This window comes from Mercenaria mercenaria, chromosome 1, assembly GCF_021730395.1.
Source record: "Mercenaria mercenaria strain notata chromosome 1, MADL_Memer_1, whole genome shotgun sequence".
NCBI lineage: Eukaryota > Metazoa > Mollusca > Bivalvia > Venerida > Veneridae > Mercenaria > Mercenaria mercenaria.
In genome coordinates, this window is record NC_069361.1 from 102,167,684 (window position 1) to 102,222,425 (window position 54,742).

At 35.1% G+C, this 54,742-nt stretch overlaps 2 protein-coding genes across 2 annotated transcripts; both read right to left on the bottom strand.

Annotated features, from left to right (window-relative positions):
* Positions 1–885: 885 nt before the first annotated feature.
* LOC123528609 (pinin-like) lies at positions 886–16,006 on the bottom strand. Its single transcript, XM_045308446.2, has 9 exons — positions 15,859–16,006; positions 11,121–11,204; positions 9,929–9,994; positions 9,308–9,386; positions 6,909–7,006; positions 5,568–5,643; positions 4,796–4,951; positions 4,401–4,539; positions 886–4,089 (listed from the first exon to the last, which is right to left on the bottom strand). Exons 1-9 carry the CDS (start codon positions 15,975–15,977, stop codon positions 3,179–3,181), a joined length of 1,728 nt encoding a protein of 575 aa, XP_045164381.2. The 5' UTR covers positions 15,978–16,006; the 3' UTR covers positions 886–3,178.
* A 6,234-nt stretch (positions 16,007–22,240) lies between these two features.
* Positions 22,241–24,197, bottom strand: LOC123545349 (cdc42 homolog). The gene is made up of 2 exons (XM_045331674.2): positions 23,811–24,197; positions 22,241–23,255 (listed from the first exon to the last, which is right to left on the bottom strand). The coding sequence occupies exons 1-2, from the start codon at positions 23,953–23,955 to the stop codon at positions 22,825–22,827; spliced, it is 576 nt and encodes a 191-aa protein (XP_045187609.1). The 5' UTR covers positions 23,956–24,197; the 3' UTR covers positions 22,241–22,824.
* Positions 24,198–54,742: the final 30,545 nt, after the last annotated feature.

Sequence of the window (54,742 nt, forward strand, 5' to 3'; positions counted from 1 at the left end):
AGGCACATCACAAGGTGAAAATGTGCATTTTTACTATTTCAGGGACCATAACTCTGGAAATAGGGGGTGGAGCCAGTTGAAAGATAGGTGTGCAAATTCATATCATGATAAAGACTCAAGCAAGGTTTCATCAATTCATATCAAACACTTTTTGAGCAAGGCGCATCACAAACTTCGGACAAGACCAAATTTATATGCCCCTACCACTCATGGTGGTGGGGGGGTGCACAAAAATGACCCATCTTTGACTTGTAAGTCTGAACTAGACCTTTGAGATAGAAGTATTGTTGTTAAGAAGATATGAAGCATACACAAAGTTAAGCTAATTGACCTTTGACCTCCAAAAGCGACCTTGATCTTTGACCTAGTGACATTCAGTTAAGCAATCTGCATGTAATCTTGATGAAGTTACAATTAATGCTCTTCTTCCCCCGACAGTTAAGAAGATAAAGAGTGGTCATGGTTGACAGTTTGTCTGGGAGTATAACTGTAGAAATGGTTTGCCTACTTGGAGTTGCAAGTTTGTTCCTTTAGCTAGACATTGTAAGAAACAGTCACTGCTTCATGCAAATGATTAAGTTAGCAGAGTTCAAACCGCTTGTTGTAGTCTGTATTAATGAGTCCTGCTCAGGTTGTCATGGAATGCCTGGATTTGAGTCTTCCTAAACCATTTGTTGGAAGGTCACTAAATGACTGAAAATTGTGTCTTGCATCCATCCCTTCCAGAGAAGAAGTGATTTAAAGTATTTTTAAAAGAACCATCTTTCTAGCTCTTGTATCTCCAAAGAGCAGTCTTGCTGAACCACTTTTAACTCTTGTAAACCAACACTGTTGTAAGTCTGAATTGGTAAATAAGAGATGTATGGAAAAACAACAACAAAATACTGTAGTTTTCACTTGCATGTATTTGGTAAGAGAACAAAGAAACATTTGTACAAGAATATACATGGTACAGATATAACACATATATTTCACAGTGCTGATATCCAAACTATGGATTTGTGCATAGTGGTGTAAATTACTAATATTTCACAGTGCTGATACCTAAACTTTGGATTTGCTCATAGTGGTGTTTATTATTTAACATTCATACCAGAAATATATATATACAAAGTATGAAATGTTGTTACTGTTAAGCTCACATTAAAATTTACATCTCTTTCAATAAATTCTCTGCTGCAACTTCAACTTCCAGATGAATATTTTATACTTTTCAGTTAGGTTCAAAAAAAAAGTGTAGGACAAAAATCCCTCTTGGTGATTTTTGATGAAGCAAACAAAAAACTCTGCCAAATGTTTTGAATTGTTATGTTTGGGATAAAAACAACTGCTATTGTTAGATTTGCTACATCGAAAATCAGCAGGAGGGATTTTGTGCTGCTCCAGCAAAAACATGTTTTTTTTAATTAACTATTTTACTTTCATGAAATGTTTTGTTCTGAAATTTTAAATACACTATGTTGGAACTCACCGAGAATAAATATATCTGTCTATAATATGCAACATATTCAACTTTAAAGTTTTATCCGATTATTATGAAATTTTCCATAATCACTCTAAAATCAAGCAATTTTTCACAAAAACAAAATACACAAAACTTCAATGTTCCTACTAATCAATATGAATTTTTAAATCTTTTTACATAATGAACAGAATCAGCTCTGACCTAAAACACAAAATGTCCAAAATTAATGAACAGTTTAGTAACTGCTGTAGTATAATATACAGTTATAATGGTCCATAATGTGAAAACATACTTCTCACTGAGAGCTTCAGATATTTCTGAAAATACAAACATGAAAATTCATCGATAGGCAACCCTTTTGAGTATCAAGAATGTTATTATGTCTTAAGCATGCTCCACTGATTCCTCCAAGCAAACTGTTGTAAACTATTCAGATTTTAAGGTACAGCAACAACAGGTTTTACTTTATCAATTTTTCTGCAGATCAGTCACACTTAACAGTAATTATCAAAGCTTGGTATGATAGCAAACCAGTCTGGTTAAATTTCACTTGATTACAAGTCAAAATAATGCATGCATACAGATAAGTAAAAGGTTTCATTTTTTAATCTTTGCTTGAAAATGTATGGCTGGAGAAAGAACTAATCAATTTAATATGTCAGCACTGAATCAATATTATATACTTTTATTTACGGATGCATATTTATGAAATAATTTGTGCTGACACTTCTGGACAAGGATGAAGATGGACAGAATTTGAAAAGGCTGGCATTACACAAAAACATCGTAACTTTGGTAATTCAAAATACATCAAGATTTACTTGGCATAAGTAACAGATATTCATTATGGTACCTGAAGCATTCAAATTTATCCTACACTGATTAGGCTATTTAGGAAGTGTTTGCCTCATTTCTGCCACATTTTTTAAGGTAAATATTTCAAAAGGTGCAAAAACATGTAAAATGCATACTAAACGACAAAGTACTGTAACCTATATATTGATATACGGTGTATCATATACCTGGTAAAAACAAAAGTACAAACAACAAAAGTGTAACCTAACATTCAAATTACCAGTAATTTAATTGATACTTATCTTTTAAATCACCAACGAAATACAACCTTAAAGCTGCACGCCTCCAGATGTATGTCAAATTTTTCACAATTTAGAAAATGCTTTCGTAAGTTAGTAATTGCAATAAAAAAGAAAACATAACATGATTCTGTATATTTCTGGAAATTATTATCTATAAAAACTCTTCTTATCAATAAAACATAAAGTGAAACTCCCAAAAGCATTAGTTGCATTTTTGAAAATTGATGCAAAATAGGAATTTAACTGTATTTTATTTGATTCACATTAAAATATCTACTGGTTTATCATTTTCAATATCTAGTATCATTTGCTATCTGTTTTGAAAAAAATTGAAATTTTAATGTTCATCTGCAGGCTGTCGCTTTAAGAAAATATTCTGAGAAAGTACCTGTCACAGCTATTTTACTTAAATTTATAAGTATTAAAGAAATCAATACTTACCTTTCTTTCATATTATTTAAGTAAATTTACTTATCTTTACTGTAAGTAAAAGGTGGTCTTTAACAAACAAGAAACACATAAAACAAAGATTTAATAACAAAGTCACATTTATAATTACTTTGCAAGTTATGGATTTAAGAGCAGTAATAAAATCTATTTTTATATTTTAAAAAATTTAGGTTGTATTAGCATCATCAGATTTATCTTGGTCTACATTATTTGACTTTTCCTGCAAATTGTCATTATCAGTGTTTCCCATTTCAGGATATACACCTCTAGGTTTGTCAACATTTGAAACTTCAATCCCTCGGCTCTCTAAAAATTTGGTTTTATCAAACTCAATTTCACCAATCTCACTCTCAGTTTTTTTCTCTTTAACAACATCAGTCATTCCTGCCATTAATAACATCTTACTCTGAATATTTCCATCTTTCTCACTATCTTTGGTTCCAACAAATTCTTCCTCTTCTTCATCCTCCATTGGTTCCCACACTTTCTCACGCTTCTCAGTTTTACCTTCACCTTTAGACCGCCTTTTAGGTTTTGATGCATGTCCATGCTGTCTTTCACCTTCACTGTGATGCCTGCTTCTTTTCTCTGATCTATTTTTGCCAGACCTATGTCTTTCTCTGCTGTGTTCTCTACTCTGTGAACGAGATCTATCTCGATGTTTTGTATGATTCCTGTCTTTCTCTCTCTCTTTACTCTTATCCTTGCCATCTTTACTTCTGTCCCTACTACCCTCTCTCTTCCTCTCGCCCCTATCCTCTCTCCTTCTCCCCCTTTCCTCCTTTCTCATATCTTTAAGCCTTCTATCCCTGTCTCTCTGCTCCCTTTCCCTATCTCTTAACTCCCTCTCAGTTAAGAACTCCTCAACTATCTCACTTTTATGCCTATCCCTATTTTCCTTATTATCCCTGTGCTCACCCTCTCCCTCACTCTCTCCCTCTTCGTCACTACCCTTGTCCTCCTCCCCCATACTTGCGTCACCGTCGTCTTCATCTTCATCTTCTCTGTAGTCATGTACCTGACTCATCATTTCTTCTATCTCATGCTCCAACTTCTTACGGCGTTCTTCAATCATTGCTTTAAAAAAAAGACAAAACGAGTTATAGTCAGTATAATGAAATTACTGTGTGAAATTCATTCTTTCAGATGCTAAAACATTTAAAACCCTTAAGTACAAATTTATGGCAAAAGTGAACATCTTGACTAAATGTCTATTATGAATTTATGTTAAACTTTAAAGCTATAAATTAGTCTACTATCATATATTTGTACAGATGATTCCAGAAACCAAACCTTAGCAACTTTTATCATGAGGCAAAAGCACTCCCAAGTTAAAATCTAAACTTATATGAAGAAACACTAAATGAAGTATGTATACATTGTATTACCATCAACAGCTGCTTTTGAATCCCTTAGTTTGCTTTCTGAATCTGGAGTGAGGATTCTAGGCATGTAGAACAGGTGAGGTTTGGCTTTTGTGCGAATAAAATTCTCTAATTTTCTCGTTTCTGCTGCCCAATTCTCATGCTGCGAAACAACAAATAGTTAACACTTAAAACAATGAAGGATTGCAAAGATGGGTGCCTACAATAAATATAGTGGCAAAACAATGAAACAAGACTTGTCATTCACAATAATTATGGTACTTGTATTTCAAACCTTTAGCAAATATGATTTACAACTATGGGCCTAATTTTTTTACTGAACCCCTTCTTTGTAATAAATGCTAAGTCATTAGAACAAATAAAACTTAACACAACAGCTAATGATCTCAGTAACTCACATTTTGTGCCATTTCCATTTTCTGTTCAATGAGGCGTATACGGAACTGTTTCTTCCTCCGTTCCAGGAAGAGTTGTCTTCTCTCTTTGATTATCTCCTCTTTCTCCTGTTTAAACTTTTCCTCAAGTTTCTTCTCTATCTTTACCCTCTGCTCCTCCTGTATCAAACAATAACAAAAGCTGTTTCTAAAATATCTATCAAAATAACTTGGCATCAATATTTACCAAATATGCTGACCCCAAAATCTGTAAAAGCAAGTTATTAGTGTTAAACACAAACATGATCAGATCACTCTGTAAATAGGACCAATATATGTTTGAACATACAGTATTTATCTTACCCTTATATATAACAGTGAAACAACGTTCGCTTGAGCATTGCTGGCTCAAGCACCAGGGCTAGTTCAAGCAAATTATGTGGTCCACTGCCTTTTTTCTTATATTTTTTTAAGTAAGGCTATCTTGGAAGCTTGATAAATCAAATATTTTGCTCATCAATCAGTGTTTAAACTTTTACCGTATTACCGTATGACTGTTCATGTTACACTTCAAAAGCAAATACAATCCTGTTGTTTACACTAAACTTACTCAAGCTGGAGCTCTGTAAGATGCTATTAGCCATTTAAATCAAAATCTGCAGTCTACTGACTACATGCAGACACTGTATGCAATACAAGCTGGCAATACATTTACATGCTTTATGCTAGAAATGAAACTGAATTTTGATGCATGTAGACCAGAACGTCCTAATGTTTCTATATTTGTTACTAGTACCTTCTCTTTGGATTCCTTAGACTCATCTTTGAATTTCTGCAAGGTACCCAAAAGTAAACCAAACATCCTTCTATTCCTGTAATAATATACATATAAATTGCTGTAAGCAGGATCTCTACAGCAGTAAATGAACAAAAAAAACGTTTGAATTCTGAAACTTACACTTAAGAATAGAAAATATTGAAGTTGCTTCAACTTTTTTTACTTGTACTAGAGCAACTCAGCTTGGCTAGCAACCATATGAAAATTTGAGTCTTGTAACCCATGCTCACCATTTTAGACGACAGTCCAGGGACTAACTTACTGCTTATGTATTCAATGTACAGTTATAAATACAAGAACAATATTCTGGAGTTTTACAAGCATTTATTTGGTATCTACAGAAGTTTCTATTCGAAATGCAATCATGTCTATAAGTTAAAGGCAATAACTTAACCAACTTAAACATACCCAAAATACATTTCAATTAGTGCTGCTTTTGAGAAAAGCGCATGTCTCCCACAACTGCCTAATCATCTGTATTTCAGTCACCAATACATGTATCACTGACATCTGTGTACAGTGATTTTTGGTAATTCAAGGGCCATAATTCTTAAGTGCCTAGGCCGATTTTACTAGCAAATTTGGCCCAGGACTTATAAGCAAACACATTTTGTTCAAGTTTGGTGAAGGTCGGATGAGAACTGTTCAAGTTAAAGCGCGGACAAGAGTGAAAAGGCCAATTTTCAGTAATTCAAGGGCCATAATTCTAAAGTGCCTGGGGCGAACTGGCTTTTTATCGAACTTGGCCGAGGACTTATTGGTAAACACATAGTGTTAAAGTTTGGTGAAGATTGGATGAGAACCATTCAACTTAGACAGCGGACAAGATTTGTGACAGACAGACGGACACACACACAGACAGCAGTAAATATCTCCCACACCACTACATGTATGTGGTAGGAGACATAGTAACCTGTTTTTTTTCATTGTATTCCCTAAAATACATTGAAAAGAATGAAACTTTTTGCATTTTCTTAGAGAGATTAGTCCTACTTATTTGCTGACATTCCTCTGTATTCTATACAGATAAAGTATGGCCTGTAACAGCAGTTATATAATATATAATGCCGAGCAGCAGGCAAGGGAGCTACATGTACAATTATCATTTTTTAGGTCTATGGTACGACACAGCCAGGGAGCGATCCCATGACCTCCCACACTAGGCCACTCAACCATCAGGCTACTGAAGCTTTCCTTGTTCATCAAGCAATCTTCTATGTTATGTATTGGTTTTCAAGCACAGCTTTGTTCAGACAACTTGCCATGTAGTACATGTAATCATTATTCTATGTCAGTTACCTTGCTTGACCTTTCCTGTCTCTTGCTTGTTCCTCTATGGAGTTCTGGCGACTTCTGTCTTCCTTTGGGGTGGCAATCACTGAGGACTGAACAGCAGGCTGTAGATAGAAAATATATCGGTACTCAAATATCTCTGAATTTTTGTGTTGGGTTACGAGTCGCCTCAAAACAATTTATGGTGATTCTTCCAGCTTCTGATGGTGGAAGAAGACCCAAAAGGCCCCTCCCAGCATTATTTCAGCTATAAGCAAGCACTTATGTAAAACCCTCAACCTATAGAAGCCAGCTTGATAGCTTTTTCATATTATTTCAGGCATGAGTGGGAGCATCTTGGTAGAACCATGATCCTCCTTAAGCAAGCTGGACGGCTTCCTCACATGAAACAATGCTAGACCCCAAGAGAGGTTTCAAACCTGCAGCAGTAAGGTGTAAGGTGATTTTGTGACTAGAACCATCAACCCTGCCCCAAGCCAGATGGAAAGATTCCTCAAATGAAACAATTCTAAATCCCAAGAAGTTTCATAATCACAGAGGTGATGGTAAATTGATTCAAAGTCGGCTAGGTTATGTCAACCACTTGGTCATGGAGGTCCCTCAACAGAAACATGTCTGTAATATATCTTTTAATTCTTTTCATTAAAGTGACTGAGGTTTTAAGGTTGTCAACTTGCAGAAGTTTATTACTCTAAGAAGTTCTCTTTATCCATTTTATCTAAATACTACATACACATTTGTAACTCAGCAAATCACAGTATATTATTTTTTCATATACAATTACTAACTGATGGAAGCAATTTCTAACTATCATCTAACTAAACCATAAACTTTCAACATCAGCCTGGAAGCATACCCCTTCAAGAAATGAATCTGTATCAAATTGCTTCTATTTGGATAAGAAATAATTCCATGTAAGAAATAATTCCATATCAGCTATAACAAGAGGGCCATGAAGGCCCTGTATCGCTCACCTGACCTACAGACCTAAAGATCATTAAGATTAACATTCTGACCAAGTTTCATTAAGATATGGTCATAAATGTGGCCTCTAAAGTGTTAACTAGCCATTCCTTTGAAATGACCCCGTGACCTAGTTTTTGACCCGATATGACCCAGATTCGAACTTGACCTAAAGATCATCAAGTTTAACATTCTGACTAAGTTTCATGAATATACAGTCATAAATGTGGCCTCTAGAGTGTTAACAAGGTTTTCCTTTGATATGACCTAGTGACCTAGTTTTTGACCCCAACTGACCCAGATTTAAACTTGATCTAAAGATCATCAAGATTAATATTCTGACAAAGTTTCATTAAGATATGGTCATAACTGTGGCCTCTAAAGTGTTAACTAGCTTTTCCTTTGATTTGACCTGGTGACCTAGTTTTTGATCCGACATGACCCAGATTCAAACCTGCCCTAAAGATCATCAAGTTTAACATTCTGACTAAGTTTCATGAAGATACAGTCATAAATATGGCCTCTACAGTGTTAAAAGCTTTTCCTTTGATCTGACCTAGTGACCTAGTTTTTGACCCCACCTGACCCAGATTTACAACTGACCTTAAGATCATCAAGATTTACATTCTGACCAAGTTTCATTATGATATGGTCATAAATGTGGTCTCTACAGTGTAAACTAGCTTTTCCTTTGATTTGACCTGGTGACCTAGTTTTTGATCCTACATGACCCAGATTCAAACTGGACCTTAAGATCATCAAGATTAACATTCTGGTCAAGTTTCATTAAGATTGGGCCAAAATTGTGACCTCTAGAGTGTTAACAAGCTTTTCCTTTGATTGACCTGGTGACCTAGTTTTTGAACCCAGATGACCCAATATCGAACTCGTCCAAGATTTTATTGAGGGTAACATTCTGACCAAGTTTCATTAAGATTGGGCCAAAAATGTGACCTCTAGAGTGTTAACAAGCTTTTCCTTTGATTTGACCTGATGACCTAGTTTTTGATCCCAGATGACCCAATATCGAACTCGTCCAAGATTTTATTGAGGGTAACATTCTGACCAAGTTTCATTAAGATTGGGCCAAAAATGTGACCTCTAGAGTGTTAACAAGCTTTTCCTTTGATTTGACCTGATGACCTAGTTTTTGATCCCAGATGACCCAGTATCGAACTCGTCCAAGATTTTATTGAGGGTAACATTCTGACCAAGTTTCATTAAGATTGGGCCAAAAATGTGACCTCTAGAGTGTTAACAGTCAAATTGTTGACGACGGACGGACGGACGGACGGACGGACGACGGACGACGGACACAGGGCGATCACTAAAGCTCACCTTTGAGCACTTCGTGCTCAGGTGAGCTAATAAAAAACTTGCACATTTAATGGCATTAAGTAGATTTAGTCAATTAAGTCAATACTAGTATGTATATAATATACCCTGTTGCGGGAATCCTCCTCATCCCCACTGTCCCGTCCTCTCCCTCCTCTATCTCGTCCTCCTGGCCGTGGCCCAAGCCTGTTGAAAACAAACACAAATGAAACTTTATAATTATCAAATTTTCATTGATGACTGATAGACACCTGTAACACAAAACAAAAATGATATCAACAACTTACTTTCCATAAGTTAAGATTAAAATATAAATATCTAATGCCATTTAAGGTTCCACCTGAATTAAGTCTATCCATGGTAATTTACTTATCCATATAAGCTAAGATGGAAGCATCAATCCTGTCTGGCTGTTATTTAATCCATGAGAGTACTACCAGAGTTCAGTCCAGACACATGACAGAAGTACTCATGATAATACAGAACTGAAAATAAACAGGTACTAATAGAGAAGGAAAATCTCAATATCAGATGGACTATGATTTTCCTCAGCCATGTAATTTCATCTTTGAGAATTTCTTAAAAATAAGAAAGAAAAAAAACTTATCTCAAAGTCATACAGAACCTTCTATCAAATCAGCAAGTAGAAATGAAACTTTATAAGAACTTTATAAGAAATTACTAGACTCAGCAGTGGTGATTTGCAAAGAGAAGATAACTGCGCCTACCTTGAGAATGCTCCTCCTGCTCTTCGCCTGGGTCCTTCATCATCCGGGGTAATCTGAATCCCTCTCCTAAAATATATAAATTTACCTATCTGTAAGAACTTAAAATCTGACTGTGTATAAAGACTGGAGGAAAATTATAGGTAAATCTGAAACATGGGAATATACACATAAAACTATCAACTGAAAAATGAAGACTTAAATGCTTTAAATTGTCAGATTTACTTTTTTAATGTAAGTATCAAATTAAACATTGCTGTTCATTATAGAATAAACTTTGCATCTTGCTATCTTCCCTCAAGCACTTTTCATTATTGGTGCATTTTACAGCTTTAGATTAAATGTGGTATCTGGTAGCCAAACAAATTTTATTAAAAGTATATATATCTCTTCAGTGGCACTTCTCTAAAATATAATTAGAAGTAAGAATATACCGTACTACCTACCAGTACTATTGGATCTTCATTGTACATAGCAATATTATTGTGGCATGTTGTCATATTTTGAGTTTTTCATTGAACAGCAAATAAAGTATGTTTGTTATGCTACTAAAGCATTGTTATCATATTGGCATATGGCATATAGAATCTAGAGAAGGACTCAGGAAGGGGTCACACTTCCAAATATTTCAAAGATTTTCATCTGATACCATAGAAAAAAAGTATAATACAAGTACATTTTCATTGTATTTGCAATAATATTCTATGATTGTAATATAAGTTACATATGATATTGTTAGTCACATTTCATCAAGACATGCTGTTAAAATTCCAGTGTTCCAACATCTCTATCTCTTGTGCTGTTCTAAGTCTTGTATAAACAAGAGCTGTCTCCATAGGATGACACATGCCCCCGATGGCACTTTGAATGAATAGTTATGGCCGATGTTAGAGTTTAGGACCTTTGACCTACGGACCTGGGTCTTGCGTGCGACACGTCGTCTTACTGTGGTACACATTCATGCCCAATAATTTTAAAATCCATGCATGAATGACAAAGATATGGACCGGACACGCCCATCAATGCACTATCATGAAATATGACATGAAATTGAGGACAGACTGACAGACCGACAGACGGTTCAAAAACTATATGCCTCCCTTCGGGGGCATAAAAAGAACAACAACAAAAAAACAACATTTCATTTAATGATGACTTTTGTGTTTTATTAAACTGAATCAGACCAATACAGTACCTGGCAAGATTGAATATCCTCTCTGCTCCAACAGATTTGCCACCCCTTGGCTCAGAACTCCCTAGAGAAACACGTCTTTGAGGTCTGAAAATATTGTAGCAGAAAGTTAGTTATTTACTATTATCAACAGATTTTCTTCATCATACGCTGAATCTGGTAAAGTAAACACTAATTCAGTCATTCTCCAGCAGAGCTACGCAATATTTAGTCAGCTGGAACAAACTGTTAACAAGCAATAAAAGTCCTCTACAAGAAGGGACATATGATATGCCATATTTGCTGCCATAGGAACCACATGTTTTTATTTAAACTGAACTAAAATACCTGCATATTCTCCAATATAATATACCATCTATAAGTCAGGTTATTATAAACTTGAATTGCGTGATGCCCCCAGATGCTTGTGCCATCCTCTATATAGCAAAAAAATATCAAATGGCCGTAACTGTTGTAAAAATATTCATAGAAAAAATTCCTTCCTTTATGGTCATCTGCACATCAAGCTTGTTCATCTGTGAAAGTTTGAAGCAAATCAAGCAAATAGTTTGAGACCAGTTGGACACATAAGATTTTGGGAAGTACTGACAGCAGCATAAATGGGGGGGGGGCATAAAAATACTTTGAAAGTATATATTCTAACAATGTACATGTACCAATGTTTATGTTTCACAATTGTGTTATACAAGTGCAACAGGAGCAGTCATTACTGACCCATCTAATTCAATGCCACTGGACCATTTCCAGCTTGCGTATGCTGACCTGTGTGATTTATGACAATACAGATGCATATTCTGTCATAAGTCTGACAAATGTTTTCTGAGACGGTGATACACCTTTTTCGTATAATGTTTTGAATGTCAGAGGAAACCTAGTGTTCTGTTTGCATTTGTTGTGATTCTTGATACAGTGTTTATTCCTGAGCTCCAGACTGATGTTGAGATTAAGGTACTTCAAATCTTCAACTGGGGCTAATGTATGACCATGGAATTTGTATGGAATTCCAATGGGCTTTCTATTGTGGGTGATGAGAAGGACCTGGCATTACTTGGATTATATTCCAAACATGTCACATATCATTTGCAATTTCTCTAACCTACACAAGAAAATTTTAACTGTCAAACTTTGATAAAACATGTCTTGACTGATCACGCTCGCAAGCGTAAAACTTACAGTTGATCATTTAGGGCCAATTATTTAGGATAAGATACAATGTCATGTCTATTTCTTTCTGTCCGTTCATCCGTCTGTTCGTGTGTCAACACAAAACAAGAAACCTTCAAAAATCGCATCTGCATAAATCACACTCGCAAGACTAAAATCATTTAGGGCCCTTTTTTAAAGATACAATGTCATGTCTGTCTGTTTCGATAACGACAATCTGATAATTCATTGATAACATAACAAAATGTAGGCCGATATGATATGAGTGCATAAATACAGCAAAATAAACAGGTAAATCACAAAGGAAGTGACTAGGGGTCCGGTAATCAATATGAATACTGAGAACGGTATTAACAAAGAGCAAGGAGACTATATTTTATCTGTACAACGGGAATTGATTTCAAAAATTTGTTTTCGTATTTTTCTCGTTGTTTTACATACATGGTAAGTCACAGGAAATTGAAGTAGTTATAAATTTTTTAATCCCTGGAAAAATATGATCGCAAACTCTACAAATAATTAATAGCAGAGCTACCGGCGCCGCTTTGCAGCGTCGCATTACAGTTAGACGTATGAAAAAGAAAACAAAAAGAGAGATCTAACTGTGTATACTACCAAGTTGAAAATTCGTGGTACTTTTTGGAATCGGTGTTGTTCGGATTTTTTCAAGTGTACTTAGTAATTAATCAGTAAAGACGTCAGTAGACGCTTACTGTTTACGGTTGACAAACGCATCTCGCTTACTGCTTTGAATATTGAATAAAAATGCAAATGAGCGTCTGATAATAAGAAATACAGTGCATTCGCGATTCTACGAATCGCAATTTTACGAAATACCGGTATACTACGAAAATGTGTTGTGGTCCCGGCTGCTTTCCTTCTTATTTCTTATGTTACAAAGTCGCGGTTTTACGAAAATGCAATTTTACGAAAAATGCGCTCCTACGAATGTATTATTATACCCTTAAAGCATGTTTTCAACTTATTTAAGTTGCGATTTTACGAATATCTGCATCGTCTAAGTTTTCACACCTTCCATTACGGCGTGAAAACGCTTTAGAGTGGAAAGTGTCACTATCATTTAGCTTGGCGTAAACAGTAATTAAAGTGTTAAAACTTACACATACGGTGTACACCATGACACGAGCAAGTGGTTAATTTTTTCTCCAGTTTTAACAGTTACTATCAGATCGGATGGCATACCTGTCACACTTGCTTCGATATCTATACGTCTCAAACACTCACTGCATAATTAAAATTAAAAGTCCTGATCGTCTGTATATTGTCGCTTTATTATACCGAACAATTCAGTAAAGGGTAGCTGAGGGGTATCGGAATATGCAATTGCGATTTTTTGTTCTCGTGCAACAATGTACCCTATAAATGTTTTTTGTACAGTGAATAAAAAGTGAAGAAAAAATAACAACCCGTTTTACATTCCAGATACTATCTTAGTTCAGATCCGAATAAGATTTGTAGTAAACCCAGATGTACATATAAAATTGGTACATATGCACTCCGATACGAAAATCAAATGTCTAGATATCACGGGTTACGACGTGTAGATATTAAGGTTCTGTATAGCGAAATTCCCTATGCTACGCTCGAACGAAAATGCGATATTACGAAAAAAACGACCGGTCCCTTGGCTTTTCGTAGGATCGCGATTGTACTGTAAGTGCTAAATACATTTTCTACGAAGAAAAAGAAATAAAATACAATATTTTCATTCTGAAACGACTTCCGTCACGCTGCCATTACTGAACTTTATTATGTATTCTTATGTTTGTCTGATGACGTCATAGCTCCACAATGGTGTAGTGGTTAGGGAGTTCGCGTTGTAATCCAAAGGTCGCGAGTTTGAACCTCATCTGGAGCAGATTTTTTTTTAATTTTTATTTTTTTTTTTCATTTTTTTTTGTATTGTTTTGAGTTTTGAAAATATTGTATAACTAAAGTCATTCATGTGAAATTTAACATGTGTTTAGCTTTGATGTCAGGTTCCACTGTAGTGCCTGTGTAGTAGTCAGCAGACATAAGTTAAAGTTAAAAAAGAAAAGCTTTAGGATCAAAATTTACAGGCATTAAACTGTGAAAAACAAATAATGCTCTTCTTCCCGTTCGCATATATTTCATCTGTTAGCTTTAAAATCACTGACCAGAGTTGAATTCAAAAAACAATTGGCGATGAATTATCAACAAACATCAAAAAGGTTCTTATTACCACCCCTATTCTATAGTGCTAAAAGATTAACCACTTTTGGGTTTAAAACAAGCTTTGTACAGTCATGTAAATGATTGTAATTTTCTCATACCAGGCGTCTGTAATAGCCTGGTACCCGACTGTATTTCGAGAATCATTCTCTCCAAACATGGAATGTAGAGAGTAAACACGGGCACCAGTCTAGCATCTGTTATAGCAGTATTTTTGACTGAAAGTTGGAAACATTCTTCCTTCCGAAAAGAACCAAAATTTGACAAAAATGACATTTAAAAGAATTACAATAGTCATTTCCAGGATTACGTAAATTCTTATTTCTATTATTTGGAATTGGAACATTAACTTTTTACATTAAGTCCTCATTGTCAAACATTCACACGCAAAGACACTAATTCCTTTGGCTACTGGCCTAATGAGATTCTGTTAGCTTGAAATTTTCAAAGTTCAAGCTTTTCAATTTGAAGGAGTTATCATTTTGTGACTAGTTTCCAGTATGATAATAATTTATGTAAAATTGTTGATGCAGTATGTTTTATTTCTTTATCTTGGTGCAGATGTTAATATATACCAAACTTTCTTTTGATTATATACAGAATATTTGTGGAGTTTTCACATGTCGAGAATTAATCTTGATGCAGTCTAAAACTTGCATTCAGAAATCATGAATTATCATTAATAATTTTAATAGATCTAAAGAACATAAACTTCCTAAAATAATCCATAATTCCAGGTAATTCCAGCACCACTCCTTTAATTTTAACGGGCACTAGTGATTTTTCATGGGAGCTCTGCCTTTTAGGTAGCACCTAATTTCATATTAGCAATTTGTACACCATGGTCGGAAGCTTTTATTGTTTTTCTCGGGACTGATGAATCAAAATAATAAACTTATTTTTCTAGTATTTTAGACACCTTTGTATTGTGCTCATGATATATTGAATTTTTACTTCTTGAGTTTATTTTTATTCATCAGTCCTGAGAATCGTATGCGATTGTATTTTTCCCGGTCTATTATTTTGGTATGCTATTTCCCTTACTGAAGCAAATATTCATGCTAAGAACTAAATAATAATATAAATCTCTGTCATGCAAGTGAAAACAGTGCCGTGATCCGGAACTGACTGTGTTATTGGATCTTCATTATTTTTTGGCAAAGGGAAGATCAAGAAACATTTGATCAATAATATTTCCATCTAAAGCTTCAATCTAAATCGTTACCAGATTAATTTCAAGTTAAATCGACGCTTCAATCGATACGTTTGGCATAAAATTATGCAATTTCGTTCGACAAATTTTATCCGAATTTTTGCAATTATATTTCATAGATAAAAGGCTGCATGAACAATGGGCTTTCACCTTTGTATAGTTGGGTCTCTTCCTGTTAGCTTCTTTATATTTTCGTCAACATCTTTTAAGCTTTCCTTTGCTCTTTCGAGTTCGTTTTGCAACAAGTTCACGCCACGCAACTCGGCCATCTTTATTTTCTGAAAAACGCAGCCGTACCGTAAACCTCCTTTTCGCGGAAAGAGCTTAAAATATTAGAGTATTAAGCCCCTTTCGGGTAAACTATTTTTACTCTAAACATATTAAATAAATAACAATTATTTTTTGCTTCAATGCGTTCATTCTAGCTTTGATGGAAAATAATATATCAGAAAATATATTCAAAGCAGGCAGTAGTTATATCCACTCCTTTTCTAAACTACAAGTAGCCTGCCAGTCATAATCGCTAGACGATTGTTCGGCAATAGATAGTTGAAGTTTGAAGTTGAATTTAAAGATATAATTGTTTAAATATGACGAAAGGCTGGATGCGAAATGAAATCTTCAGCATAAAAGCTGTTTACCGTCAACGTATAGGCTAGAGACCAATCATTGTTTTCCCATATACTTACATTATAACATTATGACGTGAACGGCCTTCCATGAATCGAAACATGTATATTTATAAGTGCATGTTTTACAAGAACTATCTTAGTTCTACCAAAAAATCGGACGAAAAACATATGAATAGTGATACTTTATTTAAGTAATTTTCGTGTGAATGAGATGACCCCCTATTTACATCGTTGGCACGGCGGGAGAAGTTCGGTTAAGATACAAGATACAAATTTTATTTAAAGTCGGTGTTAATATACAGACAACATTAGCTATGTATAGCTATTGACAGACATAATTGATATAACTTTTTTTCAATACACATAAAATGTTGCAAATTTTGTTAAAATGCTGTAAATGCAGTAAAAAATATCAATTTTGAAAAAAAAATCACTTCTTGGGTTTGTTTACATGACTGACTAATCAGAACGCACAGACGCTACCTTATTCCCAAGTATACACTTACCTCATTCCCAGTAAGTACTTTTTTGAATCGGAGGTCTCTGATCTTTAGAACGCAAAGACGTGGCGTCGTGAAGCATAATGTTTAACGTTACGCTAGATGGCGTTGAATTATGCCTTCTTGACCTTAATCCATAATATTACTGTGTTGTTGACGCCATGTTCCTGCAATTTATATAAATGTTTAGATGACTGACTTTGTCAAATCCTTTACTTTAATCTAATAAAATCATGTCTGTTTGTTGTCCGTTTGTTATATTTCTCACCAGATGATCAACTAGTTGTAGAAGCTGTGTTTCACAAGATCGTCTTTTTCTTAAACCATGCTGTAAATCATAAATAATATTGTTTTTATTAAAATGAGCTGTTAGCTTGGAGGCCACGATATGTTCTAAAACTTTACAAAGAATACATGTTAAAGAAATAGGTCTATAGTTTGCAGGGTCTTCATTGTCCCTTCTTGAATAGAGGTATTACATTTGCTGATGTCCAAATTTTCGGAAGATGAGCGGTATCTAAAGATTTCTGAAAAATAAGAGTAATTATTGGTGCAATTTGATGACTAAGAGTTTTTAAGACCAGTGGTTTGATGTTGTTTGGGCCTGATGCTTTGTCAGGTTTCAGGTTGGAGAGAAGCTTCAGAACTCCGTTGGTTGTGATGGAAATGTCTGACATAATTGTAATATTTTTTCTGAAAGAAGAAGTAGAAACTAGATTAGGGTTAATGTTGCGAATAGTTAAAAGACAAGACTGAGACTGGAATGGTAATTAGAATTTTTTCACAGGGAAAATAAAGCGAAAATAAATGACATGTGATATTTTCATAGTTTTAATAATCTAAGATGACCTGGCTATCTATCTCAGCATAACTTCCTGCTCAAATTGCACAATTCTTTAGGTTAGAAAAAACAACGGGAAAAGTTGTGGGACAAGGAGTTTAACCAAATTAAATCAAGTAATTAAACATCACCCGCAGAAGAAAGCACATTGAATTCCCATACAATGCTCATGGTCAAACATTTGCCGTAGTTAAAGATGCGAGTAATTTCTTATCAAAGCCCCAACCCCTAATCCTGAAACGACTCAACAAAAAATCAAAACAAATCCCAGATCAGCACCAGGGATGCCGACGTTCCTCATACATGATAAGGGCGTAGGCAAGTTACTAATTGGGCTAAATACAAATAAAGACTCTGGTTCTGATGAAATTTTCCCAAAATTACTTAAAGTGTTTCACTAAGAGATAGCCCCAAGCTTGACAAAGATATTCTAACTATCTCTTGAAACAGACCAAATCCCAAAAGACCGGAAGAGAACAATCGTTGTGCACACCAGTTTACAAGAAAAGTCCAAAATCCAAGGCTAGTATCTATAGGCCCATATCTCTAACATGCATTACCTCTAAATTGATGGAATATATTCTTGTCTCAAATATTATGTCCCACTTTGACAGAAATGATTTCCTTAGCCAGTATCAACATGGCATCCGGTCAGTTGTGAAACACAACTTATAAGTTTCACACAAGAGGTATTTGACAGTCTTGAGAATGGCCAACAAACTGACATCATGATTATGGACTTCAGTAAAGCTTTTGACAAGATTGACCACCATAAATTTATTCACAAGCTCGATACCCTGGTAGTCCACCCATTAGTAGGCCTGTCCCTGTAGATCAAGTCATTTCTCACGGACCGATCCCAAAGAGTAGTTGTGGATGGCTTCATCTCAGGTGAACTTCTCTCTAAAGTTCTAAAGGATCAGTCATTGACCTCTGTCTCTTCCTACCGTATATAAATGACCTTCCAGAGTGCATCAAAAGTAAATCGTGACTTTTTGCAGATGACGCCATTATCTAACTGCAGTTCTATATGGCACGCTTGGTAAAAATCCTTCACACACAACATTGAGCGAGTACAACGATCTGCAACTAGATACGTATGTATCAACTATGGTCAAACAAGCAATGTCACCCAACTACCTAAAGAATTCAATTGGCAATGCATTGAACAACGCCGCATCAAAAAATCCTTTATTATACTTTTTATAATAATGTGCAGTCTTACTGCAGTTGACCATAACCATCTCATACCTACAAGGAACCTGAATTACTTGATTTTACAATCTAATTCGCAATATCATTATAACTCTTTTTTTCTCCAAGAACAATTCGTTTTTGGAATGGTCTCCTCCTAAAATGCAATTCAGCCCCAGTTTGATCCTGTTCGCTGACAGGCTGGCAACTGTAACCGCTTAATCTATATCTATGCTTTTAATCTTAGTAATTGTAGTTCTTCTTAATTTGCACCTAAAGAGCTTACTCATCTGTTAACAGACTGTCACAGACAAGTGCCTACCAGTCATAATCAGAATTGATTGTTGGACAGTACACCGTGGATGAAGACGTAGATGAAAATACCTTTGGGTCGATATCAGTCATAACCTCTGAGTACATTTGCGACCAGCATGGATCCAGAACAGCCTGCGAATCCGCGCAGTTTGGTCAGGATCCATGCTTTTCGCTTTCAAAGCCTATTGCAATTAGAGAAACCGTTAGCGAACAGCATGGATGCGCAGGCTGGTCCGGATCCATGCTGATCGCAAATGCACTATGTTGGTTTTCTCATGGTATGGCTCATATCAAGAATTACAACAAATTCAAACAGAACACCAGGTTTCCTAACACACAATATCAAGCATAACATGTAGAAAAGGTCAAATCAATGTCTTACAAACAATAATCAAACTTCAACTAGCATATGCTTCATCTGTATGGTCAAAACATACAGGTCAACATACATAAGCTATAAATGGTAAAGTCAGATGGAGCAAAATGCCTATCCCTGTTACACTAGTGTAACGCAATTGTACACCATCATCTACAATCATCTTGCAGCTATCTTGCAGAAACCCCGACCATGTCAAACAGATATCGAGGGTTCAACGCAATAAGGGCATATCTACATATAGTTATTATATGTAGATACGCCCTTATTGCGTTGAACCCTCGATATATGCATTTCCTTCGTCTCCGTCAATTCCTTACCAGTTCAGATTATTTCAAGTATTCCTTTCCCCTCCACTAAACAGTTTTGTGGAATAGATTACACCTATTTATTTCTCTTTTCACCCCCACGCCCACACCCTGCATTTCCTTGAAGTAAGGTTTACCAGACTACATACTTTACAGACGTACAGCGGTACGAAGTGATAGCCAGTATTGTCTCGCGCGCTTATTCAACGTGGATACATTTATGATGCAGTAACAGTATTTCACCTCCGTATAGTAGCTTATATTGTAGATTCGCTGTTGTGTTATTCCTGAAGGATGATTATCCCTGATTATCCCTGAAGGAATATTACTAATAAAACATTACATATACAAATGTATGTCTTTGATTCTCACGGCAGGTCACATCCAATATTGAATGAACTTTAACTAAATGTTCTTTTGTTTTGTTCACTTTCGCATTGCTATGCATGTTTTATTATATTTTGTTCTTATAACGATAACTTGTTCAAGTTATATCAATCACTGTTCTGTTCAGTTCCTTCTTATTTTCAAAACTAGATTTCAACAAACCTGCCAGGATCTCACTTTCTTTGACCGTCGGTCCTCGATAACAGTCTATGTGCACACTGCTCATAGTACTCATGAGAGGTGTGCTAGACAGACGAATTATAACATATTAATTTCTATGTATCTCTTTATACCGCGGGATATAGGAATTAAAGCCTTAAATGTACGTCGGAAATGTTAGTATTGAGAGTAGACAATACATGTAACGACATAAAAAAATCCTGATGACAAATATGTATGTCATTATTAAGCGAATCGAGACAATCGACCCTTCTAGAGTAACATGTAATGTGAGATACCAATTAAATAAAACATTGCGTCCTCTCGGCACTTGCACTGAGCGTTTAGCTTCGGATATTTTGGGAGAGAAGTCTCCTTTTCCTTTAGTCAATAAGCATCTATGCAACTTGTCGAACCGCAAAGTTCTGCATATTGTAAACAAAGTAATAACCGCTTGCTTTGATGCCATATCAAATAGAAGGAATTCTAGCTTTAAATCTAAGTTTGCATCTGTCTGTTACGGCTAGCAGAATGGTGTTGGAAGGTGACCCGTATCAAAATTTAATGAGAAAAGTGGTAAACACTGCTAATTTTCGAGGATGGGGATTGATTATTCCAGATCAAGCATTGGAGAAGTACTGGAAAAGAAATACACAGGAAGTATCTTCTTGACATTTCCTTAAACGTTCATGAGTAAGGTAATTTCAAATGGGAACAAATGTAATTTACCCCATCCAGTGTTTGAAAAAATATTTCTCGTGAAGCAGTGGTTAACTACAGTATGTCAGAAAACCAAAATCACGCGTTATCCGCGCTTTATTTAGTTCTGGGGGAATAGTGGCAGGACCTATCAGGAGGGGAAAGTCACGTCATAACGACTAAATAGGGGAAAATTAGCGTTGTAATACATATAGTATCTTTCACAAGTATGTTATACAATTTCTAGACCAAAAAAACTTTAAAACACATGCATTGCTCATAAACATGCAATTTATTTCATTTTTCACAAAGCACATACATGTCTAGTATGGTAAGAATGTTGACCGAGATCTGCAATTTTTGTTGTACACTGTCTTTTGATAAATGCGTTTGAAAGATGTCATAAGTTATTAAAGTTAGATCTAGCTTTAAACTCAAGTGCGCAGGACTTCGTTTTTAGTATGAATTAAAAAAAAATGCATTACATATGTTAGAAAATTAAATGTAAAATGCCAAGTACTTAATACCGTTTAATACTGTTTCAGTAAAAGTTATATGCCCTGTCCGATCATGCCAAATCAGCCAGTATACTGTATTGCTTGATTATTTATAATAACGATAATAAGAAGAACAGGTATTTTTTTTTTTTTTTTGCAAAGTCGTTTCCTGTCAGCACGTTTTTTTCTAAACCTTTACAGTTTAGGGTCTCATTTACAATGTGTTTGGTTTACTGAACACGTTTCATACATCAAACATGACCTCCGCTTTTCTTTTGAATTTTTTATTTGCATGACAAATTTCTTTTTAAAATGTAGCTGTAAGGTCTTTTTTTTAAAAGTCCTTTTGTTCACTACAACCCTTGAATTTGGTTATTTTATATCCAATAAAAGACATCAGCTGCTTAGTGTGTGCTTATATATATATATATAGGTCGAGAAATATGTACGAGTTCTGCATTTCCTGTCTTATAATGTTATAATTTTTTGACAATGGAATTTTAATATACAGTGGCAGGTATTGACCTTCATGCATAAAACATGTTAATAACGCCTCAACCGTCGACATGACATCATAAAGTATAGAAGGAAATGGACAAATAAAGTATTCAACAACCAGGAATATAAGAATTCAAGCAAAATATATTGTATCCCAGTATAAATTTTCAGGATTCGTGACGACTTTATAAAAGTATAAAACCAGAAATCTGAACGAAAAATCTAGGCACATATTTCAACAACATATTTTATTATAAAAATAAACGCCACAACTTTAACAATATTAAAAATATTTAACAAAATATTGCACAACGTTCACCATATATATTAAAGTAAACACAGGAATGTAAAATGTTCACAATGATACTGGACAAATCTCTACCAGATGCACTGCATCTGTTATGACCTTATGAGAAACAAGTATCAATATTTTGGCAAAATATCACATTTTGCTTAACTAAAAAAGTGTTACCCCACACTTTTAGGTATTATGGTAAATATCATGAAATTATCAGATTAAACTGATGTCTCTCAAATATTTATGAACGTCAACGATTATCGAATGTAAATGTCCATAAACTTATTAGATCCCAATCGACATGTCTTCATTCTGACTAGCAGCGTCATCGTCAGGGTATCATCAGCGTCTGGGGACATACGGCTGCACAATGCCTTTTTCAGCAAAAAACTTGCTTCAAGGCATTTCCAAATCACCTTCTTAGAATTTTCTCAAATATGCTAGATTTTCTTCGCCTTCTCTTAATAGCGTTAACCACCACGTTTTCGAAAAGGTTAATTATACTATCACGGTCGTGCACTGAGCTTTCTACGAACAAACTGGCACCGATTTTATTTGCCAATTTCAGTCCCTCACTTCTGGTAACACATGTCTCTTTTCCTGGCGTGAGATCATTTTGCGTTGCTACAAGAATAATTGGCTTGTTGTTGCTGACGTAATTTCTTATTTCTGGGACCCAGAAGTCTACCACATTTCTGAAGGAATCGCGATCGACTGCAGAGTAGCAGACGACTATGACGTCACTCTGAGCGTAGGTGAACACACGAAGCCCTTCGTACTCTTGTTGTCCGGCCGTATCGAAGACACTGACAGTGTACTTATCCCCTGCTACAGCAACATCACCTGATAAACAGAAAATGTAAATATTATTGTTAAATGCTTAATAATAATAATGATAATATAATAATTACTATTTCTGGAAGAGGGCCGATCACTTATTTTGCAAGAACTTCGGCCCAACCCTTTTGCTTTATTAATTGTATCGTAAATGTTTTGTTTCTGTAAATACATGTATATATAAGCAACAAATATGATACACTAATATGATGATGATGATAATAATAATAATAATGAAAGTAACAAACTGAAAGTAATGTATACTAGTAGGCTGAATAGCTGCAATTGTCTGTCCTTATAGCTATGGCCAATCACTCATTAAGTACACTTTATTTTATCGAAAAGATTTTCAAAAGAAAAAAAAATAGAACTCTTTCAAATAAATTTTACGTTAAGAACAAAATATAATCAAGATAAAATAATTTTATAATTAAAACTTGAGGTGAACGAACTTTTAAATCAATATTTTAATTCCGCAAAATTTTAATATTTTGTTAAATTCATCAAAATTAAACAATCCTAATTGCAGATAATGCAAAAAAATGAAAATAAATAAATTACCTGCAAAATTATCAAACACGGTAGCCACGTAGTTTTCCGTATGCTTATTATGCACAAACTTTTTTACTAAAGAAGTTTTTCCAACTAGTCCATCTCCGACTACAGAACACTGCACAATCTTGCTTTTATTTATTTTAACAATCATTTTTATATGTTTCCTTTAAGTCTCTGTTTTTTACAATTTCCGTTAGATTTGTTTAAAATCGTATATACTCTTTCCAATTCTCTCTTGCCTGTGTGTGTTGCTTGTTTCAATTCTCAAAATAGACTGTGAGAAAAAAAGCGGTCTGTCGTATTTATATTCCTACCTAAATCAATAAGGTTCAGGTCAACCAATACAACGCAGGAGAAACTAGGTGTCAATTGCGTTCGAAGAGAAATTATTGTAAATCGTTTACGCTGATAAGATAGTATTTATGTTAAGGTACAGAATTTGAAGTAGTAATATAAATAATACGATATATTACGGGAGAAAGAATGTATACAATGTGTTGTTATTTAGATAAGTTCATTAAGTGGGATGAGACTACTTTTTTTCAGCGTAAATGGGATTCGGAAGGAGCAATTACAATTTTCACACGGGTTTTTACAAATAATTTGGTTCATTTTCTGCATTTAGACATATTGTAAAAAGGTGCGGCTTGTGAAATAAAATAATCACACGCACGTCCCACTGAATTATTTTTTTCTTGGCAGATAACCACTCTAGACAATTGAAATATCCAAATTTCAAAATATAAAAAGAATGAGATCAGTAAAGCATAAAAAAAGAACAGTTTTGTTAAGTACAATATCCCTCCCCGTCTAGCTCCTAGACTTTTGATGTGTCGGGAGAATAAGAATTAAGCCCTATATTAACGTTTACTGTGCAAACGTTTCAACGACATTAAGACGCGTTCAATTTGAGAAAAAAAAATGGGGAGAGTCAAGAACATCCATCCCGGCGACTGTGTATAGTATAAATTAGTCTGATTATGGTAGCAGATGAGGGAACAACGCCTAATAAATTAAAGTATGGTAGTGCAGAATTTTTCCTTTCAAAAACATTTGTGGCATTTTCCATGCTAACATTTAATTTAGCTGGAAGTTTCAAACTTACTTCAGCATCGAGTCATTTTTGGACTTAAGAGGTAGAAGACATTGTTCCCAGTTTTTTGCTAGCATGAGCACTCGGGTTGATCATCTACACAATTTTTGTTTAAGCCACATTAGTCTAGCAAAAGTGTCAGTCAAATGTTCAGAAAGAGGGTAAGGATAAATGACCCATTCGGACCATTGTAACGTTTCTATAGCGTCCGTGTATACTTTTTTGTTGGTTCTCAAATTTGTCAAAATATTTGAAAATACTTTAAGCTTATATACATATATATACCCTAAATAACGACGGAACACTTTATAATACATTGCTACACGAGAAAGTTAAGATTTGTTTCGAACTTGCAATAACTATATTTGTTACATGTTTTAAATATGTCAGTGCAATATACCCCATTATTACAGAACTACTATGTTGGCAAGATCTAGTAGCTGACATTAAAAATATATAAAATATAAAAGTGAATGCATTTGGTCTTACCTCCAAGATCAAAATATCTTTCACTGGTGAGCATTGCACCTAATGTTCACTATATGTGAAAGATATTTTAGTCTTATACTGAAACAAGCAACAATCATCTATATACTTTGGGAAAAGTGGACATTCCAGTATACACCAGTGTTTCGAGTTAAAACCGGTGACTATTTTCCCACTACCAAGACGGTAGTCTCGCATAACATTCAGGTTGCGTAATGGAACCCCTGTGGTAGCACGATCATCTCTTCTGAAACCCATCGTTGTGACTCTTTTTTTTTCTTGAAGCGGACAAAATAGTTTTAGAGGTAATATGTCCTTCCCTAAATTACGATATTTTCAGACCAACATAGTAATGAGGAAATAAAAACTTGATAATAATGAATGATTATTATTACAGGTAATATATTATACTGATTAGCTAGTTAGTGAAATATTTGCATACACTTCTCATATCTAAAGTGAACTGCAGATTACTTAGTGTCTCTATTGAACAAAACTAAATTCCGGGTGGGTGTGTAAATACCAGACATTGTATCATTGGTCAGTTTGCCAAAATAAGGACATTCCTCATTTTTCTGCTTGTTTGCTATCCAAATTAAAATCCAATACATTCAAACGTGCAAAGGTAATTACGTATTGGCAGGGTTTTAGAAGTATTTGAAAGAAACTTGGCAGCTGGTGCGTTTAATTAAGAAATACAGAACATTTTCTACGTACTATATTAACAAAGATGGTGTAAATAAAGTATATTACACTAATTATTCAGGTGTTGAACAAAAAGTATTTTATCTACGTCAAGTTCTGACATAGTGCATTGTAAATCAGTGCGAATGAATATCCAACAAGGTTTTGTTTATGCTAAATCGTATAAAATCTTTCGCAAACCACCCTGAAGATGGAAGTTACATTAATGAATGGAGGCAAGATATTTCAGTTAAGTCTTCATTATCACTTTATAAAGAATTAAAAACGAACTTTGTAATCTCTGACTATTTGTTAAAACTTAGTTATGTTAAATACAGAAATGTCATTGCACAGTTACGATTATCCTCTCATCAGTTAAATATAGAGACTGGAAGGCACCGTAATATCCAAAGAGACGAAAGGAAATGCACTCTCTGTGAGAAAAATGATACTGAAGATGAGTTTCACTTCATTCTTATATGTCCTGTATATGATCATTTGAGAAGTACTTATATACCTAGGTACTACAGTAGATGACCTAACATGATAAAATTCATAGAATTGCCCAATGTTTCAAATGTAAAGATATTAAATACATTAGCAGTATTCTACATTAAAGCATTTAAGCTTTATATAATTATATTGTTAGTTTAGTTGTGAAATTTGAACTCATTCACTGATATGTAAAAAATGTCATTATACCATCTATAAACACTTTGCTAAATTTATCAATGAAGTAAAAAAATTAATAAATTAATTTGTACTAATTTGTCAGCAAATTTATTGATTTTATTTGAGTCTCATCCATTTACATTTTATACACATATACAAACAATAAAACTCACACATAAAAAACAAAGAAAAATATCAAACAGGGAATGCCACGCACCAAAAACGTAGCCTCCTCAAAACGAAACCCCCAGCACGCAGACGCGTGCACCACACACACACACACACACACACACACACACACACCCCCAAAACCAACACATAAGGACAAAACGAACAACACACACGCACACAAAGCCAACACATAAGACGAAACGAACAAACAAAGGAACACAGTGGGGCACCGCCTTGAAACGGTCAGTGGCAAAAACACCACTGGGGAGCTTAAACCGGTTTATGGTGCACCTAACCTCACTCTTACCCCCACCATGTTCCAAAGACATGGGACAGTGTAAATAAAAGTAATCCCCTCCAGGTAAATCTCTTACACACGTAATGGAAACAAAAAGGCATGGCATGTAAAACACAAAAATGCTCGTGTATAAATATATAAAAAAACAAACCTTAAGAACCAAAAACGTATGTACTCAATGCCTTTACAGAAGACAGAGCAACAAGAGAAACACCCTTAAGGGCCCGACGAAACAGGCCAGAAGACAAATATCAAAACAGTTCAGCCCCGGTAGGATTTAAAAACTGCATATCATACAAGTAAATGGCCATTCTATATAGAATTACAAGAGACTATCTAAAAAGTACATTACACAATTAAAATCACAGTTATAGCTATTGCAAGTGTATTGTTTTGTATTTTGTGTTGTGTTCATTCCAAGTGGTGCGTGTGTGTGCGTGTGTTTGTATGTGCATGGGTGTGTGTGTACTTAAGTTGTGTGTATATGTGTAGTGTACTGTGTTGTGATTTTGTTGTGTTGTGCATGCATGTATGTGTGTGTATGCGAGCCTGTGTTTGGAAGTATTACATCTGACAATAACTAAAGTACTTCCTATGCAAAACAAGTATTTATATCAATACTGAATAATAGGAGACTTAATTATTATCACTGTTAATTTGTACACACACATCTTTTTACATGAACCATATCTATATGATAAAAACTGAGGAGCAGTCGCTAATTGAAAGTTAAAACAGTATTTAAACCAAAATAAGGTATTCTGAATCTGACCAGTAATATGGGCACTACTGTGCAATTAAGAAATGGTTTTAAAAAAATCAGATATCACCCTGGATCAGATCAAGGATGAACTAATTAACAACTGCTTCTCAGATTAGATAAAAATACTCAACTCACACTAAAGAGTAAAACAAGATGTTACATAAAGACATTATTTATAATGAAAAAACATCAGTGTTTTTATACAATGTTAAAAATTATACGTAATTATACAGGATGTTACATCTAAGTTGAAGAATACTGTAGCAGGATTTTGCGGTCACAATAGTCATATCTTTGTTGGACAGTACAAAAACTAGTTTTTCATCTTCTATTAGATTAATGAACTTCATATTTATATTAAATGCTTTGTTTAATTCATTATATGAACAACGTTCGAAAAGTACGTGTTTTTCATTTTCTACTGACGATTTACAAATGGGACATATTCTGTTTTCAAGAGGGAGGTTTTCATATCTTCCGGTCTCTAATCTAATTGGCGCTACACCACATCTAAATTTAGTGAGAGAGGTTCTGTGTTTTAAAGGCATATTCAAGTTCAGGTAATCTTCAGTTACAAAGTCCTCTTTTAGTAATTTATAAGTCCTTAGTTTATTTCCCCCTCTTCTACTTGTACCAGTGTCTCGATTAATAAGAGTTTTCCATTCAGCTTTATAAACTAACATAGCTGCTTCTACAATTTTATTACAGTAGTTTTTAGATAACATATTGGCACACTGTCTTGAAACGTCAACTAAATCTAACTTCTCTATACACCTAAGATACTCGAATTGCCAATTTTTACATCTCTGACCCACTTTTCAACATACCTGTATTAAAAACTTTATAATTTACTCTATTAGTTTCCATTTTCATAAATCTATGCCATTGCACAGTTACTATTATCCTCTCATCAGTTAAATATAGAGACTGGAAGGCACCGTAATATCCAAAGAGACGGAAGGAAATGCACTCTTTGTGAGAAAAATGTTGACTAACAGATCTTAACTGTTTCACATGTGGTGGTTGCCAGGCTAATTCCCCATAAACAGCAGCATAAGGTGGGTGTATATTTTCCGATTCCTAAATAAAATCGCATAGCTCTGTTTTGTACGGCATTGAAACACGAGTACGATTTATTGGCCCCATATTGAAGCTCCATATGCAATAACTGGCCATACTGTTGAATCATATAATTTAACAAATACATTATATGGCAGTGTACCCATAGATTTTGATTTAGCAATCAGTAACCCTAAAGCCCTGATCGCACTCTAAGCTACGCATTTAGCTATATTATTGTAATCTAAACATTCAGTAAGTAAAAGACCCAAGCATGTATACTGTCCTACAATTTGTAAAGCATGACCACCACACGTGAAATTAAATGTAGTTCTATTAGTCGACTGTGGACGAAAGTGTACAATTTTGCTTTTATCTATCAATAATCACAGAATTCATATTACACCAGTTATCCAATACATCTAACATACTTTGCAAATCATCTTCGTTTTCTGCAATAAGTACTTCGTCACCAGCATATAATAGAATACAGACTTGTTCATTGTCTAAATGGATTTCTACTCCAACTGCTTTTATACGTGTAAATAAATCGTTAATGAAAAGGTTAAAAGCATTGGAAACAAGGAACGGCCCTGACGTAATCCACAGTGGACATCAAACCAGTCGGTGTTTCGGCCATTTAGTCTAATACAAGATGATACAGACTGATACAGTGACTGTAATGCCAAAAACATATTGACATTTATACCAAAATCACCTATTTTTTCCAAAGAATATTTCTATCTATAAAACCATAGGCCTTCCTATAATCAATAAAAGCACAGAAAGTTGACTATTTAGCCTTTTTCCTTGGTTAGCGACGATAAATGATCAATTGTACCTCTGTTTTTTTCTAAAACCATTTTGTTCATCAGATAAAATATCATTATTCTCTGTCCGTTTAGACAAACGGTGGTTTAAAATTGAACAATAAATCTTATACATAGTACACGATAACGAGATACCTCTGTATGACAATGGATCCCTTGGATCTATTGTGTTGGATTTAGGAATATGACTTATAATAATTTTGCCCAAATCTGACGGAACAATACAAGTTTTTTCATTTTCAAAAGTTATTTGAATATAAAAATATGAAAATCGTAAGCATGTCGTGCGCACGAGATAAGATGTTGATCGCTCGAGATAAGATGTCGTGCGCACGAGATAAGATGTTGAGCGCTCGAGATAAAATGTCATGCGCACGAGATAAGATGTTGATCGCTCGAGGTAAGATGTCGTGCGCACGAGATAAGACGTTGATCGCTCGAGATAAGAAGTAGTGCGCACGAAATAAGATGTTGATCGCTCAAGATAAGATGTCGTGCGCACGAGATAAGATGTTGATCGCTCGAGATAAGATGTCGTGCGCACGAGATAAGATGTTGATCGCTCGAGATAAGATGTTGATCGCTCGAGATAAGATGTCGTGCGCACGAGATAAGATGTTGATCGCTCAAGATAAGATGTCGTGCGCACGAGATAAGATGTTGATTGCTCGAGATAAGATGTCGATCGTTCGAGATAAGATTTCGTGCGCACGAGATAAGATGTTGATCGCTCAAGATAAAATGCCGTGCGCTCGAGATAAGATGTAGTGCGCACGAGATAATTTAATTAAAAAAAATAAATGCATGTCCTAAACATACCACCGTAAGAACGGGAACAATGTTTATCTTTTTTTACTTTGTTGGCTTTAGAGTAACATCGAGTAACCCAGTTTTGCTGGTGGGGAAAGACTCCAGGTGCCCCGCCAGACATTTTTTTCTGGCTCAGGCGAGTACCTAGGTAGAGACATCAGCCTTTGATAAATCGGCTGGATGGCTTCCATACGTGAAGAATTTCACACCTCAAGTGAGGTTTCGATCCCACGTCGGTTGCAAGGAATTCGAGGTCAGTGACCTTGGCCATCCGGTCATGGAGGCACCTATATAAGTACAATTGAAATATTTACCAAAATGATTATGTAATTCTCACGCTGATTTTCATATCCTGCTGATTGATCAATTGGTATTCTGTCTACGTTTATCTTTTGCAAGTATTAAACTTAAATATTCAATTAAATTTCGTTAAAATAAATGATACTCTCATTTATATTTATCGTATGAAATTACAAATGGTTTGTCGAATACACCATACTTTTAGCTATAACAGTGCTCACACCATGAGGGTCGGACAGCACGAAATTTACGTTCTTGAACGTATATGTGAATCGTCATGTTTGAAATGTAAACAAAGGAATAAAAATAAATGTTTTCATGTTCGTGGAAAAGATCGATCTGTGATTGTCAATGTTCCAGATGCTGAATATATATAAACATAAGCGATTATTGATTAATTGTATTTATGTTTTAGTAACCTTTGACACTGATTTCAAGGACAAGCCGGATTTGTGACACATACATGTATGTTGTTGGGCTGGAAAAGATAGGTCCAAAATTTAAACAAAAAAATATATTGCATAACTTCTTCGTTATTTCTGTGCATACAATTCGGTTAAGAAATGGTTGTTTAAACGTTAGAATATCAAAAAAATACAGGAATTGAAACATATCTTTGAAAAAGTCCCGTTCTTTCATCACTTGTTTGGTTGGCGCATGTTTACAAATTTAAGTTAATAGGCCGTGATCTTCGAGAAGCCGTGTTTTATTTTGTAATTGTGAGTGATCTTTAAGTGATCAGAAAGATCAGACAGTGGGATTTTACAAAAAAAAAGTGACGCTTTATTTAGACTAGACAGTGAATCATACTATACGATAAGGAATTCTAATGTAAAAATACTCCTTTAATTTCGTTCTCTGAAGAAAATATGGCGGATATATTTTTGTAAAAGAGCGGTGCACGTGGGATTCGTGTAACACAGTTTAACGACGTTTTCTTAGAAAACTAACGCTCAGCTCATTTACACTGACATATCCTTGATTGAAGAATATATATGTTGTATAGATATGAGAGACTTACGGTACCAAATACTTACACCGAAACTTCTATGCATTTTCTTCTAGTGCACTCTTGGGACATGCTTTTGAGTGTAATTGATACTTTATAATATACTCGGAGATACATTTTTTATTATTATTTGTTTCTTTTTAAACCCCATGCTTTTCTCGTGTTGTTACGACAATCTCAGTTTTACATAGGAATTTTGCACTGTCAAAATAGCATAGGCCTTATGTGGCAAATAGCAAATTTTGTATAATAATGGAAAGATAATTCACAAAGACCTTCATAAATTGCGATTTATGACAGAGAAAACGCAAAAAACGGAAAAGAAATGAACTGTGGATAAAGATGATAGATAAAGTATATTAATAATATAAGATGGTCTTCTGGGACAGTGTAAAAATATCATTAAACAAAAACACATTTAAATACATTAATGAAATATCAAGTGAAAGAACAAACACAAATTTAACGTAAATGTTTGCGGAAACATGGTCATGTCTTGATATTTAGGTGATTTTGGTGTTTACGGCGCACCAACACAGTACAGGTTATATAGTGCCGTAAACAAAACTAAACATTTTTGTTTCACATTTCATTTAATGAAATAGAGGGTATGGAATGAAAAGTTTTTAAACTTGCTAAAATCACAGAGATACAGCAAAACAAAATGTTCATATTTTATAAGTCGCCTCTTGTATGCAAATGTAGCACAGTAGTTCCAATCAGATTGTTCCAGAACCATATGGGACACAATATCCAACGAATGTCAATTCGATTAATATACGTGTTATATATATCAATTCCTTAATATAATATGGGATGAAAATCCCCGAGACGGTAACGTCCGTATATAGATATTCGTCTTTGCTGTTTGCATATACTGAGGCAATTTTTTCGATGTTTTCCTGTTCCGGTTTATGTAAAATCCGCTGACTGGTTGTCTTTATGAACATCCGAGCACCCCGAATCAGTCATAGAAACTCGTAAACCGCGCTAACATGATTATTTTACTTCTTTTTCGTAATGAAAACTGTACATGCAACTGAAAAACACTTATAAAACAGTAAGGAAGTGTAAAGACCGTCAAGTTTCTGCGTGGAGTGCAAACAAACAAAACAAAATTCTAAAAGCTAGTGCGAGAACGCTGAATGACGTCACCGGCATGGCTTCCGTAAATTTTGCAAAGTATGATATTCGCTGTAAGAGGTATGATGACACTAAATGTAAACTACAGTTTAGAGCAAAGTTTCACTTTCTTGAGCGTTGAATATTTCTTTCTAAGCGGATATATAAAAGATAAATCCCCAATGCTAGGCGCCTATATTATACAACAAGCGTAGATGTTTCATTGGCATACTTCTTTGCTGTCTCATTAGTTATTGTGTATCCAGTAAAGGGTGAAACCTAAATTGAAAATTTTCATATAACAAAGAGTTGATATTACATCAAAGAGTCTGTCTTAACAGATCTTAACAGTGCGCCTTTTTAAAGGTGGTTAATCAGATTTTATCAAGTAATGGGCTTGGTTTAACATTTACACTTGTTTGTGTTCACTAACTGTTTAATGCATATTAATTTTAGAATGTTACACATTCTAGTCCTGGTTGCCAAACCAAGACAGAGTTATTTTAGCATATGTATAAATTTAATAAACATACTTTGCCGACGAAGTCATATGAATATAAGAGCTATTATATTATATTTGTCAAATATTTACATAGACAAACACATATTTTGCCGAAATTCAATAGAATTGTAAGTTCGTAGAAATATAATTACCTCCCATTACCTATCTTGGTTGCGCAACCAGGACAGATTGAAAATACATGTACATGTATATGAATTCCAAAGTTACACGCTGTTTTAAAACTTGCATTTTGATTCAAATTATTGAATTCAAATTGTTGTTCAAAAGCAAAAATAATTTAGAAATTAAATTGAAATCAAAAGCAGAAAGGGTAGTAATTACAAAATTTCTTCAAAAAAAAAAAAAAAAAAAAAAAAAAAAATAAATAAAACACACATTTCTAATAGTGGTCTAACTTTATGAAATGTGTCTTTTTGTTCCGTAAATAAAACCCTAACAGAATATTCAATAATGAAACATGTCATAATAGTTTTGTTCAAATGTGACTTACCACGTTAGAATTATTGTATGCATGGTCTATATTGGTGCTGTCCCAATACATGTCTTGTAAAAATAAGACTGTGATTTACGCACCTTAAAATATGAATAATCTTCCGCTACATAAGATTAACGCACCAAAGAACATATAAACATAGACTTTTGGGACACAAAGTCTTGTAAGAGAGGTCATAACGAACTGTAAAACATACATCGGTTTACTTTTAAAATTAACAGGTTGTTGGTCACTTGCATAGGGTATAAAAAGTGTTTTGTCAGAAAGCCAGACATCCGGTGAGAAAGATAAAGAATCTTTATTTTATTTGTTTAACACGTAATTACCGCTTATAAACAGACAGTTCACAGAACTACAGCGAGACTAGTTTACTTACAATCTGAGCCAAATTATCGTATTCATAAGCTTTTTTTTTGTAGTAAAGTATATTTCTTTTGCAGGTTGGAAATTGTTCAGTATGGGTGTACGGTTAATACTTGCGTTTCTTTAGTCATGGGTTTGAAAATTGTAATATCTTTTTTTATGCTTTCAGACATTGTCGAGATACTTTCTATATACCAGACTTTCTGCAAAACAACAAAGGCGCATCAGCATCTAAGGTTATAAATCAGAAACTAGAAACCACAGAGAAACTGTTGACTGACCAACATACAAACTTCAAACACGAGAAAAAACGCCTATTGAAAAGTAAAGACGTCTGTCTGGCGGAGATAAAAGAATATAGAAAAGATATCAACCAAAGGCTTGATGTGCTGGAGCAGAACTCTGTAAAAGCTGTAGAAGCAAAATACAAACCAAAGCTGGACAAACTAGATGAAGAAATGGCCAACAATCAGAAAACCAAGGTGAAAATATCATCAGCTAAAGATAACTTATCAAATGCGGGTAATAATGAATCACAGATGTTTGTCAGCACAAAGAAGGGCAAAAATGTTGCCGATAATGCAATCAAATTCATTGCTGAAATAAAAGAGGAAATAAAGGGAGAGGATATAAAATTTGTAACAGAGCCAAATCTAATGTCTATGTTAAGAGAACTAGATCTTTTAGGACATTTAGAGGAGATCGATACTTGGACACAGTCTAAAAATGAATGTAATAATGATAGTAAAACACATCAAAGTACACAAAGTAACAGTAAGAAACAAGCTGCCAGAGCTACACATAACGTAATAGAGAGTTATATCGAGACACAGTCTAAAGATGAACATAGTAATAACAGTAAAACTCATCAAAGAAGCAGTAAGAAGCAAGCTGCTAGTGCTACACAAAAAACGGAAGAGAGTGCTACCAGGCTGAAGTCTTATGATGGATATAATAATGATAGTCAAAAGTATCAAAGTACACAAAGCAGTAAAATGCAAGCTGTTAGTCCTACACAAAAAACAGAAGAGAGTGCTACCAGGTTGAAGTCTTATGACGGATATAATAATGAAAGTCAAAAGTATCAAAGTACTCAAAGTAAAATGCAAGCTGTTAGTGCTACACAAACAGTTTCCAATGCTTTAATGAATGTAGAAAACAAGAAGCAATATAACATTAGAATACCGTCAGACAAAAAGGAGTGTAATATTTACAGTGTCTGTGACCTTGATGATGGAACCATAATACTAGCTGACAGGAGCAACAGTAAACTGAAACGTGTGGACAATTCAACATACACTGTCACTGACTACTGTGATGTAGCTGGTGATCTATACCAAGTATGTAAGATCAGTAACCAGGAAGTTGCTGTCAGCTGTGGTTTAAGTAGTAACATTCAGTTTGTTTCACTTAGAAGTAAAATGGTACCAACCAAACAGATAAAAACTGGCAATTTGTGTTTTGGTCTAGCTTATGCTGCTGGACATTTGTATATTTCACGCTTTACATCAGTATACATATATACTGTATCAGGCAGCGAGCTGCAGCAGTTCTTCAAGGACGAGTCTGGACAGAGACTGTTCTCCAACACCCGCAGTCTAGCTGTCAGTAACGATGGTTCCAAGATTTATGGTGCTGACAGGGACTATGGACTGATCTCACTGGACAGAAATGGAAAGGTTCTTGGAAAATATAATGGACCAGAGTTGAAACATGCAGAGGATGTTTGTATAACTAATAATGGAAGTGTGCTTGTGTGTGGGTTTGTATCTAAGAATGTTTTACAGTTTACACCAGACTGTAAGAAGATAGGGGAAGTCTTGAAGTGTGATGCTGAATGCCAAACTGTCTGCTATGATCCTAAACAGAGCAAACTTATTGTTGGTTGTTCTGGGGACAACATTGATGTGTACAATACTGTTTAGTTAGAAATGAACATCTCAAACACAAATATCCACCTGTCTACTTTAGAGATTAATCAACCTATTTCATATTAACCAGTATAGACAGAAACTGTTCTCCGCTACCTACAGTCCAGCAAACAGAGCAAACTTGTTGTTGGTTGTTATAAAAAGGACATTATTGATGTGTATTAAGTTGTTCAGCTGATGAAAATGATCCACCTGTCTGCTTTAGACATTAATCAACTCCTTTCATTTTTACCAGTATAGACAGGAACTGTTCTCTGATACCTAAGATTTATGACAAAAACTTTGAACTTGTCGCATGAGACAGAAATGGAAAATTTCTTGGAAAATTAATGAATCAGAGTTAAAACATGCAGAGGATGTTTATGTAACAAACAATGGAAGTGTGTTTGTGTGTGGGTATGGATTTAACAATGTTTTACAGTTTCTCCAGTCTGTGAGAAGATAGGGGAAGTATTGAAGTGTGATGCTCAATGTAGGGCCATCTGCTATGATCCTAGACAGGGCAAACTTATTGTTTAGCTAAAGATGAACATCTTAAACACAATAATCGACCTTGTCTACTTTAACAATTAATCAGCTCATTTTTTTCCAAAAAATCTTTCATCAAATGAGAAATATTATAAAAACTCAATGTATTTAAATGCTAAGTTTGCTCCTATATAAGAATAGTAAATTATAGATTTCAATTCTACAGAAGTATGGGATCTGTTATAAAAATGATTACAGATGACTGTATTTCCATGCTATTACATTACATGAACATTTTCATGTCAGCTCAGTACACTTGTAGGACCGCATTTGTAACAGATTTCGTACGTATGCGATCGCATTTGTAACAGGTAAAATGTGTTACGAATGTGTTTGTCCAACATGGGGGTTGACATGAGAAGCACATATGTATCATGTTGAGTTTTATACTGAAAATGTTCAATCAGTTGTTTGTCATCGCAACATCATTAAATGACTGCCATAAGCACCATCACAAGTTAGCGTCGTCGTCATTGACGTCAAAAACGTCATAAAACTATTTGAGCCGCATCATGAGAAAATGGGCCTTCGGGAATCTTCGAGGCTTTGCAACCAGTGTAGGCCCAGATCAGCCTGTGCATCCGCGCAGTCTGGTCATAGCCCACACCGTTCGCTGTTATTTCAAAGAAGGCTTATTTTACCTGAATATGAAGTTTTCTGACCCTAATTTAGATGCATAAATGCCAGGTCAGCCTTAATATAGAGTTTCCGGAAATTCACAAAAATGTCCGAATGCCAATTTTCACGTGACTTGGCTCAATTTTTAATATCATTTCTGCATCCACTGCCACTACCACTACCACTATAATATGATTACAACTTCAGCTACTTCTACTGTTACATCGACTAGCTGAAATGTAGACCCACATGCTCAGGTCACTGGTTCGAACCCGGTTGCGACATACACGTGTACCTATCTTTCGTTATCCAGAGCTGTCTCAATTTGGGTGACAAACAGGAAGTTGCTATGTCCTGGGACAAATTATATACAATTTGTCATGGACGGAGTCGTTAGCCTTAAGTCTAGGAGGGACCGACCTTGTGCATGTTGCGAACTAATGTCTATGAGATTTTAAGAAAATACACCTTAGTTTTTAATTACCATCACCCCACTGAGCTCGCTTGTAAGGAAATATGCCTTCGTTTATTATAATCCCGCCGTAAAATAGCGGAGTTTGTGCGTTCGTGCAATTATATATAGGTTCTTGTTCTTGGTATAACTTGTCCATGCATTGTCATATTTTCAAATTATTTGGTACAAATGATCAGCACGGATAAAAGGTTTGTTGCGATCATGATCCATGTTGCTATATCCAAGATCATGGTCATATCTTTGAACTTAGACTTGTTTTGTTATTTTGCTGTAATATATACGTTTGTGTCCGGATCATAACTCGTTTTAGTCAGATTTCCAAATACCTTGGTACAAATAACCACCATTTATTGACAATATGTAGTGATCGTATTACACCTATTACTGCAAACGACTCAAATTTTGGCACCCTGTAGAATGGTTTTGATGAATATTATGTTTGTTTGTTGGATTCAGAGCGCCTGTTTTCAACAGTATTTAGGTAATACAGTTTAGGGCAGTTAATCTTACCACTGATCCTACAACGGACCAGTCCAAGATAATGATGATGATGATGATGATAATGATGATACAAATGTCAAAAATATCAAAATCAGATCAACAGTATCTTTATGTTAGTAATAGACAACTTCCCAGCTTGAAACAGCACCGATAGGCGAAAATCGCAACAGATACGTGTAGTTATCGACCGGTCTCGAACGTGTATCCCTCGACACTCTAGTCGATGGTTAGTTCCTCCCATTAATATTAATTGAAACTAGAAAATGCTTTTGTAAAAAAGCGCATGTCTCCCCCAATTCAAAGTCCTATAGGCAAGAAGTCAATAGGGGTCAGGAGCGAAAGTCAAAGAGACACTGATGGTTGGCTGCAATAGGGATCATCTACTTGGCATGTCCAGTCATCCCACTAAATTTCAACGCTCTTGGCCTAGTGGTTCTCAAGTCACTGTTCAGGCTCCTGTGACCTTGACCTTTGATCAAGTGACCTCAAAATAAATAGGGGTCATCTACTCTGCATGTCCAATCATCCTATTAAGTTTCAACATTCTAGGTCAAATGGTTCTCAAGTTATTTCCAAAAAAATGATTTTACATGAACAGGTCACTGTGACCTTGACCTTTAATAGATTGACCCCAAAATCAATAGGGGTCATCTACTCTGCATGTTCAATCATCCTGTGAAGTTTCAACATTCTGGGTCAAGTGGTTCTCAAGTTATTGATCGGAACTGGTTATCAATGTTCAGGCCCCTGTGACCTTGACCTTTAACGGAGTGACCCCAAAAACAATAGAAATCATTTACTCTGCATGAACAATCATCCTATGAAGTTTCATCATTCTGGGTCAAGTAGTTCTCAAGTTACTGACCAAAAATGGTTTTCAATGTTCGGGCCCCTGTGACCTTGGCCTTTAACAGAGTGACCCCAAAACCGTTAGAGGTCATCTACTCTGCATGACCAATCATCCTATTAAGTTTCAACTTTCTGGGTCAAGTGGTTCTCAAGTTACTGACCGGAAATGGTTTCAATGTTCAGGCCCCTGTGACCTTGACCTTTAACGGAGTGACCCCAGAATCGATGGGGGTCATCTACTTTGCATGTACAGTCATCCTATGAAGTTTCAACGTTCTGGTTCAAGTGGTTCTCTAGTTATTGATCAGAAATGGTTTTCAATGTTCAGGCCCCTGTGACCTTGACCTTTGACGGAGTGACCCCAAAACCAATAGGGGTCATCTACTCTTCATGACCAATTATCCTATGAAGTTTCAACATTCTGGGTCAAGTGGTTCTCTAGTTATTGATCGGAAAAGGTTTTCAATGTTCAGGCCCCTGTGACCTTGACCTTTGACGAGTGACCCCAAAAACAAAAGGGGTCGTCTACTCTAGCAGCCCTACAACCCTATGAAGTTTGAAGGTTCTAGGTCAAATGGTTTTCCAGTTATTGCTCGGAAATGAAGTGTGACGTACGGACGGACGGACGGACGGGCGTACGGACGGACAGGGCAAAAACAATATGTCTCCCCCAGACATAATTATACCCTGGCTCATATACGAGTTTACACTCATACAATCGTTTACGGGTCTGGTAAAACGCACCGATACACGTAAAGTCTTAACTGGGTTGATGAGAGACACAATATCTCTGGAAATTCCGGCCCTGACTTGGAATTCAACAGGCTCCGCCGGTTTCGTAATCTGCAAAACTATCCACTGCACCACCCTCACCGATGGAGTTACTTGTGCCGCTCCTATAGAGATACAAAATAAGAGTGTTTCCATACGAATGCAGACACCAGGCCAGGCAAGAAAACTCTCTTAATAAATATAATCCAACAAAGTTCACGTCGGGGTTTTGAATAGGTCATATTACATTTGATGTATCTATTGTCGTCAGTATAAGTTTTTTTTTTTGTTTTTTTTTTTTTTTTTTTGATGTTCAAAGCAATGCGAATTGACAAAGATAAACAAAAAACGAAAACGAAAAACCTATCTTGCAGCGCAGCGAACCCGCGCACGTCGACGACATCAGGATCTGAACAATAACCATGAGCAGTCTTGGAATAGTCAAGCTAGTCACTATTTAAAAGTAAACATAAATGTATATATACCCGGTGTTCTACGAAAACAAGCTTTTACAAGACTTTCTATGTTGAAACTGCTTTGATCTTGTTGTTAGTGCATTTAACTCTAAGACAAATAGCGTGATGTGGCTACTCTTCGAGGAAAAAAGCAAAATCTTACTGATATATAATTTCAATGCAAGTTTGGTCAAAATCAAATAATAAATGTGATCTATGACATGTTTACAATGCTAAAGTCAGCAAATTTTGTCATTTTAGGGTCCATAACTCCAGGACAAATGGTGCTATATAGCTGGTTTTCGCAAGGAACCGAGATGTTATAGATATATAACTTCTATACAAGTTTGGTCAAAATGAAATAATAATATGGTCTCTAATGTGTTCACGAGACTAAAATAAGCAAATTTTGCCATTTCAGCCATTACTCCGAGACAAATGGCGCGATATGGCTGTTTTTAAAGGAAGTGAGATCCTTTTATAGGTTTAATAAAAATCAAATAATAAATGTAATCTCCATTGTGTTGACAATGATAAAATCAGCATGTTATTTTTTTGCCAATTCAGGGGCCGTAACTCCAAGTTAAATGGTGCAATACGGTTGTTTTTGAAAGGAACCGAGATCTTATAGATATATAAGTTGTGTGCAAGTTTAGTAAAAATAAACAAAAAATGTGGTCTCTATCGCGTTCACAAGGCTAAAATCAGTAATTATTGCCATCTCTGGGGCAATAACTCCAAGTCGAATAAGGTGATATGGCTGGTTTTTGAAAGGAACCGTGATATCATAGATATATGCACGTTCTGTGCAAGTTTTGTCAAAATCAAATAATAAATGTTGTCTCTATCGTATTCACAAGAAAAATGTGAACGGACGGACGGTCGGACGACGTACAAAGGATGATCACAATGGCTCACTTTGTCACTCCGTACAAGTGAGCTAAAACATGTTACAAATGTGTTTCAGATGTAAAATGCACTTTTTTGTTCATTTTTCCGATTGAAAATGACATGTGACAAATGTGATCAGATGTCACATCAAAAATCGGCATCGATCACATTTGTCTCAAAAATTGTTACAAATGTGCTTGATTTCTGTTACATATGCGATCGCATTTGTAACACCTGTTACATATGCGATCTGTTACGAATGTGGTCCTACATAGCCTGGCTAACTCGATGCTGGATAGTACAATAGAATATATTTAACCCTGCTAAATTTCTATAATAAACTGTTCCATCTTTCAGTTTTGACAGTACCATTAACTGTTACAAGGGGTGCTTAAGCCATTGCCAGTGAGCACGAGGGTGTTGATCATTTTATTGGTCAGAGACCACCAATTCAAAAAAGTACAGGGAATGAGGGAAGTGTATATCTGGGATTAAGGTAACGGTCTGTGCGTTCTGATTGGTCAGTCATGTAAACTAACCCAAGAACTGAAAATTAATATTTTGACTACATTAACAGTACTTTATTATACATTTTGATAAAATTTGCTAAATTTTATATGTATTGAAATAAAGTTTTATCAAACGAATTTCTCCCGCCATGCCAACAATGTAATCAGGGGGTCATTTCATTCACACGAAAATGACTAAAATAAAGTATCCCTATATATTTATGTGTTTTTGTCCAATATTTTGGTAGAACTAAGATAATTCTTGAAAAACATGTAATTAGATATAAATGTTCCCATTTATGGAAGGTCATACACGCCATAATGTTATAATGTAAGTGTAGTCAAACATATTCAATTACCTCACCTGAACAGACACAATCACACCAAGTCTGTTATTATTATACTGTATTATACTGACCACGATTTTATTCCTTAATTTGACCGAGATAATTTTCTTAGAAACTGACATTTTACTAAAGCTAATAATGGTTTTAATAAATATTATCCAAATCCTGTCAAACATAAATCAGTTATATGTTATACTTAAACTCTCTATAAAGGGTGTTTTTTTTTTTTTTTTTAAAAAGAAAAAAATCTGATGATATCACTGATTCTCTGTACTAGGTTAGTTTCATTTTATGACATAGTATTTTTAATACAATTTTTTTGTACATTTTCAACACTCAGAGAGACTCATGTATAGGAATAACCAGACGACACAAGTAAATATTTACTGTTTTACATAAACTATACTTATGTGTCTTCAAGGTGAAAAATGTTAACAGTTTATCAAGAAAGTAAGAAATAAAACTTTGCAACTCTTTGTACCTATATTTCCCAAACTTTTGATGAAAATATTTTTTTCTGCTAATAATGAAACAAGAGGGTCATGATGACCCTAAATCGCTCACCTGAGTAATATGAGCCACATGTTTCAAATGACAAACTGAAGCTAAAATATAAGAAAGTAGGTCAGTAGTCACATTCATGGTCACTGAAAGACAGTTTTAAGACTGGTGTGCGCAACTGTACATGCCATCCAGATTTCAAGGCTGCATCTTAATAAACAAGAAAGTAGGTCAGTAGATCAAGGTCACAGTCAAGTGATCCCTAATCGCTTGTGTCATCAGGTAATTATAATTAAACAGTCTAGGAAATATGACCTGATAATTTTTCAAGTATTTTTCCTATATAACTCATAATTATAACAAGTGACCCCCAGGGCGGGGCCTCTTTTTACCCCAGGGGCATAATTTGAACAAACTTGGTAGAGATCCACCAGGCAATGTTACACACCAAATATCAAATGCCTAGGCCTTGAACTTTCAGACAAGAAGACCTTTATTTTTTTCCTATATTAGTTTGTGTTAATTTGTTTGTTTGTTTGTTTTGGGTTTAACGCCGTTTTTCAACAGTATTCCAGTCATATAACGGCGGGCAGTTAACCTAACCAGTGTTCCTGGATCCTGTACCAGTACAAACCTGTTCTCCGTAAGTAACTGCCAACTTCCCCACATGAATCAGAGGTGGAGGACTAATGATTTCTGACACAATGTCGTTTATCAAATAGTCACGGAGAACATACGCCCCGCCCGAGGATCGAACTCACGACCCCGCGATCCGTAGACCGACGCTCTACCTACTGAGCTAAGCGGGCACTTGGTACCCCCAGGGCAGGGCCTCTTTTCACCCTAGGGACATAATTTGAACAATTTTGGTGGAGAAACACTAGGAAAGGCAACATACTTAATATCAAAAACTAGGCCTTGCAGTTTCAGGCAAGAACATTTTTAAAGTTTTTTTTTCAATATAAGTCTATGTAAACATGAGACCTCCTGGGACAGGGCCTCTTTTCACCCCAGGGGCATAATTTGAACAGTTTTGGTAGAGGACCACCCACAAGGCAATGCTACAAACAAAATATCAAAGGCCTAGGTCATGTGGTTTTAGACAAGAAGATTTTTAAAGTTTTTTACTATATAAGTCTATGTAAAACTTGTTACCCCCAGGGCGGGGCCTCTTTTCACCCCAGGGGCACAATTTTAACAATTTTGATAGAAGACCATAAGATGACGTGACATGCCAAATATCAAGGCTCTATGCCTTGCAGTTTTAGACAAGATTTTTAAAGTTTTTCCTTTCGGTTGCCATAGCAACCAGAGTTCTGCATGGAATTCAATTCTTTGAACAACTTTGAAATGGGACCACCCAAAGATCATTCCTGTGAAGTTTGGTGTAATTCTGCCCTGTGGTTTTCAAGAAGAAGATTTTTTTAGAAAATGTTGATGGACACATGACACACGACGGACGACTGACGACGGACATTGAGCGGTCACAAAAGCTCACCGTGAGCCTTTGGCTCAGGTGAGCTAAAAAAGGACTGTGATAAAAGGATTTGTAATTAAAATTCTGAATAAAACAATATTCTTAATCAGAAAAATTGTTTATTTTTGATTCAGTGCTGTCTTTTTTCAATAGTATTTCGGTTATGTAGTGTCAGCCTGTTAACCTAAACCAGTGTCCCTAGATTCTGTGCCAGTGCTTACCTGTTCTCAGCAAGTAATTGACAATCCTTCACAGGAATCAGAGGTAGACTAAACAATGCCTTCTATCAAGAACATATGCCTCTCCCATGATCAAACTCAGAACCCCATGAAGTACATCCTCTTCTTTGAGCGAAACTGGCGGGCAAAGTAAATTGCAAAAATAAAGACAAACTCACTCGAGAGACCAATTCCATTCAGAGACATTCTGTGTTGTTATAGTGAACCGCCTCGATAGCCTAGTGGTAGAACTTCCACTTTGAGTGCGGGAGATTGTGGGTTCGATCCCGGGCCGTGTCATACCAAAGACGTGAAAAATGGTACCAGTATAGCTCTCTTGCTTGGGGCTCAGCATTAATAGGGAAACTGGCCTCTTGCCATACCCTCGTGGCGATGGATTCCATCAGGAATTAGGTGTCGAGATTGATAAATGTAAGTTGAAGAACTTCCTTCACAGATATTCAGGTATATTTCCAAGAAATAGATTCAGGCCAGGACTTATTTATCCCATTTTACCTGAGGCAATTAACGAAAATAGAAGGGGGCCGTTTGATCAAACTTAATCTTGGTAGGACAGCAGCTATATGACAATATTTGAAGTCATGGAAATCTGACAAATTCTGTAAACCAAGATTTTACCATCAAACTCAAATTATCTTACCTTGTAAGTTGTCTGTGGTAAAAAAGGAAAAAAAAGTGGAATATGGTATTTTATAGTTATTTTCGGGTGTTGTCCTTATCCCTCATACTTAATTTTGGGTTAGGAAAATCATGGAAACTGCACCATCATTCTCCCAAAGTCAAAAACATTATCTGACTTTTTCACTCAGCATATCAATAAAATGTTAGAAACTGTTTCTACAAAAAATGGAAGGATTCAAATTTTTGGCCCAATACTCTATCAGAGTATCCATATAAAGAGCCAGATTGGTTGAAAGACAACATATTGCCGTTCTCTTATTCTGTAATATGTCACTTAGTCTAGGATTTTTATCCCCAAGTGAAGCTTTATTTAAATTCAGCGAGCTATACTATATGTAGCACGTGTAAGATAATTTAACAGTTCATAATGCTCTTATTTTTCATGTCATAATAATACTTTTAAAGTGCATGTATTTACACAGAGATCATGAAAATTAATAAATATTGTTTAAACCAAAGCGCTTACCTGTGTATACAAGGCTTCAAGTGTGCTTGTATAAGTACAGAGTTAGGTTTCTTCTATGTTAACCTATATTACATACATGTCACACAGACATTTGAACCTAGTGCAATAATTTGAATATTTACGGTAGACATTACAAATCTGATATCACGTGCCAAATATCAAAAATCTAGCTATTATTGATTCAGAGAAGATTTTCAAAGTTTCTAATACAAAAGCCTATAGTTCTTTTTACAGCCGTTTATCTCATACTGTACTTAATAATATATTGAAATTTAGAGTTGCCTAAACAATAGTGATATTAAATAAAGTGCACCAGTATATAGGGTTTTGGGAGGTCATAGAACGGAACTAAGTTTGTCACCTTCGAACATTTAGCCATATTACTTTACCGACACCTTAAGCGCTAACGATCATAGTGGTATGTGGATGATTGGGCAATGTACTTTGCAACTGAAGTTAATTGTTTTACAAAACCGGATTTCATTGGTTAAATTATTGACTTGCTACATCATCATACTTTCACAATGACAATTGAGAACTATTTCAACAAATCTGGTCAAGTTCTTCGAAAGTTTTAACTAATCCCCCCCCCCCCCCCCCCCCCCTCCCCGACACCTTTAAGATATTGTTAATTAAGTTTTACCAGTAAGTTTATTAGTTGCATTAGTTTTTTGCATGTTAGTATGATTTATAATGTGTCTTGCAACTGTTACTACAATTTATGTGTTCTGGTTGTAAACAATTAAGTAATAAATATAAACACCCTTTAATAAAGCAAATACTCTTGTTTACATAAACATGGCACAGTTTGTACACAGTACTGACTTTATATAGTCAACACTTTCATATTACATAAAAGCTGGCTACATTTCCGCAGTATATATAATTACCATTATCTAAAGCTGGACAGAATCGTTTTTCTCTAACAGTATGATTGAGTTTGAAATCATTAAAAGTGCATATGGTAATTGATTTGAACCAACATAGTGGCTTTGCGACCAGCATGGATCCAGATCAGCCTGCGCATCCGCGCAGTCTGGTCAGGATCCATGCTGTTTGCTTTCGAAGCCTATTGGAATTAGAGAAACTGATAGCGAAACAGCATGGATCCTGACCAGACTGCGCGGATGCGGTCGCAAAGCCGCTATGTTGGACCAACAGTTGGTTTTCTCATGGCACGGCTCATTTGTTATTAAGAACTAAGCTTTCATATTACACTCTGTCTTGGGGGTAGAATTTCAACAACAAAAAAAAGAAAGAAAGAAATACACTGCCATTTAAGTGTCGATATTAGGAAGAATAATTTAGTTTAAGTTGTTTTTTTTTAAAAAAAACTGAAATAACCTTTTAGATTTCTGAAAAAAATGGCATTTATTTGACTGCAAAGGTGTTGGTATTTGGAAGGTGTCGGATTTAACCAGTCAATGATAAATTGATAACATTTCTTTTAAATCGACGAAAATCAAATTACCAATTTTGATATTTATTCGACTCATGACATGTTAACTTGAGCGGACGGAAACTTTTCACAATCAATCTAAAAATCAAAAATAAAACATTCGAAAACTAGCACATGTCAACACTTCTATTAAAAACACACAGTCAAACCCGAAACAAAAATAAAACTTGTGATTGTATGTCAAATACAAGAAGTGCATGTTAAGGCTCGAGGATTGTTTCGTCTATAAGCGACAGCTTTAATACTATTTTGAGACACACCGCATGACTGGTAGTCAGGTCTTTAATAGTACAGTTAAACTACGCTTTCCTGAAGGGACTGTCGGAGGACTTCATGATAGACAGTTAATCAAGCCAACTAGGACTGAGCTCCTCTTGCCTGTTTCGCCGGACCCCTAGTTGATCTGCTTCCTGCAAGGCATTGAGTACATGCGTAAGGTTTTCTATGATATTTTACATACATGTATTGTGTCTGTTAAGTTACCAAAACGTACTAATATGTACATACGGAGTTCAACTGGCCAGGATTACCTTTATTTTCACTCTCCAATACCTTTGAAAATGGTCGGGAAAAAGATTGAAAGGGCGGTTTAAGCTCCTCTTGTGTTTATTTTAACTTTGTTTTCTATTTGTTTAACTGTGTGTTTTTGTTGGTATATCTGTCGTTCGCGCGTGCATGCATACTTAGCCCGGCAACCAACCAGATAATCCTTTTTCAGTCACTTCTGTTATATATTCTGACTTGATCACACTTGGCTCTGAAACCTATACTTTGAGAAGAAACGGGACAAGATCTGAATATCCCCAGGAGTTATCTTTTGTGAAAAAAATTAAGGTCTGAATACAGACTAATGCATACGCCGTTGTGTGTTGTGTTCTGGGAGGTAGTCTGACTACCGACTAGATAATCTTTTTTTAAAATCATTTCTCTTATAAATTCTGACCCATCTTTCTTGACTCTGATTATGTTTGAGAAGAAAAGGGACATAGTTCTACAAAATTTGAATTGAACATTAGAAGTTATCTCCTGTGAACAAAACATAGGAATCTGGAGGCCGCGTTCGGAGAACATGGCTATTCCTATTTGATCATTGAACTTGTTTCCTGGAGTTTATGAGATACATACTGATACTGGATGATTAAATGATAAATTGCGGTATATAACTATGTATTATAACATTATATATGTAAATTATGCTCACATCATACGTTCAATACTGATGTGAAATGTGAACGGGAATATGTTTATCAAATAAATATATTGACAGATTAAATGATATGCAAACAATGAACATACAGGATATGTTCCTGATTGATATATTTTTCAGTCGATAGAAATATTATTACAAAACGAGGGTTCGAAGTATTGTCACTGTATTCAAATTAAAACAAGATTTAAAAGTTCCGGGCTGATCCCATGAAATATAGTTTTCAAAAAAAAAAAAAAAAAAAAAAAAAATTAAAACGATATGCCATAAAATTTCCTTGATATTAGAATCTATTAGAATCTATTCATCTATCACATTTTTATGAGTACTAGTATATTTGAGAAGTTCTTAGACTTACGTTTTACAGTCACTGTCTAGCTGTCATATGCATCTGATAATGAACTTTTATATACAACATTGGGAGAAGATTACGTTTTCCCGCAGAATTGATGTAACGATTTCGCGTAAATGGCACATAGCCCTGTCATATTACCGTATAATTACGTAATAGGGATAGTTGAAATAATATGAAAATGGTAACTGCTTCTCATATTTTTTTCACACATAAAGAATGAGATTAAGAAATAATTTATAGCAAAAGAGTGCTTTTTAACACTATTTATGCACGATGGGCGGTTATACGTCGGGCGTAATAATTGCACGAGGGCGCAGCCCGAGTGAAATTATTTGTACGACGTGTTACCGCCCGAGTGTATAAATAGTGTTTAAACACTCTTTTGCTATAAATTATTTCGATTCTAATATGCCCTTAATCTAAAACAGTAGATAAAATATAGAAGCGCTCTTTCTTGGTCGCAACAAAAACTTTGACGTCACCGCACGTTAACGTGACGTCATTCTAGCGTAAGAGTGTTTTAACAGGGACAAGCATATTAGAATTGTAAATAATGTAAGTAAGCTGCACCACTGGATATCGAGTATAGATGTAATCAATACTATTTTCAGATAGGTAAACAAAACTGCAATTGGATGCCTACGATCGTAAGTGGAATATAATTTCTATAGACTTACGACCTTATCTATTACGCTGTCGATATAGAACTACATATGTCCATATGTGATCAATCTTTAATTTGACTAGTTTCCCTTCCCTGTGCATCTTAGTAGATGAATAGGAGATAACATTTGTTACTTCAAAAACTCATGCCATAGAAAAAAGCAAATATCCAGTATTTATCTTCTTCCGTGTCGCTTAGTTTAAAAGTTTAACATTTAGAAGATATTTTGTTGATATGCCGTAGTTTTCATTTTGGATTCTAACACAATCCGATTCATTTTCGTATTAAACAAAGAAGGCTGAAAACAGTGAATTATTATACAACGATTCATTTTTCTGACTCACAATTATTACGTCAAACGGCATATCGCCGCTCTGGAAAAGAAACCAATTTAAAACGGGCAAATATTTAATGAATATCGGATGTACTTTAAAATCCTTGGTAAAGTGTTAGAATCGAAATAACTCACTTGAATAAGATCATTGTTTGTCGCCCTCGTGATATAACTTCTTCGCATCTGAACTCCAATCAATGATTTATTCAGCGACAACTCACTAAATGAGATAGATTTTTCTATATCATTTCTTAATCGTTTGGTACAATGAGTGAAATAATGACTTTTTATTTAGTGCATCTTTGAGGTGCTCGCCGGAAGCTTGAGTATTTGACCTGGTGGTGGGATGAAGACATGTCTACAGACCTGGTAAATTAAAAATAATTCCGAATAATACTGGGAACTAGTTTAAGGCCTACGCAACAATACTTTAAAACAATTTCTCAGCTCATACTTTGTATGCAGGCTGGACCACAACAGAAGACTCCTGTCAATTTCAAGGTCAGACGTCAAAGTTATGCTCATCTTACAAGACGATTAGAAATGTTTATGAAACCAAACATAATTACATCACTGGTTTAAATAAGAAAAAAAAAACACTTGGGTCTCGTGCATACTTTTCGCGAATCCTCAGTTACTAGCGGTTTGTCATACACAGAATATTCGCACTGGTCATTCTGTTTATTTACACTGAAGTAATTTAAATTTGTTTACAATCTGGGAAGAAATAAAATTAAAATGACCTATTGTAAATATACTTTAAATTTGACCAGTTGGATTCATTCCAGGTCACGAACATTTAGATTTATCAATGAAACTTCGAATAATTTACTACCTTCTATCTGCACGCTATATACGTCATTGGCCAAGTGATTGGGGCATTTACCTGATATCTGGTCTATTTCAAAACACTTCGTTTTACGTGAACGGAATTTAAGGAATTTCCTACAATTAGCACTATCTTGAATATAATTCGTATGAGCCACTAAGGTTTACATAGAGATTTATGTGACGTACATACCAGTCAGACGTATCATTGATAAATCAAGTGGATACTTTGAATTTTTGAAATTTATTATTGTTATCCGATTTAACTATTGATCAATCAATAATGTCTGGAAGCTCAATCCAGTGGTTAAGATGTGCACCGACTAATCACATACATCACAAAATATGTTATAAATTGCAAAAGTTTCAAATCCAGACAGTTTTCCAGTTAAAATGATATGTATTCAACAGCATATAGGCGGTACAGACGCAGATATCCTTAGCGACTTAGGTTCGAGTGTACAATTCTTCATGTGAGGAAGTGGGACATAAACCTACAAAGTTATCCGCTGGTAACTCGATCCAGAGCTTGCACGTTTATGCACATTTGTATTAAAATCTGTGATATGTTAGGTAAACATCTAAGTCCTTAATGATTAAATTTAATAATTATTACAGCAACATTTTTAATGGATCCTGTTTCTTAAAATAACCCCGAATCAAAATAGTTTACCATGTCTTAATCGTCATGTCATGGTCGATATTCATTTAACTGCACAAAACCGCACTATTTTTATGCAAAAGGTTCAAGATGTAGATCGGTGACGACATTCAAAACAAATATGAGCCGCACCATGAGAAAACCAACATAGTGCATTTATGACCAGCATGGATCCAGACCAGCCTGCGCATCCGCGCAGTCTAGTCAGGATCCATGCTGTTCGCTTTCAAAGCCTATTGCAATTAGAGAACCTATTAGCGAACAGCATGGATCCTGACCAGACTGCGCGGATGCGCAGGCTGGTCTTGATCCATGCTGGTCGCAAACCCACTATGTTTGTTTTCTCATGGCACGGCTCATATATCTATAAAAAAGATAAAAACAAGTTAATATATAGGTATTACACCTATAATAATTTACAATTAAGCTCAGAATGTAAAGCTAGTAAACTATGATAAGCCTTATTTCATGTAGGTATATCATATATAAGCAACGATAATGCATGTACTTTCATGTAACATGTAATCTGCACGTGTCCCGGGAGGGTCCTGTATATAATTTTGCTACGTTTTCTGTCCTATTTATATATATGAGAAATCAGTAACGTGTTTTTCGTGTACACTGTCCTTTTTCAACTTGTTCTTGTATTGGTTTAAACATATTTTATTCGTCAATATACAGCTACACGAAAAAATATTATACACAACAAAAATGACAACGATTAAGCTGAAAACAAATTAATGCTTACCGGGTATTGAAGATTTTCCCAAGCTTTGTTCTTATATTGTTGTTAATGTTTGTTGTAGCGAGGACAGTCAATGACCACACACTATCTAGCTTGTTTTGCAGAATTTATTATGATTGTTCGGTTGTGGTCAACAGCTGTGCCCATTTTGAAAATTTCAGATTTATTTTAAAAATCGAATGAAAATTGAAGGTTTGCTAAAGAATTATACATATTTAATTCATTAGCCGATTTTACTAAAAAATCAGATTAAGTGTGTCGGTCTCTATTTAATCTTCGCCTGAACTCTGACTTGAGCGGACGAAAACAGCTTTCGATTAATCTAAAAATAATGAAAATAAACACTCGGAAACTTACAAATGTCATAGACTCAAACATGCTATTTCAGGCCTTATTTTGAAAACAAACGACAAAACTTGTGACTGCACGTCAAATACAGTGTATACACTCGCCTATCAATACCAGTCACTGGCAGTCTTTCTGTCATAATTGGGTAATACATATTTAATTATATGTTTCTATAAAAGAATGTTTGTAAACATTGGCTAAAATTCCTTTATATAATAAGGTTCATGGACGGGATATGTACTGAATTGTAGATTCATAGTAGTGTGTTATTAGTCGCTTGTACTAAGGCAAATACGCTTTTCCTTAACACAATACTTCCGTGATTTTTTTAAGTTCTTGCACGGCAAGTGCTTTCAAAAATTATAGGACGGCCTCTTAACGGAATACCGTCAGCCGGAAAAGAAGAAAAACATGTCACCTTTGGTACAAACATATTCTCAACAAGTATCATATGATAAATATCGTGTGTAATACTCTATCTGCACAATCAAAGTACTTCTATGTTCAAGAATCAACACTAAAATGTATTTCCAGTTGTTTTGATTTATCATATTGATCAATTGTAAGTTATTCCTTATCCTCTTCAATTGAATTTACATTTTGGCACAAATCAGTGGCCTACATTCCTAGTCGTTAATATTTTGGACAAGTAATTTTATATGGCAATTATTGATAGAATACCTTACAGGATCATTTTTCCGTTTTAACCCTTAAATTTTTTAAAAGAAAGTATATAGTTCGGAATTTTCATATTCAGTTTCAGAATTTCTTAGCGTAAGTAGCTTAAGTAACTATTAAATGCCCCATTGGACAGGAAATCTAAAAGATGTCAGGTATTAAAAACATTATAAATTGTTTCTGCAGATACATTTTAAATGATTGCAATTCTTATATCTGTAAAAAGTGCACGTCTTATATAAAGGCATTAACAGCACGAGAGTCATCTGGCATGAGGGGTGCCAGATGGGTTTTGCTGGCAGTTTCCGGTGATATGCAAAAAAGAATAAATCAGTCACGTGTTTACGAATCGGATAGAAATATCCGTCCCGAGGGCACCTGCGCATTGGGCGGTAATGAGGCTTGCCAGATATTATCATTCTCATCCATCAGATGTTCGTCAAAATCCCGAGATCATCCGGGGAACCACGGTAGACCTCTGGTATGCGAGAATGGATATTATTAACAGGGCACATGCACTATATCAAAGTTCTGTTATTCCTAAAAAAACAATCCTGAAATGACCTACTTTGGAAAACGCTCCTAAGTTACCATAAAATTCCGATTATATTGATTAATGCTACAGACCTATGATTTACTTAATTGTGGTCTGTCACATGCATCTGATAATAATTAAGATGTACTCCACAGAACAAGCAATACCAATGACTTGCTTGAACGTAAAAAGGATAGTTCAAAACATGTGACAAGGGCACCTTCAAAAATGGCAGAATGAACCACTGAATACCAACTTGGGTATCGTAATATAGGACTTGTGTCTATGTAATTATGTAGTCAATACTACTTTTAGACATGCGATTAATATTCCCCACGTCCCCCAATACCCTCCCCCCACACCACACACACACCTTACATTTTACTGACCTTAGACGATGAATAAGTAGGAGATACCATTTGTTATAATTATAGTAAGAAATTAGTTCTTGTTCCGTATCACTTAATTAAATGGTGATAGGATGATTCTGTATTTATAAAATATTTGTTTTAAAAAAAAGGCACTTGTCACGCTGTTGATTTACATTTAAGTAATATTTAAATTTTACTTCAAAATTGGGAAGAAATAAAATTAGAAATTAGAATGTATTTTAAAAAGTAGCTTAATCTGAACAGAGGTGAAATGACCAGGCAGATTTGTATCAGATCACGATCATTCAGATTCATCAAAATTTGAATTAACCTGTAGGGTATATATTCACTTCTCAAATCTTTCAGTGCAACTCTTAGTTTTGTGTTAAGAAGATACAGTAAAATTGAGTAATAAAGTCTTTTTTTTCAATCAACCCATTTTGAAAAAGTTGCAAAATATATTGCATTAATTCAGGCTACTCTGTCACATTTTATGGTAAACTAGATGGATCTAAAACAATCTTTGGAAGCAATATGCTAAGTTAAACTAATTATTCCGACAATTTGACCCTATTAAGTGTTTCTACAATTTGACCCTATTAAGGTAAAAAAATAAATAAAAAAGGATTATAAATTATTTTAATTATACTAGATACAATGTATATATATATAGCACCTTTTACACGATAAACACGTTCACATTAAGGACTTACATGCAATAGCTCATCCATAGCCTCAATAATATAAATATTTGAGTATATTTGACAAGTATATTATTGTGGGGTTTCACTTTTTTGTTATTTCCCAATGCAATACACATGTATATACTTTCTACATC

Coding starts and splice junctions, on each gene's coding strand:
- LOC123528609 (XM_045308446.2), bottom strand. CDS start 15,977: ATGGCCGAGTTGCGTGGCGTGAACTTGTTGCAAAACGAACTCGAAAGA. Junction 5,644..6,908: donor GACAGGAAAGGTCAAGCAAG/GTAACTGACATA, acceptor ATATTATTACAG/GAATAGAAGGATGTTTGGTT. Junction 4,090..4,400: donor TTCAAAAGCAGCTGTTGATG/GTAATACAATGT, acceptor TTTTTTTTAAAG/CAATGATTGAAGAACGCCGT.
- LOC123545349 (XM_045331674.2), bottom strand. CDS start 23,955: ATGATTGTTAAAATAAATAAAAGCAAGATTGTGCAGTGTTCTGTAGTC. Junction 23,256..23,810: donor CGTGTTTGATAATTTTGCAG/GTAATTTATTTA, acceptor TCTGTTTATCAG/GTGATGTTGCTGTAGCAGGG.